Below are 51000 nucleotides of genomic sequence, written 5' to 3'. Positions count from 1 at the left end.
AATCTAGCGAGTTCGAAAAGGCGCGCTTATTATCGAGTCAGTCCGCGTCTAACGCGGCGTAACCGCATAAAAAATATTAAGGTCAATGATAAGCGTAGTTTAAAGTCGTAAAACGCGTGTCGCGTCTGAAACGCACTGGACAGAAACCGCAACCTTTGTGACGTCACGTGACTGGCGTGCTCGCACGCCCTCTTTATTAAGTAATTAAAGCTTTTATCTTTCGCGTAATCGTTTCCACATCAAGGTTGGCTCATTATAAATTCTCACCATTTTTATTGCAAAAATTTTGGGTGGTTGTCGCGGTCGACTGGAGTCGCGGCGTCGCGTCGATGTGTGTCCAATCCCTGGCCAGTTAAATACCGCCATTGCGCCTCGTGGTCTCACTTTACTCTCGACGAGGGAGGCAGCCGTCTTTTGTCGTCTCTGCGTCGACTATGTAAGTTGGGCGAAATCGTCGTCCTCTTCTTCTCACTGCGTTTCTCCACGTCGGGCACGGGTTGTAGACTACGCCGCACGGAAACCGTGTTCATCGGTTCATCGGAGCTCAGCGTCGTTTCAAATCAGTGAGGTCGGCTAGTTTCAATGGAACCCGCGAACCCTAACTCGAAGCGCGGCAAATCGCTCTACAGTGCCGAGCTTTTCTGCGTCCGCGCATTGATTTTTGTCCCGTTTTCTTCTAGTACGGGTTTCACTTCTCGTTTCCCAGCCCGCCCCGTTTACCGACTTTCTTGCGGGAATCAGAACACGCGCGTCGTAGCGATGCGTTTGTGACGATTGCAACTCGGTTATTTCGTGCGCCGATTTTACACCCCGAATTTCAAACTTGTTGAAAGCCGCGTGTGTGACCGGCTTGCGTAGTTGCGAACGTCTTCGAAAATGTGCGCGTGCGCCAGTGTTAGTCGTGCACAGATCGTGTTCCTTTTCTTACTGACAGCGCGAGAGGAATCCAGGCACCTCGCCTTTGCTCTTTCACCACGTGGAGTGGAACTTGGGCTAGTGTCGCGCCGGCTTATTCAGCGAGTAAGAACGCGCTGTTGTTAGCGTCTCGAGTAGTGACATTGTGCGACTGGCGAAGCGATTCCTTTTGAACGATCTGTCACTCATTTTCTTTATCGCGTGTTTTTCCCGCCGCTCTCTTGCCTGGACCGGCGGCGCCGGCTCGCTGGTGGCGGGCGGCTGCTGTGTCAAGTTACGTCACGGCGCGCCGCAATTAATGCTACTGCGTACTTGAGAGACGAGTCACTGGGGCTTTCTTCCTCTTGGGAGAGAAAGCACGGGGCTTCTTCGCTGTGTCCCGCGTCGTCGTTCACGTTCGCCTTTTCTTTCTCTTTTGCAGAACTTATTTCACAATGGCTGAGCCTACTCGGTGAGTTCACGGACCTTCGTCTCACGAGCGAGTCTGAATGAAACAACAACAAAAAAAGCGAAATGCCGGTTTTTGTGGTTTGTTTGTGAAGCCGCCTCCTGTTGTCAAGTGACCGCTTGTCGGCTTTGTTTTTTAACCTCCCGAGCACCAGCCGAAAGCCATTAAGAGCGGCGCACACGTTTTTTTTTTTTTTTTCTGCGGATAGCTTGACCGTGGCGTTCCTTTGTTACGTATGCCGGCGGAAGACATTCTGCCAATGGTAACGAACAAAAGCTTGTCTAACTTGCAAGCGTTGAGTGCTCCTTAGGAGATGTCATGTTTTCTGTAATAGATCTTCATTTCCCCGTGTTTTGTGATGGGCTGGCGCAAAACCGCGTCCCCGACTACTGTGAGGGAGGTGGGTCGTGTTGTTAGGAGTACGAGAAATCAAACGATCGGGTGTTATAATACCGCTCTGCAGAAGTGAACGTTTATTTGCAGCTCTTGACATTGGTCATTCCTCGTGTGTTCAAACCTACGATGTTCGTTAGGCATTGTGTTGATGTGGTTTCATTCTGTGTGGAAGAGCTCTGAAGTGCCCAGCTCGTTGATTGCAGTTATGTTTTTTTTTCTTCATAGCTGAATCTGTTAGCACAAGCATTCACTATAAATTGGAGCATAGCAGTAATGCTTGAGATAACCTAAAGCTTCACATCTTTAGTAATCTTGTGATGCCCACAGTATTGGCTGCACGAACGAGCTGTCATTTGTTGGCTGTGGTCAAGCTTTAGTAATCGCTTAAAATAGCTGAATCCCTAGAATAGTGCTGAAAAGTACTTGCAACTTTTGATGTATTGGCTGAGCATTGATGCATTGGCTGATGCATAGCAGCTACAGCAAGTGCATATCTAATTCTTGGGACCGAAATCTCATTTGTGAGGCAAAATACATAAACTCGACGTCAAATAAAAGCAAAGAGTGCATTCTACAATAACTCCGAAAAGAAATAACTCGGCACTGTATGAAATACATAAAAAGTAAATCTGGCAAAGTTTTCATAATTTTTTAGCTATAACTTTTTCACTTAGGTATGTTGAATAAAGTGCCATATTATCGAAAAACATCTTTGCAGCAAACCTTAATGTGAGACTGGCCTGGGCTTTTAGTTTTGTATGTAGGGCCGGGCGGGCTCAGGCTTCCCTGCAGTTTTTTGTTCGCCATAAAGTTTGTGTCTGTTTCAGAATGCAGTGACAAAGGGACTACTGTTAAACAAGTAATCCACTCCTTCCCATTAAGTCATGGTTGATACTTTTGATATCGGCATGTCTTGTAGAAACGTATTGTGGCACTGGAGAAGACTTCTTGTAGTTTTAACGAGTGATTTGTACAGTGTTCTGTAGCTCTCAAAGACCTCTGCGTTTTTATGGAGCAGTTGTCGTAACAAGCAACAGCCCTTATAGCCAACACTGTGATTAACATGGCAGGCCTTCATCAGTTTCAACAGACGAGTCTTATTAGGTAGCTATTTAACTCTTACTTTAGGCATTCGTAACAATATGTGTGAATGCACTGTGCTTTTGCACTTGCAGACAAGCTATGTGTAAGGTGAGATGCTACTTGAAGACATTTTTTTTTTTTATTTGTAACACAGTTGCAGACCGTTTATTTGCACTCGACGGGAACCGCCGAACAGTTCAAAAAAACGAATTCACCAAAAAAAAAAAGGGCTTTTATAGGCACGATCACCCGAAAAAAACTGTATGTGCGTCTACGCACACGCTTACGCGCGACCATGTTGGCCTGTACCTCTGCGAGTGTCTGGCCGTCGCTGTAGACAGACAACACCATCGATGTGGCTTGCACCAAGTCCGCATTTGATGGTTGTGGTGCGGGCGGCGTGTCATCGTTGGAGTCACTGTCCGCCAGCGCCGGCTCTCGGACCTGACGGACGATCTCGTCATCGTCCAACTCTGTGCAAGGCAAAACGGCACTGTCGAACTTGGCGAACTCTTCATACGTACCCACCCCCATATCGACCCCGCTAGCACGGAGGTGGTCCAAAATGTCTGCTATTGCGGTAGGCAAACTCTCAACCGTGGGGATCTGGCCTGTGGCACTGTCCTACTCAGTCCCAGTCGTAAATCCTGCGTGACTAAAGCAGTTGTGGATCGTTTCCAGAGTCACTGACTTCCAGGCATTGCACAACATGCTGGTGGCTGTCGGAACATCCACGACGTAGTTTTTGTCGCTGTCGACGCACAACAGCATGCGATTGAGGAGGCACAACTGCTAATGAACTTTCAAGTCTTTGATCACGCCCTGGTCCATGAGCTGCAACACGCTGTCGTGTTAGGTGGCAAAAGCTCCACTGTCATAGCTTTCAAGTTGTCGATATGCCCATGGGCACCATAGTTGTCGACGAACGTCAGCACCTTGCGATTTTGCTGTTCGTACCAGTGGTAGAGCTTGTGAAGGTACTGTTCGAAAAGATTTTGCGTAATCCACACCTTCGAATTTGCTTCACACCACACAGGGAGGGATTTGACGCCTTTAAAACATCTCGGATTCTTTGATTTCCATATCACGAGGAGCGGTAGTTTCTCCGTCCCCATCATGTTGCCTCCTACAGCAAGTCGGTCGCTTCTTGCTATGCTTCCCCCCCATGACAGGGTTCACCAGACAAAGCTAGCGTCTTGTCGGGCAGCATCTTGTAGAAAAGTCCCGTGTCGTCACAAAGACATTTTCTGGTGGATACTGGCACAGCAGTGCGCACAGCGTGTCTGCACGGTAGTTGGTCACGAGCGTTTGGTCGACGGAACCACTCTTGCCGCACATTCGCTTGAAGGCCAGGTCATACCTTTTCTTAAAGTTGCACAACCAGCCATCACTGAACTTGCAGCCGGTAATACCCATGTGTAGGGCGAGAGTCTCTGCTTTCTGTCTCAGCAATTGCCAGACACGGATATTTTACTAGCCACCGTGACACTTATTCAAGCTGCAGGTGGCTGCCGTCCCGGAAATTTTTCTGCGTTCCCGCAGATGCTTTCTCAGCTGCCTCTATAATCTTAGTCTTCTGCTTGAGGTAGTCCGAGACGGTTTCCTTGGAAATGGAAAATTCTCGAGCAACTTCAGACTAAGGCCTGCTGCCTTCTACCTGGCAAATTATCTCCACTTTCTTCGCCATCGTGAGCGTCCTGTAGCTCCCACGTTGGCCGCGTTTCTTCACTACCGAGGGCGCAACAACGGGTGGCGTCTGAGCCATTTAAGCACGCCACGGAACACTCAAAAGAGCGAGAACACCTCTGACAAGATGAACCAGGCCTAGCCGCAGAAGCAACTGACTGACAAGCTGACGCACGCCAAACGCCACAGCGAACAGACTTCGTAGGTGGCTTGGCTTGGCCGCTCGACTGGCTAAAATAAAAAAACGCCGCCGCACATAGCCTCTGAGATCGGCAATGGCGATTTCTGCGTGCATTTTCACACTGGCCCGACGTCCATCTATAGCTAGTGCAGCATATCGGTGCTGGCAACCTAGCAAACGTATTGTCAGCGCGTAATGGCGTACGGCGACACATCTGGTCAGTCAAACGGAGTCCGAATAATTAAATGGTGCACGGCGGGGTGTCCGAATTTTCGGTCGTGACTTTACATTAGGATCAATGGAGCGAGTGGCGGTGCCACAATGATGTCCGAATAAATGTCGACTGTATTCACCCTACAGTAATGAAACTTGAGCGGTTTATAGAACTTTTTATGCTGAATTCAAATATATTAGTTTTCTAGCGAGTTGCATACTTGTCAAAGTGAAAACCTTTTGCTCCTCCCCCCCTTCCTTTTTTCATCACTAAAGGTCCACAATTTTTTGCCAATGATAATTCATAATGTGTAAAATGTGCATTTTGAGGAGTTTTAATGTTCAAGTTCAATGCTTAACTGTGTAATGTCATTAAATGCAATGAAATTTTCACACATAAAAGAACAATCCCTCTTGACTTCCGCTCCATCTGGCAGGGACAAAACAGTGCGGATACCATTGTGGCTCTTGTGGCCGCGTTTGTGCCACGTATCATCGTACATAACTGCAGTGTCGTCCCCGCTAACTTCCCTCACTGTGAGCTCCATCGACCTTGCAAGATTAGCGCAATGGCATTCATTGCTGCATCATGGACTTTCCAGCTGATGGCTGTGAATGACTTATGACGCATCGGCTTTTGCAAACCAAGAATTGCCTCAAATCGGACCAGCTGCTCATAGCCCATTCCTAAAGAGTGCACCGTCACAACAGCTTTCATGTTGACAGAGTAGCTATTACGCGAGCTACAGCTTTCTTCAACTATAATGGAGATTAATGCACGAGAAAGCATTGTTCAGCTGCACTGCTCGACGTGACACACCATGCAAGTCGGCTTCTCAGCACATACAGGCGTACAGTGGCCAATGGTGGTCCTGGTCCACGCGATTCAGAAGCCAGTTGTGGCGCTCTAAAAACTCGGCAAGGCCACGCTTTTCAATATTTCTTGCGCTTCAGCAGCGCGGGATGCGGTCATTATTTGAAGAGTGAGGCTCGGCTCTTCGCCTCATGCAGTCGACAATGGCGAGTGAAAGAGCACTAATAGTGGCAAGGTGTCGAAGACTACACTTTTTCGGTGTTTTAACAATCATCTTGTGTTCTTTAGACGCAATTTTAAAGCATTTCTAGTTGAGTCTCGGCAAAGGGCTTCTTCAAAACAGTAGAGGTACTAATCTTATCAAAACAGGTGAAAACAAAAAAATGCAAGTTTTTATAAAACTAGTTAATTTGCCTGCATCTTCCCTCGCGTTACTCCCCAAGACTTCTTGCTATCAGTATTTTGTTTGGGCCCCGTTTGCTGTGCAGTGGTTAGCCCTCTTAGGTGCCAGCTATGAAGAAGTCTGCAAATACCTCTAATCAATGAACACATCATTTCAAAAGGTGCAATATTTCATTAAAACAAACATGTCATATGTTAATTTGTGTTAAGCAACTAATCCTAATGTAATTAAATCTTCCTTGAAGTCATTGATGCTCTATTTTGGCACAAGCAAAGTAAAGTCTCTGGCTAGAAGTATAGTGGAAGTTCATTTTTGGTTAGGCCTCTTGTCAGCAAAGAATTGCGCTTTGCATGTGGCTCGCAGGAAGTGGTACATCAAGTTGGACGCACATATATTATGTAAGAGGCCTGGTTTATCAAAAGCTTGATATACATCTTTCTTAAGCCCCCAGTTAATACAAATAGCAAAAAGGGGGGGGGGGGGGTCATCATTGTGTGCATAGTCTCAAAAGGTTTAGCTTTTGTGATTCCCGATGCCAACTGTGCAATGGCATGTTCACTATAAGCTTCAATGTACAATTAGTGACTGGATTCTTGCTGTTGTGGGGTGTGTACACTCTGCTTTTTGTTGTGCAAAGCAAGAACATACTGGCCCGCCGGGTGGCTACTCTTTCTTGTGATGCACCCGCTTGATTAGAGGCTAAAGCACTACTTCGTGAGCCAATCAATGTTGCTCAAATAAATTAAAGTAAAGGGCCGCACTTTTTTCGTGGTTTTGATGGGGTGTGGTCGTTTCACGAAAGTGTGGAATTGTTTATTTTCGATCCACGTGTGGAAACACCTATTCAATCATGCCATATATATCTAACGATAGGATGTCTGGCTGCAGCTGTTTCCATCTGGTGGCTCCTGCGAACTTTGCCATGGGACGCGTCCACGCTGCCATTTGCTAGCAATGTTTTCTTCTTTTATCCGTAGTTCGGGCTGCCAAGTTTTGGGGAGTGGCCCTCACACTTTTGTGTCCATTAGTCGAGCGTATACAATTGCACTGAATGTGTTGCAATAGTTTCCACTAGACACTCCCATTTCAACAATATTGGTTGTGACTTGATGGGAAGGAGTGGATTACTCTTAACAGTAGCCCCTTGATCACTGCATTCTGAAAGTGCGTGTACGGTACTGGCTTGTGCGTATTGTTGGGAGGTCCACTGTCTTTTGCAGATAGTGTTGATTGTGGTGGTACTTCACACTAACATAGCAGGCTTTAGGTGCTTTGAAATGAGGCATTTTGCTCTGTGCATCTCTGTAATAACACTGTTATTGTTGCCAAGTTTCATCTGTCCACCTCTCCCCTTAGGGAACTGGAGGCTGGTGAGGGCAATGATGCCGACGTTGAGGATGTTGAGGAGGGCGAGAAGAAGAAAGGAGGTGAGCTCTCTGCATCGCAGACCGGTAAGGACAGCAGGACATCTTTTGTGTCACTGGGTGCTCGTGCAGGCATGGGAATGTGCAGTGTGCACATTCCCATGCTTACACTGTTTACATTAATAAGTTCAACCTCTCCGTTTCCTCATTCTGGATAAGACAAATGAAACTCGCCCATCAGCGCTTCATTAACCTAGCCAGAAAAAACATCTCTTCGATGTTGCTATTTCGTAAAAACATATGCTTAAGAATCGTCCGCATCTCTAAACTTCTCTTCAAAGCATAGAAAAAACTATAGGTTTGCTTTGCACTAGCACTTCAATATTCAAATTCGCTTGACACCCAAGATTTTTGCTATTTGCACAGCTCTTTAGCAGTGTTCCGCACTGGTGAGTGGTGTTACTGAGGCTGCTTCGTAATTATCGCTTCATGAACGCCTGGGAGTGGCATAGCCTGTACGATTAGCCAAGGCTAGCTGTGCATGATGGTATCGTTAGCACCGCAGCTGCACTCGCCGGTGTACTTATGACAATCGCCGAACTTCTTTGTGCTCTTCCAGCTCGGCTGACAGCAGAGATGATGAAAGACCCTAAGGTGCTAGCAGCACTGCAGTCGAAACTCGGCGTTCTAAGTGGTGCAAGTTCTGGCTACATTGAAAGGTGAGTTTGTCTGGCCTGCTTTTTACGCGTTAGTTTAGCTGATGTTCTGCCTTAATGCCTGGATTTTTGTTAATTTTGCATACGTAAGGCCAGCTTCTTTGACAATGCGACTGATATACAGCCCCCCCCCCCATGTGGTGGTAAACACTTGTGCTCCATCTTCCCTGTTGCTACTGCATTGTTCACATTGATGACTATGACAATTCCGTCTGCCCCAACTTTGCTTCGGTTTAATGAAGACATTAGGCTGTGTAAACAGTGAATTAGGTTCAATGCAAATAATGATTTTGGTCAAATAACTTCAAATTGAATTCGAATAGTGTATATGTCTCGTATCATAAAGAAAAAGGGTATATGCACAATATTTAAACTTGAAACAAGGCCTGCTTAAAATGCCATTTGGTAATATCAAAGAATGTGGAAACAGCTTTGAATAGTAGTAGGATATGACTTTCGGTAAAATGTGATAGCCTGTAAAATATGTTGCTTTTTAAAATGTTCTATACTTGGAGCATATAAGTCAGTATAGCAAGCTTTTAAACCTAAAACTTGTTGAAGAAATAATCGATGCAAGGGTAATATCCGTAATTAACTTAGAGGTAGGCCTTTCACGGCAGTGCAGATTTCTCCTAAGTGCGTGTTTTCACGGCTCAGCACTACTTCACTGCAGTAAAACTACTTTTACAGGGGGTAACATGCAAGCTAACATGCTTGTTTGAAATAAGAGCGCACTACTTACAATCATCTATCACCAACTCGCTCAATCAACCATATTGACAAACTAATATGCACCTGGATAGGTGCTTTCATGGCTTAGCACATCTTCACTGCAGTGAAACTACCTTTACGGGATGTCGCATGCAGACTAATATGCGCCCATTCGTTTTTCAATAACTTAAATTCGATTCTTAACAAATTCACATACAGTCGAGCCGACTTATAATGAACCTGATCCTGATGCAGCATCCGTTTGCTGTATCCCAAAGTTCTTAGTAAATGAACCACAGCTTTTAAAAAAGTTGCGAGTGAACCAAACTTTTTTGCCCAAAAAAGTCCGTGATACTTGTGTTTCAAAGAGCAGAAGTGATATGGGCGGTCTATAGTTTATTTTAAACAGCAGCTTGCTTGTTCACCGAGGCCCGTGGCATAAGCTACATAAGGAACTGGCTCCAAAGTTTCGTCGTTCTCGCAATTCGATTCCTCCAAATCGCTCTCGCCTCGTACTTAATTCACAATGCCCTAATCCGTGCAAGGATCCGCGGTGTCGGCATCATCATCGGCCGTAATGAAACTAACAGATGTTCCACCCGCTCTCCCATGTTGGAGTCGACGGCACGCTTCCATAAATCGCTGCTGAAGTGATCCTGTTCGAAAGCTTCAGGCTCGGCATTGGGCTCGACGTCGACGAAGTTGGCCTCGCGAAAACAGTTTCGCGCGCATGGAGCAGTCACCGTCTCCACAACAGAATACCGGGACGCCCCAACCGGGAAGTTGGCTGCCAGGTGGTACACGGCTATGAGCAAGTGCTCCGCAACGCGGCACCTATGCGCAGATTAAGCTGAAGCCAAACGGTCACATTTTGATGTTTTGTTGATCTGCAGGAAAAAAAGCGTGCAAGTCCTCCCGTTTGCCATCCTGATCACACTCACACAGAGCGAGCAAGACGCGCAACCGCGACATACTTGCCAGAACGCGCGGTGGAGATGGGCAAAGGGGTTGCGGTGGAGATGGGCAAAGGGGTTGCGATCAAAAGAGGAGAGCAGGTTTGCGAGAGAAGGGCAAGGAGTTGCTATAGAGAGGGGAGGACACGGCGGGAGGGCGACCTTGAAAACCTAAACGCGCGAGAACGAGGTAGGTCGAGTAGCTTGCTTGAAAGGTCTGCGCAAGGCGCGTGTAGAAAAACTTGAAAAAGAGTGCCTCCGCGCGCATAAGTCAGAGAACGGCTGCCTGGATCGGCGCGTGGCGAAAAAATAGTTTTGTTGCCCCAGTGGGTTTGCGCGGCCTCACTGCCTTCAATATTTCGTGATATGTTCCGCGCAAATTAACAGCAGTTTTCACGCTTCTGCATGTGTGCGGAGGGCATGCTGAGCCGAGTGCGAAGTGAACGAGAACAGGTCCTAAACTTGAATCGAATCTGGAATTATTAGTTTTTGGGGCAGTGTACGCACGTTCACTAGTCGCAGACGATCAGATACAGTCGGTGGCCGACGATGTTAGCAAATGGTCTGGTCACTCTAGGCCGGCGACGGCAACGACAGACCAGCGATCAAAAACAGAGGGGATGGCCGACTGGTCTTTGAAAGATCTGTGGCAGGGTGAAAACACTGGCCTCATCTGGCGATGCGGGGTCCTCAGAGTAGCAAGGGGGGACAAAGCACGAAGGGGTGCGTAACAAAAAGTGGTTGGGGAGAGCGGCAACTAGAGGGGTCGGCGTTTGACAATAAGAATGTATGGGCACCTCACAGGTGGTTTCCCGGGAAGTCTGCTGAGTGCCGACCCCATTCGCTGTAACCGATCGGTGGCGCTCAGACACGTTCGTTGTAAGTGTAATTTTGTGCAAGTGAATCAATGTGTATTTTCACGGTCACTCGGATATTGTTCGTTATAAGTGGGGTTGTTATATGTGGGCTCGACTGTACTGTATTATTCATTTTAAAACATTTGAATATTTGCACAAGCCTAGAAAACAGTTGTAGCTTTTCTTGCAACATGTGTGATAGAAGTGTCTGAACCAGGTTGCAGCCAATAAAGTAAAATTAGTTGATGCCAATAGAACAACTTGTATATTTGCCAAATAACAAGGTTTCGTTGTATTATGCAGCCTAAAACTATAAAACTAGGGCTTCTGGTACTTTTGAATCTCTAGACAAATGCATGTACAAATGCTACCAAAGTGAAAGCTTCGCATATAAACATACCGTATTTACTCGCATAATGGGCGCACTTTTTTTTTTTTTTTCAGAAAATCCGGCTCGAAGTTAGGGGTGCGCCAATTAAGCGGGGTGAAATTTTCGAAAAATTTTTCAACTCGGTTCTCGCGCTTTAAATCTGCACACTTGTCAAGTAAAAGGCGACTTTATCATTTACCAATTAATTCAGCATAAAACAAACATACCTACGTACCTTTTAATGAACAAGCGAGAGCCGTCAACTGCACACACACACGTAAAATTTATTTACACAAAAGTCGTTGCTGTTCCTCCTTTTCCCTATTCGGAGTCGGAGATCACACATTCATCCTCGACGAGCGGGGATTCGTTTTCGGTGTCCGAATCATCCGCACCCCACAACATGTCATCCTCGCTCGCATCCAGTGCGTTCGAGATACCCGTCTTCTTGAAGCTTTTCCTGACGACTTCATCGGAGATCCCCTGCCACGCTTCCACGATCCAAGCGCACAGCATTTCCACAGGCGGCCTCTTAATCTTACCACATGTAGTTAGCTGATGTTGTCCTCCAGCCATCCAGGTGGTGTACAGCCTTCGAACATTGTCCTTGAAAGGTTTATTCAAGGACGCGTCCAAAGGCTGCAGTATCGATGTGAGGCCGCCCGGAATCACTGCCAGATCTGTGCGCAGCTCCTTTAGCTCATCTCGTACGCGGTCTACTAGGTGCCCACGAAAACTGTCCAGGACAAGCATGGACGGCAACAACAGACCACCCGGCCGCCGACCCCAGATTGTTTTCACCCAATCCACCATGAGTTCCGTGCACATCCAGCCTTTTTCCTGGACTTTGACGTAGATGCCTTGAGGGAATTTTGCCTTTGGGAGCGTCTTACGTTTAAAAATAACGTAAGGCGGTAGCTTACACCCATCCGCTGTCACCGCCAGTATTACGGTGCATCGTTGTTTATCAGCGCCAGACGTTCTGACGATGACGCTCCGTGCACCTTTCTCCTCCACTGTCGTGTTCCACGGCATATCAAAGCAAAGGAGGGTCTGATCAGCGTTGCCGATCTGGGACAAAATGAAGTCTTTCTGCTGTCGGAGCTTTATAACAAAACTGTTGAAGTCCACCACTTTGTCCTCGTATGCTGCGGGCAAGCGCTGGCACAAGGTGGTCCGCCTTCGCAGTGCGAGGCCATGGCGCCGCATGAAACGAGTTGTCCATCCGGAGCTGGCTTTGAACTCTTTTGCTTCGATGCCCTGCGCTCGGGCTATTCTGCGCGCCTCAGTCTGCACAATATCCAACGACACAGCACAGCCGTCTTGTCGTAGCTCCCATATATGCCGGACCAGTTGCTCTTCGACGTTCGGATACCTGCCGGTCTTGGCACCGCGGAAAGCCCGTCATGTCTTCTTCGTCGCCTTAAGTTTTTCTTCTTGGTCCCTCCAGTACCGAATACTGGTTTCTCCAATGCCGAAATGCCTGCTTGTAGCCCGGTTGCCGTGCTAAAGCGCGTACTGCACTGCCTTCAGTTTAAACCCAGCCGTGTAGCTCGCGTACTTCCCCATGGTGGAACCAAAGTTCAATACACGACCACAACATACGCACACCGCTTGCAAAATGGCGTTTCTTTTTCTCTGATGGTGGTCATGGCGATCGAGCCCCCGGCGTTGTACACGTGACCTCCAAAAAGCGCGGCGATTTGGGGGGTATCAGTAATTGATGGAACAGCCGTTTTTTTTTTTTTTCGCTCATGGACGCTTTTTTTTTTCAAGTTTTATTTATTTCGACAAACACGTTGGTTAGGTCGTTGCACTTCGAATTTTTTTATTTGCTCGTCGATTTGCCTTCTTTTTTTTCTTCAGGTTACGGGGACCGCGTTCCAACTGTACCGCTGGGGGGTAGAATCGTTTCTGATCATGGCCAAGTTCGGGGTGCGCCTATTACGCGCGGAATTAAAAAAAAAAACGAATTTTCCGCGACCAAACTAGGGGTGCGCCTATTATGCGAGTGCGCCGATTATGCGAGTAAATATGGTATTCCACTTGTACTAGTTTCAAGCAGTTTTTTTGTAGCTTTGTAAACTTTTTGTACCTTTCTAAATTACTCCTGCAGACACTTGGTGGTTGGACCTCATGTCCAATTCTCAAAGAAACTGACAGGTACATAATTTGAGGGACACTCTTACTCCGTACTGGAGGTTCCGTATAATGGAGCAATCCAGTCCCAATTGTGTCCTACATGCGGCAGCTGCAAGTTTTGGTCATGCATACCGAATTTACTCGCTCAATAAATGCTCCCTCAATTGCAGTCAAAATTTGGATTCCCCCCTACACCTGGCTACCTCAGCCGCCCCCTCCTCTTTTTGGCCCGCTGCCACACGTCGTATTGTTATTCTTTCTATCTGTGCCCAGCATATCCTCAGTCTTTTATAATTGCCCTTATGCCACAGCGAGGTTTACGAACGGTGCAAGTGTAGAGACATCGTAGCTGATGTGCACACATCAAGCGAAGGTGGCGAAACTGCCGGCGCCAGCCGACGGTCGCTTCCTGCAGATACGAATTTTTAAGGCTCAACCACCTGCACGCTATGTTCGAGCGATTACGACAGGATTAGCTGTTGCCATGGCGGTCACGAAGGGCCATTCGTTGCCATCACGTCGCATGTTCCTGGAGAACCTTAGAACCTGTTCTGGGCTTGTCACCCAGAAAAGATTGTGACTATTTCCGCAACATGGTAGCACCCTTAATTCTCGCATTGGTTGAAATTAACTCTTTATGTTTGTTATCCGCTCGTACTTCAAAGAACACAAGATATAGGCTACTTTTTCTACAATAATTTCTCAAGTCGGCAGGGAGGCGGCGGCCGTAATTTTTCGTTAATCTTGTTATGGATGGTTTGTTTTGATGCTTCAGTGGTAGCTTGCTGCAATGTTGGTTACTCGCTACAATGTCAACGGCGGCGACATGGTCGTCGTGTGAGGTTGACAAAGTGCATTGTAGCACACGCTTCTCCGCGCCCCTCGAGATCACAGCAGATACCACTGTTTCAATAGGACAGCCATGAAATGCTTTTCTGGCATGCGCGAGCGGTGTGGGGACAGCTTGCAGAAGATGTCATTAACCACCGAAAACGAGTGAAGTGCAATAATGAAGCAGTTTACAGTGTACGCATGTCAATTCCGAAAGGCTGAGCGGCTTAATTTTTTTTTTTTTTTGCATTACACCATTTTTTGCTCATACCGAAAAGGTTTTTGTAAAATTTGCCCCGCATAATAAACACACCCCCAATATTGCTCCAATTTTTTTAGAAATGTGCATATTTATTACGAGAGTAAATACGGTAACTAGCACCTTCAAGGGGGGGCATGGGTCTATAGGATATCGCATCTATTCTTTAACCGAATAAGATGAGAGTTGGCATGCTTACTTAGTTTGTTCTCCTGATTCTAAAAATGGAGCTATTTTTTCTGTGGGCTCATTTTCTCGTTAAACAATCAAGATAACAATCTCTATTGTTCTTACCACAATAGATAAATAATCTGCAGTCTGAAGTTCACTAATGACGTAGGAATTGACAGTAGGAAGCATACGACACACAACATAGGGAGCACTGTTTTGATTGGGTCATTATTTCTTGCATTGTAGTACACTAAACTTCATAGCTCTGAATGTGACCATGGTGTAGTAGTCACACAAGACTAATCTTCAAAACTTGCATCAAGAGAAATTAAAATCGGCTTCCTATGTTGTGTGCTGCAAACATATAGATAGCCTCATGCTGTAAAAAGAATTATTCTGCTATCTGTAATAGTTTCAGATATGTTGCAGGAATTGTCATGCAGGGTGTACAAAATTGCCATTGTGATAAAATCAAGCAAACGAATAATTCTAATATTTTGAACTGTAAAAATGTGTATACTTAGAATTACATAGTCATTAACATATAAATGTATACTAGAAAGCCTAAGGAGTGAAACATTGCAAGCTGATCGAAAATTGAAAAAGTACTTTTTGAGTTGCAGCACAATAAAGTTCATTGCGTGTAACTGAGAACAAAATATTTTATATTAAAAAAAAATTGGAGCCACACAATAAAAATCGGCTCTCAGCCTTGTTTTTGTGCACATTTAGCCACATTTAGCAAAAATAATTACAGCTCAAGCTGTCCTAGGTCCACTTTTACAGAACAAGCAAACAAGAAAAGTGGTCAAAATCCGTGTTTCGAGAAACATACTGTTAAAACTGTTATTTCGCCGATTCGAGTAAAAAAAATCGTGGCACATTGGGCGCGCATGAGCGTGTCGTTTCTTCAAGTACTGCTGCAAGTTGTACCATTGCGTGCCTTCGGACCATGTTACTAGGTCCGAGGGCATGCAATGGTAGGTTAAAGGCAGTAAATACATAAAAAATAAAAGGTACAGTTTCGCCGCAAGGACGAAGCAATAAATGAGGCAGCAACAACTTGGAATGTAACGCTGAGAACGGCAAGCAGATCAAAATGTGCAGCGCGCTGTTCACATACAAATTACGCACGAAAATGATCCTCGCAGGACGAGAGCGAACTAACCTTTACCGCTCGACACGCAACGCGTTGTTTAAACAAAAACTATGCACGATACGTAATGGCAGGCACAGATAAGCACAAACTAAGTAATGTCCCAGTTGTTATACCTTGCTGTGTATGAAAAGCGTGCTGTTTTCACAAAACGGGCCTGTGCAGAGACCAAACTGACCTTTGTGGGCCCGGCAACTAACGCTTTCGTTTCAATGAAAGCCGAAAGCACACGATTCCCCCCACCAAAGGATAAGCGCATGTGCACAGGCATCCATCCACCCAGCAAAGCACACGTGAGAGATAAGCACGCGTCGTCACATCGCGGTAAGCTCTGCGCAAAGCGCGGGCGGCTTTTTTTCTTTGAGTGTTCATATATATAGATATGTATACATATGATATACGGTGAAGTGCAGCAGTAGCGAGGGCAAGAAAACGGCCTGGAGTGCCCATGCGCCTGGTCCCTTTTTATTGCTATCGCAATAAAAAGGGACCAGGCGCATTTTGGCGTTCGTGTCAAAAGAATTTAGTAGTGAGCAAAGCTTTGACCCGTGCTTTTGCGGCAGCCAGCTGCGCCATCCCGTCTGCTCACATGTGTCCCAGAAAGACACATGCAAGTTGTTTTGACTGAAATAGATTCTGCTAGTTGTGTTGATCCTTTGAGACTCTCACCGTAGTGAACAACTCTACCGTCATGTTTTCTCCTAGCCACTATGAGACTGCAATGCTGATGTTGGTGCTTGCCTTTTGTTTTTCATGTTTTTGTTTGTTTTGTTTTGTTTTTAAGTCCCCCCTCCCATTGGGGAAGTGCACTCACTCATAATTTCGAGGCTACGGGGGGCTGATCGTGTTGGTTTTCTTTTCATGTAAGACGGTCGCATTTATGAGTGGAGACCGCGACATCGTTGCGAACATGTAGTTAAAAGCAGTCTACCTGTTGCTAGTAGCCTCCACTGCGCGGGCGGCAAGCATATTCAACACGTAACATTTATTTTCTGTTGTTCGTCGATGCGCGGCGTACTCCGCTCGGACGACTGGTCACGCTCTAGCGAGGTCCTTTCGTCAGAAGCGGGGACCGCGCCATCGCGGCGTTTAGCAATAAGACTACACTTCCGTTCCATCGCTGCAAAGATTGATATCTCTCGTAGCTTCACTTTTGCTTTTTACTTGTCGTCCTCTAACTGATGAGGCTGCAAAACACGGCCGCTTTCAGTGACGTCAGCAACCGACTGTCTCCTACGTGAAGTAGGCCTACACCGGTGACTCGGCTACTGTCGTGGCTTCGTTATCCTTGTTGTCCGGAGCCATAGCAAGGCTCTTTCTGAAGTTCATGGCAAACGAACGGTCACCACAGATGCTTCGCGAATTAGTGTAGCGCGGAACTTCTTTAGTGCTGCAGGCAGTTGACAGCTTCATGACAAAATGGTGCATGTCTGTGCGCGTCACGATAGTGAGGAATACGTCGGGCACGCCACTTGGCCAGTCGGATATCTAGGTTTAGTCACGTGCCCCAGGAAGCCAATAGAATCGCGGGCTTGTGCTTCTCGATGACGTGTTTGTGCTCCTCGATGACGATGAGCAAGGCGAACCAGTGTAGCGGGAAATTGAAGATGAACGACCCTTCTCAACGGGACCAAGATGACCACGATAGCTCGTGTGTATCGGCAACTGTTCAGCGCGAAAAATGCACTATTTTAGCGTCTATTTGCGCTCGCATTCATATCGCAGGGGTGTTATAAATTGATTTTGCGCCAGAAATAATGATGCAAGAAGCTAGAAGCTTCTCAGATCACTGCATAAATAGGTACAGATTCCGAAAATGTTGGCTTCAAGAAGTCTATTTTTATTTTTTTCGCCATATTCGGCCTTCTAAGACCCGTGTGCCCCCCCCCCCCCCCCCTTAAAAGCTGTTACCAGAAGGCAGAAGAGTTTTCCTATTTTTTCAAAGAGGGAAAGAAATGTTCAATTTATTGTATGGGCACTTATCGGTATAATTTCTTGTCATGTTGACAATTCTAAAGTCTGCTTTGTTCAACAGGCTTATTTTCAATTTATGATGGTGCAGTGTTGCAATAAACCACCTATGTCAACATCATAATTCTGCAAAACTGATGTCTCTCTTCTCTTTAAAGGCCAGCTTACGGGTTTCTTTTTTTAAATTTTTTTCACCCTGCAAACAAGCTCGCCAACTGGAGAGTAGACCGCGGTGATCGCATTTTCCGAATATTATAGCGCTGTGCGTGCTTTCTCAACAATTCGAAAAACAATTATGCGCCTGTTTCCTTCGCCTGACCAATACTCCTTGTTTGCACTGAGTGACTAAAGCTTGCCCATGGGCAATCTTGCTTACCACTAAGCTCGTCGATTGGTCCTCTGCCCTAAGAAATGGCGCCTTGGCCCTGGCGACGCAGTGTCGGCCATGCAGTCCGCATTTTCACTTTCCTGTGCTGCCCTCTGCCATTTTCTCGAGCCAGAGACTAACGGGAGAAGTGTTTGCCAGAACAGAGGCTTTCAAGCTACTGTATCGCTAAGGGAGGGGTGCACCTTGAACTGCATTTTCTCCCCATGCCGCTATGACACGTGCTCGTGTCGGGGATGCTATGCTCGGTTGTTGGCTGCATGCCAGTGAGTTATCGCTGACGTGTCACGTTGCCAAACACGCGGAGTCGTGACGGCCTATGCCTTTCCCCCTCCCTATGGCAGAGAAGGGTGGCGAAGGCGATGCAAAAATATGAAACCCGCTGAAATTAATGTTGCAAGCCTTGCAACTTGCTTATTGTAGCACGCATTCGCAAAATTTTTTTGGCAGCATGTTACATGCCACAAGTGCGCATGTCTCTTTATAGCAATTTTTGGACCTCGGGATTGTTTGCTGGCCTTTTAAACTACGTAAAAAAAAATTTTCATTTTACAGTTAACTTTTTGAGTGCTTGTGTCATTGCAGTAAATATGTGCACACACACATACGAAATATTAGTATGAAATGGATGTCTGCCTGTTTGTTATGTTAAAGCAATCCTGTTGATGAAAATTTTATAGTCCAGTATATGGACACAGAAGCAACACCATCCCGAGGGTGGTTGCGCTACAATCTGTGCTGATGAGTACCACCAGACTGTAGAGGATATATAAAAAATTCTAAGCAGAGTGCTGAGTGCTTTGTGGGCTCCCTCCCAAACTCTTTCACACATGGTTGCTGTGCAAAAAAAAAATTAAAAAAAAAACAGCACTGAATGAACACTATTGTCTTCAATCTCGTTGTTGCATCAAATGTTATATGAACGTGTCTTGCAGCCTTCCAGCCTGCGTGAAGAGGCGCATCAAGGCCCTCAAGAAGTTGCATGTTGAGTGTGCCAAGGTGGAGGCCCAGTTTCACATGGAGGTCTATCAGTTGGAATGCAAGTACCACAAGTTGTACGAGCCCTTCTTTGAAAAGGTGGGTGGGCAATGCATGGTCGCAGTCTTCGAATTTTCGAGCTCCAGTACTGCTGCTCGTACTGTTGCGTGTGCTGTGTAGACCTGGCGTATGGCCATGCTAGACAAGTGTGTGGCAGCATCAGTGCTTGTGTGCTAGCATGGTATTCTCTTCCCCTTGGTGTGCAGCTGTACAAAGTTGCTGAATAATAAATTGTCAAAGAATAATCAATGGTGCAAGTGGCTTTGTCCTTTTTGAGGCTGGCATTCCATGCTGCACGTGCAAATCCCCATTGATACAAGTGAAAAGTGGGCCTGGCTACTGCATAAGAATGCAATAGAAGTGGTCATTCAGTGCTTTCATCTGTTAGAAACCTATCCTTACTATATCTGCTTTTTACAGCATGTTCTATTACATGGCTGTACCACTTGCGTGGCCAGGAAGCACTTCTTGTATGTTGCTGCTAAGCAGCTGCACGTACCGTTCATTTTTCTTAAGCACACTCCTTAAAAAAAAAAAAAAAAAACTTTGCTGGAATGTAGAGCTTTGTTAGTGGTTGAATTATAACTGGTCCTTTATTTTTCGTACTTACTCATAATCGATAACAACCTTGTCTTGATGTGATGCAGAGGCACCAAATCACAATGGGCAAGGTTGAACCAACAGATGAAGAATGTGACTTCCAGACAGACTCTGACAAGGAGGATGAGATTACGGTGAGATAGACATCATTGTCTGTTTTCACAATAGTTCGTCACTTATGCCGATCTTGCAACACTTGCTGTCCTGTGCAGGAAGGTGTGAAGAAGGCAGACATCAACGAAAAGGGAGATGAAAAGAAAGAAGGTGAGTACATAATTTTTTCTCATTCTTAATACTGCTTTACTTGAAATAAAGTGCCAAAACTTTTTAGTGCATAAACATTCAACTCGAATTTGAAAAAAGTCTTTCTGCTTCAAATCGTCTTATTCTTTTTAAATTTTCCATGTAGAGACAGTGAGTGGCATCCCAGAGTTTTGGCTAACAACGCTGAAAAACTTGGATCTCGTTGTCGACATGATTCAGGTGAGGAAGTTTGTAGAAGAGCTGCCATATTTTGTTGTATATAAGCTGTACAAAAAAAAAAAAAGAGATGCTGTTGAGATGTTGCTTATACACAAATTTTGGTGCGAAAGGTAGCTTCACCGCAATGCCTTTTGGCAGTGCAAGGATGGTGGGAGGGATGCCCAGGGCTGAAACTGGCAGAAGTTAAGACGGAAAAGGTGGCGCCGTTGACTACAACAGACCTATAAAAAAGCTTTTGCAATTGTTGAGAAGGTTAGTGGGGTCATTGCTTTCAAGGTTTTAAAATAATTTGTGCTAACAATGTGTTGTTATTGTAGAGATTTTCACGAGTATGGGACTCCTGCAGACACTTGGTGGTTGGGCCATCATGTCCAATTCTCAAAGAAACTGACAGGTACATAAGTTCTAGAGGGACACTCTCCGTACTGGAGGCTCCGTACATTGGAGCAATCCAGTCCCAAGTGTGTCCTACATGTAGCAGCTCTCAATTTCAATCCTATGTCCAATTCTGTTTCCCTTGTTCTCATTGTGAAGTTGCTCAAAAAGTAAAAAAAAAGTGTATGCCTTTTATTACCTCCAAAAGCATTAATCTCCTTGCTCTGTGTGGGTATGAGTTTATCAGATCATTGTACAGGAAAGGCTGGGCTGTGAACAGTATCTGCAAGTGCTTGAAGGGGTTCATTTGATTATCTCTCTACAGGAGCATGACGAGGAGATTCTGAAGCACCTCATAGACATCAAGGTTCGACCTCTGGAGCCACCAGGCCCACTTGTGAGTGCTATATTATTTGCTGCACCTAGTGTTGAGGACTTCCTTGTGAAATCGTGATGTCTGCCCCAAGTTCGCGTAAATTGCTTTGCAGTGGAAAATTTTGATGTCTTGATTGTGTGGTAATATTGAGAACAGACAGGTGTGTGGTAGTGTCAATTTATAGTCTGCCTTAGGTCCTTGCAGCCCTTGGAAATTTAAAAAGCTTTTTTCAAGGTACACACGGTACGTGCAGCTTTCTCTTTTTGGCGACCTATGGGCCCAAAATAAATCACGACCTGCGTTCTGTGGCGGATCAGTGTTTAAGGGTTCAATCCATTCAATCTACAGTATATCAAGTTTAGAAACTGGGCAAGCTCGATGACTCAGTCCAAAAAGAACTCAAAAATGAGTGTCAAGTTTGGAACTTGAAGCAATCGTCGTTGATTTGGCTTCTTCACAGCACTGCTTCGTAGAAGTGGAAGCTTCATACAGTATCGACATCGCTCTTGTTGGGGAGTCAGTTTGCCCAAGACTGCATAAATAGCCGGGGAAATCGGGCAAACAATACCATAGCTATGCAAGGCTTTCCAGCTGCTGCATTCATGGGTTTTTGTGAACTTTTGTATGCAGTCAACGCTATGCATTTCTTTTGTAATATTGTTTTCTAAAGCAATAGAACTATTCATTGGGCTTCCATAACATTGTTTTAGTAAAGGACTGTTTGTATGATGCTGTTCTGCAACTTTGAAAATTTAGTAAAAAATTTGCCTTTGCAACTGGTACGAGACCCCCTGCATGTTTTGACTGAGCTGGCATTTGTTCTTTTGCAGGGCTTTGTCTTGGAGTTTTACTTCGAGCCAAACGACTTCTTCTCGAACACGGTGCTCACAAAAACTTACGAGGTCAAGTGTGAGGTGGACGAGAGTGACCCCTTGTCCTTTGAAGGACCAGACATTGTCGGCTGCAAGGGGCAAGTTCAATTTTGGAAAACTAGTTTTGTGTGAAATGTATTGGGGAGGAGGTTACCAGCCAGAAATGAGTTGGCAGCCACCAACCTTGCCAAGATGCAAGATCTCCTCACATTAGGTTTCCATACCATAGTGGCAATGGCATAGCAATGCCAGCTGTAGCAGCATTCATTTATTTAATGTTTTAAAGGGGATGCAGCTTGGAAATTATGAAAATTTTCAAAAAATGGTGAAAAAAATCGATGTTTTTGAAAATTTGGTTTCTGTTTCTGGATCTCCTTTTCTATCAGATTCCAAAATATCTAATCTAAAAACAGCTCAGAAGTGATTCAAAAAAGCGTTTCGCCCTTCTAGGTGGTAAAAATTATTGCAGAATTCATGAGAAAACAGATTTTGATGGTGTGGCCGGGAGCCAGTTTCTTGGTCTCACCAAAAAGAGCATTTATCTGTGTTCGGATTCCCCGTGTCGGCTGTCGTTCAGAAGTAACTGGGTGAAAAGCAAATGCTTTTGGGAAGTTGTGAGGCCTCTGATAAATCGTGTCTGCCATGTTGCCCCAGCTCGCCTTGCCGTTGGCCCGATGCTCGCTTCGGGACATCGTTGTCTGCTGCTTGTCCGTTGCGAAGACATGACGGTCAAAAATCATCCCGACTGCGGCGGCTGCATTTCCGATGGAGGCGGAAATGTTGTAGGCCCGTGTGCTCAGATTTGGGTGCATGAACCCCAGGTGGTCGAAATTTCCGGAGCCTTTCACTACGGCGTTTCATAATCATATGGTGGTTTTGGGACGTTAAACCCCACATATCTATCGACCGTGAAAAATCTCTACATCCCAACTTGTTCACAGCTTGACGATCACTTATAATAAAATTATTAGTTAGGAGCTGTAAGCGGATGCTTGATGGACTACTGTGGTGCGCTTTGCTCATAGACCGCGCAACACACCATCGGAGCAATTTTTAGGCAACGAAGCACATAAATTGCTGCTTCCTCGGAACCGCAGTTACGCCATTCACGCATTGACAGTGGACCCCACAGTCAAGCTAGTCGGATTCCCACCCTCACTGCCAAGGATTGCCTGGAACAGCGTCTATACAGTCGCCGACAGATTTTTCGGACTTCAAAAGTGCACCGTTGGGATTCCCATAGGGCTAATGCATTTTTTCAACCAATTTTTTGGGCGAATTCGCCTCCGAAAGTTAGATTTTCGGACTAAATCGCTTGTTTTGAGCTGCGCCACGAACCTGTAAGGACACCGTCTTGTTAGACTTCTTGCCGGCTTGACTAAGCTTAGTGGCTTACTTTTAAAATGGCTTTCCTGCCTCCAAGATTGCAAACCAAACGTCACATTTCAAGTTTCGGGCGCAGAGTCTGCTTTGGATAACGCGGCACAATACAATTTTTTCGTCTTCGGTCAGCCATAGTGGTCGGCACTCTCACCATCGCACCGTACAGGGAGGAGGCGGAGCTGCGCAGTGGTGGAGTAAATGTGCCTGCCACGATGGCATTAGGGAACTTAAGAATAGCGCACCGTGAGCCCTTGCAGTGCGGTCGCTGCCACTGGGCATGCATTGTAACGCGAGTCGCCGTTGGGGACCTGCCCACAGAAAATCCTAAATAGTGTGCGGCTATTGCGGCCCGCGAAGTGTTGTGTGTAGCTTCAGTGCATTTGAGTCTGCGGTCGGGGTAAAAGTCCCTAGACTTTTCTCTTGGGGGAGTAAACGCTATTCTAAATCTCGTAATGCGTCCGCTATACCCGCAACTTTGCAGCGCTTGAAAACATTATTCTAACACTTCCTCAAGACTTAGCTCGTGCAGACGATGACAATTTCGTGCGCGAAGCCCAAGACTAAGAAAGTCTTTGCCAGTTTGTGTCGCAGCCGGAAAGCGGTTCGGATGCCGACGATAATCGCCCGCAGTCAGTGGCGGAGATCGCCACCACGGCGATGTTTTTGTAGAGCATTTACGGTGATTATGTCACCTTGGCGCAAATACGGGCAAACCAAATTGCTTCCAAACGTAGTACAGTTAACAGCTTGTTAATTCAAACCGCAAGGGGAAGCTGCCTCAGTTCGAATTAACGAAAGTTCAAACTAACAAAAGTTAAGAACAATAGTACACTGCGAGTAGGGCATAATTTAATTTTTGAAAAAATCTGATTGGGTCTGCCTTCTTTCCTTGAAGGCGACAACCAGCACTTTTTGCTCTGAGCGAATTTGGTGAAAGGCCTCTTCTCCGCCTTCTTCAAAACTTGAGAAAAGACGGGCAACATTCAAACCCCCGTGACTTCCGCAGCAGAAGGCCGCACTGGTGCTTCGTCCTCCCCCTTATCGTCACTAGAAGCGACAGGTTCTGCACTTCTCGCCTGACATATTATGTCGCCATCCGTGAGTGCACCGCACACCACTGCACTTGAGTCTACATCGACGTAGTCCGCAAAGCAAACGTCTTCCAAAACGTCCGCCATGGGGGCGGTGACGCCGTGTTCGTCAGCTTGCAGAGCTTCGTTGTGGAAGCCACTGTGGCGAAAGCAATTGCTATCGTAAGCGCTGTCATTTGCTCCCAAGCACGCACAAGCATGTGTAGTGCACTTGGGAGCGTTTGGTAGTTATTGCAAAAAATAATTCGTTTCAACATATGACACTGATAAAATGGTTTTAAATTTCTAATTATACCCCGGTCCATGGGCTGCAGTACCGCGGTCGTGTTTGCTGGAAGGAAGGCCAGCTCAATGGCCTTCGTCTCAACGTTGACTTTAAGAGCCGAACAGTTGTCCACAAGAAGCAGGACTTTGTGGCCACTGCGCAAACGATTCCCCCGTCATTTAGGCCTTTTTGTTGGCCGCGTAGTCTTATGGGAGGGACCAGATGTTCTTGAAGCAACGAGGACTTCTCGATTTGCTTATCACAAACAGAGGCAACTTCTCGGTCCCGGTCATGTTCGCAGCAACCATTACAGTTATCTGTTCTTTACTTTTCTTCCCATCCTGTGCACTCATCGCCTTTATACGCAATAGTTTTGGCGGGCAGCAATTTGAAAAATAAGGCAGTTTCATCCGCATTAAATATGTCCTGCGGAGAATACTTCTCCATGTAGCCTTGAAGCACTTCGGAGCGCCAACCTTCACACGTTTCCATGTTGACGACGTTCATTTCACCCGACACAGCATGGAAAACGCGGTCATAGCGCTCGCAAAAACAGTGCAACCACCCATTTGAAGCAGAGAAGTTGTCGTAGTCTAGCTGCAGGGCGAAGTCCGCTGCCTTTGCCAGAATGACTGGGCCAGTCAGTGGTACGTCCTGCAAACTCATTTCCTTTATCCAAATGAGAAGCGCTTTCTCGAGGTCGGGATACTTTGCAGGCCGTAACCTCGTCCTTTTGCTCGCAACTTCTGCCTCTAAGGCGTGGGCACACGCCATCAAGTCGGAGCAGCAGAATCGCGACAGACGGGAAGCTACTACCGGCACTACCGCTACAAACGTTAGCCGAGGTCTAACACCAACACAAAGAATCGCTCTTCAGCCTGAGTTACCCTTGCGCCACTAAAATCTACCATCATCATCATCACAAAGAATCGCTACAGTTTGAAGCTACTCCCAGCACCAACAATCGAGGTGTACGTCGCACGTCCGAGACAGACTGCAGAGAAGGCTGGGCGAAGCTACGACGCATCGATTTTCTGTGTGCTGGTCATGCCATCTGTCGTCTAACAGCGACAACTACGCAGGATTTTTAAAGGCTCAGAGATTGGCGCTTAAAAAGAAACAAATCTTGGAGGTTACGTAGGCGGAGAGCAGGCAGCCGCCGAGAGAGATTGTGGAGGGAGGGAGGTGAAGAATAAGTGGCGCTATTTTCTGCACTCTGGCCTCCACGCCAGTTTCTCCATTTTTGTCTCCGCTCCCTGTCAACGCCGCCAAGTGACTAGCCAAGCCGCCGGCGCGGTGGCGCATAGTTAGAATTTTCGCGGCGGACCCTACTCTCGTTCGAATTAACGGGCTTATTTATTCATAGGCTTTTATGGAGCATGGCCAGACCATAACTTACAGCTCGAATTATCCATAACTTTGTATTATTGAAGTTCGAATTAACGAGCTTTCACTCTATGAGGCAAGGCAGAATCATGGGCTCTTTTAAGCCTGCCTGATGTAATAAAATTCAAATTCCTGACAAATAAATTTTTCGGACTTTTTTTCGGTCCCCAGGTCCAAAAAAAATCGGTCGGCGACTGTAATAGCAGCTTTGTGCATCGGCACTCAAAAATGTGATACCAAGCGCAGTGCATGCAGATTTTTTATCACCGTAGCTACACATTTCGCACACTGTCTCTGCAGCTGCACATTTCACGGTCATGGAAGTGCTGTCAATAAACTGTAGTGGTGAGATTTAGATGAGCTTCAAAAAGTCAAATATCGCAGGACAAGCCAAAGATGACAATTTTTGTGTTTGAGCGATAAAAGGTGAAACGCACTTTTCTCACTGCTGTATTTTTGGCATTATGTTCAGCTCATGGAGCAGATATCTTGGCAACCACTCCAGAACTGTGCTCGAGGCGGCTGTGATCTTATCTTTTATTATTTTACTCCTTCAAGAATTTTTTAGGGGTTGTTTGTAGTGTAAGTGTGCTCATTGCAGCATCGCTGGAGAAAATGTGAACTACAAGTTTTAGTGTTCCAAAAAAAAAAATTTTGAAAATGCCGTCCCCTTCATCATGTATATTTAGCTGTGCATGCAGTAAATTTGTCATTTTATAAATCCGCCAGCCTCTCGCCAAGGTTCAATGAAAAAAAATTTCTCAAGTTTTTGTGGTATCGCCTAAAAATTTTTATGAAAGCACTTTGAAGCCCTTCTTAGTGTCTGTGCCAATTTTCATCAAGATCCAACCAGAAACAAGAAACGGCTCTGTCCATCACACTGAAATAAAGTGGACGGACACATTAACAATTTTTTTTGAAGGACCAAAATGGGGGTGGTTTTATTATGAGAGTGGATTCATTACACGAGTAAATAGTTTCTTTTGCAAAAATGTAACCAAACTTGCTACATTCGTGTTGTGAAAGCTCTCACTGATAGCAGGTACAGTTTACATTGCAGTGGGTAGCTATAGCAAGGAAAGGCGTGCAAGATAATTCTTGCAATCCTTGAAGGGTGCAAAGGTTTGTAGAACGTCCCAGTATTTACTGGGGCTGTTGCAATTGCCCATGCAAGCAGCACTGCGTCAAGTGGTTAGGCTCTGTTGTACCAGCCTCATCCGCCCGTTTTCAACAGTGCAACACAAAAATGTGCTGTGCTCATTTTGCTGCCATGTTTGTTTGTGCGTGGCAGTAATTACAACATGCACACATTTGTTCAGCCGCACTGCCTACATTCTGCCAGAAGTTGAAGAAATTAGCTCGGCGGGCTTTGGTAACGACATGAATGGTTTCATTCTTTTTTAAGGGAAGACACTGTATTTGAGAGGAAATGTCAGATATTTTTATGCGTTTATAAAGAAAATTCCCAGTGTGATGTTCTTGATGCTGATTTCAAAAATACAATTACTGGTCCTCTAAACCAATTAGTTTTCGAGGTATCCTAAAATTACCTATTGTTCGCCGGTATAATGAGACGGGAAATTTCTATTGCAGAGCTACTATTGGCACATGCCTGTATACTTATGAACATAAGCTACACAACAGTAGGAGTGCTTTTTTTTTTACTTGATAATTTTAGCAAGGTTTGTCGCACCTTGCACTTCAGTGTTGTAAACGCGCCTACTTTATGCTCCAGTTTCTGGCAACAATTAAATTTTTTGAAGAGCTTAATCAAAAGTTCACACCTACCTTTGTGTAAACTAAAGATACAGCTGCGTGTCGCAACAAAAATGACAGTCCTAGCTGCTCTGGAGGCAGAAATGTCTTTTAGACAAGTCCGCAACAGCAGCAAAATTTGAATCCTGAGAAATCATGCGAAAACACAAGTCCATTTTGGGGGAAATGGACTTGTGTTTGGCAGCCGCTAGGAAAAGCTGTTTATTTACAATGATTTGCAAATTCAGCTTTTTCAGTAGGCACCAGGCATGTAGTCCTTCTGTTTTGCGTCGCCTAAATGGCGTTTTTTCGATGCCCGCTGCATGTTCTCCGCAGTGGCACACTTGCGAGCTGATGTGATCGGCTTGGGCTCGTCTGCCGACTAGGCCGCTTACCAGTTCGGTAGCACCTATGTGCAACGAATGTGTGCGCATAATTCGCGATCAGTGGTTTTCCGGCTTGTCCAGGTTGAGTTCTTGATGTGGCAAACAAAACTCGTGCACTCGCTCATCAATTTCAAGGCTCCAAGAGCAGCGAGGTGTTAGTTTCCTTTTCACGTAAGATTGCCACATTTTCGAGTGGAGGCCGCGGCGCAATATGTTCATCGTTGCGGACGCATCGTTACACGCACTCTACCTGTTGCCTGTAGCCTTCACTGCGCGGGCGGCAAGCAAGTTCACCGTAAATGAATTGATTTTCTGCTGTATGCTGACGCACGGCGAACTCCACTCTGGCGACCTGTCACGCAGTTCACTTCAGACAAAGAAAACCCGCGGCATCGGCGCGATTAGCGATAAGACTGCGCTTCCATTCCATCAGTGCAAAGATTGCTATCTCTCGTAGCTTCACTTCTGCTTTTTTACTTGCCGTCCTGTCACTGTTAAAGCTCCAAAAAACTGCCACACACGACAACAGTGAAGTGAAAGTCCACTTTGAGGCAAGTAATTTGAAATGTGCTCATGCGTTACAGATCACTAAAACATGATTTTATTTCAAAATAAGCACTTCCTTGGCGCAAAAGTCGGACTACGAGGTTTCTAGACTGCTATTCCAGCAATCCACATTGACAATATTTTTTTTATGTGTATCCCTTTAACAGGACCGTGAAACAGTTTCTACGATTTCTTAGAAACACATTGTACTTCTAGACCAAGTCCCAAGGGTAATTAGAGACCGATTTGAGCTCTCTGCGGAAACTGTGCAATTTATTACGGTTTAAAGCTGCGAATCGCTCCAGATCGCTGCGACTCTGCCAAAAGCATTTTCAACCGCCCATACACCAAGCGACATGCTGTGCCCCACTGACATCGTTTCCAGCTGATCTGATTGGCTGTGGAACGTGCAGCACAGACTGCCGGTATTGAATCGGCGGCGGGACTTATGCAGTCTGACGCCAGATCGTGACGCAAGTGCCGCGAAGGCGGAGCTTAGCCTTGAGAGCTCGAAGGAAGAGTTGAGAGCAGTTGCGGGTGAAAGGCGGAGCTGAGGAGAAGGGTACTTTTTTAGTACTTGTAGCTCTGTTGATAATGGGGAGTTTCAATTGAACTCTGGTGCCAATGATTTGCTCCAGTAGTGGTCTAATCAAAAACAGAATGTGAAAAAACAGTTTCAGGGACCCTTTAAAGGAAAGACTACTCTTGATCAGTCGTCTTTATTTTGCGATTGATGGAAACGGTGACTCTACGTATAGTTGTGCCAATTTCAAATATGCTGGTATTTTTGTAGTGTAATGAGTAGTTTTTAAGACAGAAAAAAGTTCGGGTTCCAAAAGGCACACAAAATATTTTGTAAACTGAGATAGATGCAATGTAAATCAACCTATCACAATAATCGGGAATTAAGACCGTATGCAGTGCAACAAAAGTAGATGTTCTAAACCCACTTGAAGAAATGTATTAGGTATGTTAAGTATTCACAATTGAATAGACTTCATTTTACTCGTGAATGTTTGACTAACTGGACTCGCATTGTTGAGAATACAAAATGAAAAGTGGCTGTTCGACTTGCTCTAACTGTGCACTGCTCACTCGTATGCAGATGTACTATTGACTGGAAGAAGGGCAAGAATGTCACGGTGAAGACCCTCAAGAAGAAGCAGAAGCACAAGAGCAAGGGAACAGTGCGGTTTGTGACGAAGACTGTGCAGAAGGACTCATTCTTCAATTTCTTCAGCCCACCGAGTGAAGCAGCGGGTGAGCAGCTGGACGAAGACACACAGGCCCTGCTCGCTGCAGACTTCGAGATCGGCCATGTGCTCAGGGAACGTGTTGTGCCCCGGGCAGTGCTCTACTTCACGGGAGAGGCCCTCCAGGAGGATGAGGTTTGTGCAGATTGTGCTATGTTGCTACACCAGCACCTGTGATGAGGGAGCGCGCTGTTTATAGAGCTCATTCGTTGGCCAAACGTGTAAAGCTGAGTTTTCTGAGCCAATTTTAAATATTCGAAGGGGTCTAGTTCCCGAGATAATTGCTAGTCACACAGTTTGCTGAGAGAATAAAAATATGCCATTTCAATGCAGGTTTGGCACTCGTCTCGGGTACAATAGAGGGGGCATGGTTTGTTGTGACGTGATCAGCATGCCGGGTGAAGTTTCGTACAATGCATAGATTGAGTAATAACATGAAAGACTGTTATGCTTCATTTTCAAGAGTAGAGCCTAAAGTAATGGGACTGTGTTTGTATTGTCTTCCCAATTGCTAACGTAGCTGGTGGAGACCTAGATCGTGTTGCTAGCAAAGCGAAAGTGCAGATTCTCTCCGAGACCAAAATGCATGCATACACAACGGAATACTGCCATACAATAGGGCAATGCAATACTGTTTATGGGGGTGGCCTGGTCTTTTTACCAAGAAGTTTTGAGTTCTGCGAGTATTTTTCTGTCAGTCTGCCAATTTTCAAACTCCAGGGAGCAATAACTTTCCTGTTATATCACATCCAAAAAGACGCACCAGCTCGGTTTTCACTTTTTTTTTTTTTCATGATGTGGCTGTGTTGCGATGCTCTTGGCACATCACCGCAGGCTGGCCACTTCAGTGGCTGAGCGAGCCTCTCATTGTCTGCAAGGCACAAACTTGTCTCGCCATTTTGTTCTTACTTTGACTAGTGTGCTCACAAGCAAAGTTTTTGCAATTTTTGGATCAGCATGAGTCTCATTCAGGACATAAGTTTGGCAAAAGAAAAGTTGCACACAAATGATGTTACGGGGAATAAAATATACACTGACGAGCAAATGCGTACTGGCGAGCAAATGGGTACAACGCTGCTGCAGTCCGAGCACGTTCACATTCAGCACTTCGTCGTCGTCATTCTTGGGCATCTACTTAGCCCGTGACATTACCCGCCGGCGGCAGAAGCACCGTCCCGGTGCGATGAATTCGGTCAGGACTGAAGCTGGTACTGATGTGGTATGGAGTGGAGCTATCTCATAGGTCACGCTGGTGACCTTGCGTATGACGCGCTAGGGGCCAACGTAACGGGACATCAGTTTTTCGCAGAGACCAACACGACGCGATGGTAACCACAGCAAGACGAGCGACCCCGGAGAGTACTGTACGTCACGGTGCCGGCTATCGTAAGCACTCTTTTGGTTAAGCTGCGAGGCACATAAACGTTCCCGGGCGACTTGGCGGGCAATGTCAGCTCGGGCCAGGGCATCACGACCATAAGAAGTCGATGAGGGGGCGTCAGATTGGAGCATGGTGTCCATGGGCAAAGGCGGGTCATAACCGAACAGTAGGTAAAAAGGTGAAAATCCAGCTGTATCGTGACGTGAACTGTTGTATGCGAAGGTAACGAAAGGTAAGTGGATCTCCCAATCTTAGTGATCCTTGGAGACGTACATCGCTAACATATTCGTCAAGGTACGGTTGAGGCGTTCCGTGAGGCCGTTGGTTAGCGGATGGTACGCTGTAGTGAACTTGTGGTGGGTAGAGCAGAATCGCAAGAGCTCGTCGACTACTTTAGATAGAAAACAGCTGCCGCGGTCTGTGATCAACTGACGAGGAGCACCATGATGCAGAATGATGTCATGAAGAAGGAAATCGGCTACATCAGTAGCGCAGCTGGTGGGGAGGGCGCGTGTAACGGCATACCGCGTTGCGTAGTCGGTAGCAATAGCAATCCACTTATTACCGGTGGCCGATACTGGAAAAGGTCCTAGAAGATCGAGGCCGACTCGGAAAAATGGCTCATCTGGTACTTCAATGGGCTGGAGGGTACCAGCAGGTCCCAGAGAAGGTGTCTTGCGGCGCTGGCAGAGGTCGCATGCCGCAACGTACTGTCGCACAGAACGGTAGAGGCCAGGCCAAAAGAATCGGCGGCGAATGCGGTCATGCGTACGCGACACCCCTAGGTGTCCAGCGGAGGGGGCATCGTGAAGCTGGGCCAAAACGTCTGAGCGAAGATGCACAGGAACGAGTAAAAGCTTGGCACCATCAGGGCGGGCGTTGTAGCGGTGCATGATTTCGTTGTGAAATACGAACAGTTGTAAGGAGTGGTCAGGGTGGGAAGAGTGCAGACCATTGATAATAGCACGCAAAGAGGGGTCGCGGCGTTGTTCAGCAGTTATGTCGGTGAAGTCGGTAATTGAAAGAACGAGGGCCTCTTGTCCATCTTCCATCGTGTCAGGGGGATCGACTGGGTAACGGGACAAGCAGTCAGCATCCTTGTGAAGTTGTCCGGATTTATAAGATACGGAAAAAGTGTACTCTTGTAAGCGCAGCGACCAAGGCGTCCCGTAGGGTCCTTGAGTGAGAAGAGCCAGCAAAGCGCATGGTGGTCCGTAATAACCGAGAATGGTCGGCCATACCGGTACAGTCGGAATTTCGCAATGGCCCACACGAGAGCTAAGCACTCGCGTTCTGTGATGGAATAATTTTGTTCCGAGCGCGACAACAGTCGGCTTGCATACGCAACGACGCGGTGCATTCCTTGTTGCCACTGCGCCTATGCCGTGGCCACTGGCGTCAGTACGAAGCTCGGTGGCGGCAGATGGGTCGAAGTGTGTTAGGACTGGTGTATTGGTGAGAATGTCGACGAGCGACGAGAAGGCGTTTGTTTGCTGTTGGCCCCAGGTGAATGCGACATCCGTTCTGAGGAGGCAGGTTAGAGGACGGGCTACTTCAGCAAACTTCTCGACAAAACGACGGAAATAGGAGCACAGTCCCAGAAAACTTCGGACGTCCTTGGCTGAGCGGGGTGTGGGGAAGTCGCAAACTGCTTGGACTTTTGCAGGGTCTGGTTGAACACCCGCAGCGTTAACAAGATGGCCGAGTGCGCAGATTTGGCGTTGCCCAAAGCGGCATTTGGACGAGTTTAGTTGCAAGTTGGCACGTCGGAAAACATGAAGCACTGTAGACAGGCGGGCAAGATGGTCGTCGAAAGTAGTCGAAAAAACAATAACGTCGTTAAGATAGCAGAGGCAGATGGTCCACTTCATGCCTCGAAGGAGAGTCCATCATGCGCTCAAAAGTCGCGGGGGCATTGCATAATCCAAAAGGCGTCATCTTGAACTGATAAAGTCCATCGGGAGTAACGAAGGCCGTCTTCTCTCTGTCTTTGTCGTCCACAGCTATCTGCCAGTAGCCTGAGCGAAGGTCTATTGAAGAGAAATATTTGGCACCGTGCAAGCAATCGAGTGCATTATCTATGCGCGGTAGGGGGTAGACGTCTATCTTTCTTGGTAATAGGGTTGAGATGGTGGTAATCAACACAGAATCTCCAGCTATTGTCCTTTTTTTTTTTTAACAAGTACAACGGGTGAGGACCAGGGACTAGATGAGGGTTCGATTATGCCCTTATCAAGCATTTTATCGACTTCTCGCTGTATAATAGCACGCTCCAAGGCTGACACACGGTAGGGTCGTCGGCGAATGGGTCGAGCGCCACCGGTGTCGATGCGATGGGTTTCCACGGATGTCTGGCCCAAATTACGGTCGCCGAAGTCGGATGTCCTGATAAGAAGCAAGCACACGGCAGAGAGCAGAGACTTGTTCAGAGGTGAGCTTGTCGGATGGCATTGGCTTGAAAAGGTCGGAACAGGAACGTGACGAGAGCGACGTTGATGAAAAATCGGGTGGCGAATCGGTGGTTAGGGCGGAAACTGCGTGGTCGACCAGTTGTGTCAGATGTGCAAGTGACATGCCGCGAGGAATAACTTGCGCTGAGAAGCCAAAATTGAGGACGGGAAATGAAGTTCGGTTGTCCTTAACAGTAACCACCGTGTTGGGGAGTGCTACATTACGTGTCAAGGCCACGTCAGAAATTGGGGCAGCAACATAATCGCCATCGGGTACTGGAGGATATGGCGAGAGTTGGACTGCGGCTTGCGGCGGAAGTCTGAGGAAATCGACAGAGTGTAGGCGAGGTGGGCTGGTAGAAACGGTCTCTGAGAAGGATGGTAGTTTGAGCCGAAGAAAACCTTTGGAACAGTCAATGAGCGCAGCGTGTGAAGTCGGAAAGTCGAGTCCAAGGATGACGTCATGGGGGCAATTTCCCAGTACAGCGAACAGAACTGAAGTTTGATGCTCAGAAATCGTTGATCGCGCAGTGCACATTCCAAGCACAGCAGGAGTACTCCCATCCGCTGTACGAACGGTAGGTGCAATCGCAGGCGTCAGAACTTTTTGGAAGCGGCGGCGGAGGTCTGAGCTCATCACAGATATTTGTGCATTGGTATCAATAAGAGCAGTTACGGGTAAACCATGAACGAGAATTGTAAGAAGGTTGCACTGCTGGTCGGGAGTAATCAGAGGATTTGCAGTCCGAGTCGTGTATGTGGCGTCACCTCCGGGGGCTGCATTGGCTAGTTTACCGAGCGACGGTCGTAGGGAGACCGAGAACGGCGGGGTTGGGGCGAGCGGGACTGACGACGCACGGGCGATGGCGAGCGGCTGGTCCGACGTTCTGGATTATGCTCTGCACCTGTCTTGGCACGGTAGGATGGGGCATAAGGTGCACGTTCGGAGCGAGGCCTCCAATCATAGAAGCTCGGTCGAGGTGATGAGGTCCAACGGCTTCGGCAATGGCGAGCGATGTGTCCTATCCGATGGCACTTTAAACATATGGGCCGGTCATCATGAGTGCGCCATTCAGCTGGGTTTCGTCGTGGCGCGAACGTGCGGTTCGGAGTGGCAGCCGCAGCGACTGCAGCCTAGCTGGAAGTAGCAGGGGCATTTTGATGAGGTGGTGAAATGCCCATATTCGCAATCTCTTGGCGAACCACGGCTTGTATCATTGACAGTATCGAGGTTGTGTCCTGGCGCGCTGACGCTAGACATAGCGGGTGCCATAGCCTCGAGTTCCCGACGGACTCTTCTGGTGACGTTTTCTGGCGCTGGTGGTTGATGTAGTGTGGGCGAATCTTCGCAAGAGGACGTAGCCGCCGTGTTGGGAAGGCGCTCAAATCGGTGAACTATGCGCCTACTTTTTGCCTGTTCGAAGCGACGACATGCTTCGACGACCGACTCCACTGTCGAGCAGTCCTTGCACAGGAGAAAATTGAAGGCGTCGTCGGCGATTCCTTTCAGGATGTGTCCGACTTTGTCCTCGTCGAGCATGTCCTTGTTGACCTTGCGGCACAAAGCCAGCACGTCCTGGATGTACGCGATGTACGGCTCTGTGGACGTCTGGGCACGAGTCGCAAGCTCTTTCTTTGCGGCCACTTGACGTCCGGTGGGTTTCCCAAATAGATAGCGCAATTTCTGCTTACAGACGTCCCAGCTAGTCAACTCTTCTTGATGTCTCGTACCAGAGCCTTGCCGTGCCATGCAAGAAGATGTTCGCCAACATAAGCATCGTATCCCAATGGTTGCTGCTGCTGACGCGCTCATATAGAACGAGCCAGTCATCGACGTCTATGCCACTTGTGCCGTTGAATGGGCCTGGGTCACGAGGTTGCACCACAACGATCGGTCGCGGGGCTGACGGATCTTGTTGACATTGAGTAGCCTGGTCAGTCATCGTGGTAGTTGCAATGCGCCGTCCGCGAAGATCCAGCTCGTTGGGCTGTATAGCGAGTGGTACCCCGTACCTCCACCAATGATGTTACGGGGAATAAAATACACTGACGAGCAAATGCGTACTGGCGAATATACTGGCGAGCAAATGGGTACAATGCTGCTGCAGTCCGAGCACGTTCACATTCAGCACTTTGTCGTCGTCATTCTCATTCATCTACTTAGCCCGTGACAATATCGTACCGCCGATTTTAAGCCAACCTCCCAATAGTCCGAAACCCAGAAAAAACAAAAACTTATCTCGCGTGTGGGCAGAACTACGAAGGTTCGTTCACAAAGACAAGACATATATATGAACACGAAAATGAAACAATGCAGTTGGTTCATAACTCGTGAAACATACCTTATTTATTCGAATATAGGTAGACTTTTTTTTTCTTTCAAAAATCCTGTTTATAATCGGCTATTAACCAATATTTGGGACCAAAGAATCTCGACCTACATTCACAGCCTGTCCGTCTGTGCGACCATCCAAGCGCCAATCCATGCGTCAATCTGTCCATCCGTCCGTGCGTTCATCTAGTAAACACTCCAAGTACTGCCATCTCGCAACCCTTGTGGCACATACCCACTCTAGAACAGATATGTGCCACCGGTGGTACACACACGTGGATACATACGGAGGAGTGATAGACCCACGCCATAAGGAGCTTCGCCCCTAAAATGCCAAGCTTATGATGTTCAATTGCCGCGCCCGTTGTTCTTCAGGTGGTTCCTGCTGTATATGCATGTTATATACGATAAAATTTGAAATAAATACCCCCTCCTCCTTTCAGACTACCTAAGTAATTGAGAAAAAAGTTATTCTTGCAATAGCTGCGTAACGCCCCCGCGAAATGCACCTGCTCTGCCATGTTTGTGATGAGACTCATGATTTCCCTAGGTATTGGCCGTGAAGTACCTAGCTCGCTAGCCGTGCTTCTGGTACTGCCTTCTGGCGTGCAGCCACACTGCTGGCCTGAGGCCTCGCTGCCTCGTGCTTTGTTCATTGTAAGATCGGCATGACGGGGTGACGGTTCACATTTGCCTTAGGCGCCGCGCCATGCTCCCTACCAGGTTGCAAACATTGGGTCTAACCACCACCATCACCGTTGTGTGGTTGTGCGCGGTTGCGACCATGTCTAGTCGGCAGAGCTACAGAGGAGACTTCAAGTGCCAAGAGATTCTTTTTACCGAGGACTCGAGCAATGGTGCGCGCAAGAAGATCTGTGTAAATGAGACGATTACGGGTTGGCGAAAGCAGCGAGACAGTCTGTTTGCGGGCAAATGTTGGCGTCATGCCTTTCACGGACCAGCAGTCGACAGCGATGGCAGCAAGGACGACGTTTGGGAACTCGCGGATGCTTGCGAAAAATCTGATGACATCATCTTGCACATTTGACAAGACGACGTCCCCGGCAGCTGTTAGTACGCTAAGTTGTGTAAAAAAGGGTGTGCTTCGTTTCACTTTGTTTTTAAACTAAAAAAAAAAAAAACATTGGTCGAACTATATTCGAATTTTTTTTTTTCTCTCGTAGAACACTAAAGAAAAGGGTCGACCTATATTCATGCCCGACCACTCTGAATACGGTGCAGCTGCTAGTCCTGTTGTGTGTGCACAAGGGAGGAGCCTCTGAAACCTTTAGAAGGGGAAGGCCCACTGGGGGCCAGACTACAAAGTTTAGCTCGTATTACGGCTGGGCACCCAAATCTCTCAAAGGAGATGTTGTGGGCATCCAAAGAGCCATCATGTCAACTTCCTATCACAAGTTCGAATGAGTGAGTCTAACCACACCTTGCGGTAAACAGGTCCAGGCTCATGATGTCAGCAGAACGCTGCAGCTGAAAAAAAGGAAGCTCACTCCAAGGCACAGCTTATAATTTGCCACAACCATGTGTGCAAGGCTCTTTTGCATCCATCTTAAAGAAAATGTTCTGAATGGTGCCAAAGGGGTAAAACCCAGAATAGAAACCTTCATTCTATTATCTTGGCTTTGGCACCTAAGCAGTGCCATGCATCCCTTTTAATGGTTTGAAGCTGCTGTTACGGAGGCGGTGGTAGAATTTAACTGGGGCAACCTGAGAACAACAGGAAGCCTGGATGAGCTCAGTCCGAGCCACAGCCTCCGAAGCATCGCGCCATGATTGAGGACGACGGGCGTCGAGTGGCTGACTTTCTCCGCTAGTGTGCCTCAAGTGAGCACGTCCAGCAAGCACCAAAGTGCCACTATAGTGCTGAGCATCAGTCAGATTATGTTCTTCGTGGCTATTAGTATCTACATTGTAAAATATGCTCATCCTTATTCTTGTTTCTTTAATAAACTGTGTTTTTCTCCTTTCATTTTTCTCCCTAATTGTACATTTATGATACTGTTTCATCTTGCCGCCTCGATATCTCGGTGGCCAGGGCAGGTACAATAAGAATTCTCGCTCTGATAACCTGTATCTAAATGGAATTCAGAGCACATGCCTTTTTAATTACTTTTCAAAACTATCAAGTTACGAACTACTTTTTAAAATGGAAAGCTCATTCTGCTGCAAGATAGCTAAGGAAGGGGAAGAGGGGAGGCAAACTCTTCCATATTTTCAATGTTGAGTCGTGCGTGTTGCCATATCTTTAATGTCTCTTTAATTGAGCACTTTTTTTTTCCTACCAAGGCCTTAAACAATGGGTGTCTGAACTTCGCTTATCTCTGAAAGGAGGTGAGCTGCAGCAAAATTACATATTTTGAAGTCTGCCAAAAAAAAAAACTGCAAAAGTCTGTGCAGTTTTATTAAGATCGCTGAATAAACAAACGTGATGATGCCCAAGTCTGCCTCTTCATAAAGAGTAAACAACTGAGGTCCACAAATTTTAATGAGAAATCTGCGCACTTTTTTTTATGTGAACGTGCTTCCGCAAGAATTTCGCTTATACGTGCTATAATAAGGAAGTTACAAGGGTTAGAACATCTTTCAGCCGGTTAAAATTTTTGGGTGACCACTAGCCAGTCCTTTTCCCCATAGGAAGAGGAAAGAATAGCCCAATTGTTGCGACTCGGCCCACGTCACGTGGCGCCAGTGATACGTTGTCGGCATGCAACCAACGATAGTTTCCTGCCCTCATGAGCATGTGTCATGACGACGAGGGCAGGAAACTAGGAGCAATCAAGGACGCAATAGCTGCGCCAAGTTGATACATTTCCATATTGTTGCGCCGAGCTGCGCCAAAACAATGAAATTAGTTGAAGTTGTGCTAAATTGCCCGACCAGCCTCAACATTATCTTGGGTGTGCTAATTTCAGCGAGAAATGAAACGAAGCGCGCAGACCGTAACCTTAAAAGGTCCGTAAACACGCGTATTGTGTGCAGAATGCAGTCGCGGTCAACGATTTTACGCGTGGCAGTGCTAAGAGCCACTGGTGCGCTACAAATTCCGAGAAACAACCCCGCCTCCTTTCCGGTCCTTCCAGAACTCCGCGTGATGCACAAAGCCAAATATGCTCATTGCTCGAGCAAGAACCCACAACTTCCAGTCTGCCAGCAGCTGTCCTCCGTGCTGCTTGTTGTTCGTCATGTTGCCTGCGTGCGTGCACCCGCTCACGAGTTGGCAACTGATGGAGTCGCGACAACCAAAAGTACAGGCGAACCCTGCTACAACGAAACTGACAGGGCGTGGGAAAAATTTTGTTGTTGTGATATAAAAAAAAATATAGCTGATCTGAGCTAGCAAAACAATGCAATGTTTATTCTCAAAATTCAGAAAGTGGCCGTTGCTTCCTCTTCCTTCCCTGCAGCGTCGCGACGCAATTTTCACCCATGCATAGCGAGGCCATGGTGAAAAGCACGCTGAAAGAAGGCCTATTACCATTTCGTGAACGAACCAAACAGCTGCAATAACTTGTTAACACCAGCAGCTGTTCGCCGTCAAATTGTCCAACAACGCCGAGATGAAGGCAGGGTATTGTGGAGCGGTGACGTTTGCCTTATTCTATGCGATTTTTACATCCACCACTCGTGGCTAGCTGGTTTCATTGATAATGCGGACAAACCGCTGTTCTGATTAGTTATCGCAATGGCCAAGCGCGAACAAAATGATACGCATTGGCATCGAAAAAGGCATCGTTTCGCACAGCTGCGTGAAAGAAAACCATGAACTAAGCGACTGAGCTTCAGCTTCGGATCGTCTGCGGCTGAAAAGCAAGCCAGTCTCGTTGCTCTAGCTATCGAGCAATGGCGGCGCCCATGCGTGCTGAAGAGCGGCAGTTTCTGGTGATGCCAGTGCGAGTTTCAGACTTCGTCGATGCATTTTCAAGTTCTAAAGATGCATCAAAATGTTAGACTGTTTTTACTGTATAGCAATAATTATCCGAGCCTAGTATTGTGTTGTGAAATCTCGTTGAAGCGGGATAGCAGAAGAAAAAAGTGTTCGTTGTGGCAACATTATTTATATATTGATTCTTATGGACTGCCTACGGGGACTCGTGAATTTTTTCGGTCTAGCGGAAATTTCGCTGAAGCGGTGTTCGTTGTAGCGTAGTTTGACTGTAGACAGTTTTCAAACAGTGCGTCAGCGATGACCTATGCCACGCGAAATTGGGAGGGAAGCTGTGAGAGAGGGCAAGCGGCTTGGGATAAGATACCAGCGGAGGGAAGCGCAGGAGAGAGTGAAATAGGCAATTGCCGAGGTTTCAATAATCAAACGCTTCTAACTCCGCTATTACTGCACAGCTTTGAAAAATTTTCACGGCTCCGTTCGTCTTACACTCGTGCACAATTTCCCCACCACAACTGAATTTCGACCTCTTGCGTTGTTGCGGTGATAGATATCTAGTGTCGGGCCACTGTTACTTTTTATCTCGTCGAACGTGCCTTGCAAGCAAACCGAAAAGTTGTCCCTACAGAGAAAGAAAAAAAAATTGGGAGGGGGGGGGGGGGGGGGGGACTTGCAGGTCGCGGGATTGAATCCTGGCTGCTGCGGCTGCATTTTTGATGCAGGTGACAATGCTGTAGGCTCGTGTGCTTTAATTTGGGCGCACGTTACAAGAACTCTAGGTGGCCGAAATTTCCGCAGCCTTTCACTATGGCGTCTCTCTTATCATATGATGGTTTTGGGACATTATACCCCACATCAATCAATCAATCAATCGGGGCCAAGGTGATGTTTTGTAGGGCAAAGAATTGATCGACGAGCTAAGTGATACGTAGCTTTGTCTGCACATATGGGGGGGATTGGTTAAGCAAAGTAAACAGGCGCGGGATTGTTTTTCGAAACGGAGCGTCTGTGCTACGCTGAGCGCTTCACTATTTGGCAAATATGGTCGCCATGGTCTGCTGTACAAATTGGTGAGCTTGTTTGGGTTGCGTGAAAAAAAAAAAAAACTGTTCGCAGGTTCTCAAAAAGCAATGCTGCTTGACACATGTGTGAGATGGCGCAAAGGACAGTGCCCTGTGCACCATGTCGCGGGTGTTTTCTTAAGCCACTGAGAAACCCAGTGATGGGCTGCAAAAATTTCCCTAAGCCAGGCCGTGACAACTCGTGAATGTCCGTTCACCAGTGTTGGGGAGCAGGAAAGGGATACTTGTTAAGAAAATCACTGCGTCATGCAGTTAAACAAACCTCTTTATAAGAGGCTTGCTCCGGGCAGCGAATCTTGTCTTTTATAAGAAATGTCTCTTGAGGCAGGGTATCTCGTATGCATCTCCTTATCAACCCGTTTTTATTGTGGGTACGTTGATGTCTCTTACATCAGTGCCTCTTATGAAGGGATTCGACTGTAACGAGAGGCTGTATTTTTAGGCACTAAAAAAGTGCACTTTAGGTGCCACACTGGCAGGTACAAAACTGTTTAAGGCCTTCAAAATCATATAGGCTCAATAAATTTTTTGTAAACATTTCAAATCCTTTAAAAATGACGTCAGTGACTTCTTTATCTACGATAAGAAGCAAAAAAAAAAAAACATTATTAAGAAGTGTTCTGGGTCTTCTGGGTGTCTCTCGGTTTGTCTCGGCTGGAGAGGGCAGTGATGGAGCAAATAACCACATCACTGATACCCAGACAGGAGGGATGGCAGGTTTTAATTGTGCAAGGATCAATTTCTCCTCTGTCCGTGAACGCCTTTGAGGGCCGTTTGGGCATTTCGAGCTGACAAGCCATAGACACACTGGGGACTCTGGATTGTGCTTGATAACATTTGCAACGCTGTGTCGTGGTAAAACGCAAAATTTCTACCGAATGCCACTTGCCCTTCTCGCCGGCGCACGCCCAAAGATGGAGGGAGTGACGTACAATAAGAAATAGTCCTGCTTTTGCGTCACTCCTATACGTCGACATTGGTGCTCAGACGTTGCCCACCGTGCACTCTTCATAAGAACTTGGTTAAATGCTAGCCACACATACTACTACTACTACCCCATTTCGCTTGCATTCCTATTCTCATCATTCCAACGCTTGGCGTGTTTTTGGTGCGTCATCTCTGACCGCACTTTAAGCGGAGCGGAGTGATAAGAATACATGATGCATGCCAGCCTCTCCAAAAGTATGTGAACTGTCAGATCCAATCCACAGAAACTTCTAATGTAAACATGCCGGCGCACGTCACTGGCTTCTCTCTATAAAGTATGATTTGGCGTTCTTCACAACCACTGAATCAACACGACCATTCCATGAGTGGCGGTCCACAGTTTTTCATTCGTTCTCCGCCTACTTTGGCTGCACAGAAAAACCTGCTGTTCCTTTCCCACGGCGACATTCAAGCTTTCAGGGTGGTTCTTAAGTTCCTTCAGGACATTCGACAGCTGTCTGTAAAAGAAAGTCGCCGCGTCCATCGATGCTGTTTCCACTTAAAGCTGCAGAAATAGTCTTGTGCACTCCTCCTCCTCCTCCAATCACTTGCACCATGTGAGCTCTGTGGGGTGTGGTGGTTGACGAGCGCCATTTCACTGCGGTTAGCGGTTATATAGCAGAGGTTGCTAGAACTAGAGGAATTGAACCTCATAGTGTTTAGAAATATCAATGTTGCGTTTCAAACCATTTTCAGAAACGAAATTTGGGCTTAAATAGCACTCTTATTGGTACTGCTTTGGAAAGTAGGCATTCATACACTATAAATAAAAGCCCTTCTTACCCTCTAATTCATGCTCATATATCAAATTAGCATGATAGGAAATAGGAATTGGCATGACCACCACATGACCTACATGCACACTTGCCCCATCATTAGCTCTGCCTAGCTGGTGAGCAGCTGTGCTGCCGTCACAATGCAGCCAAAAGAGACCCGATGCATAGGCGAAATTATAATTTGCAGATTGATATGCCGGTCTACCAACAGATGTGAGACATTCTAGAAGCCTGTGGCAGAGATAGATCCATAAGAGGAAAATCTAGACTCAAATGTGAGCTCACTCTGTCATCTGGAGCTTCGTGGCCAAATAGCTGCATTGGTCTCTGGCTGCTGTGCAGGCAGCAAGCTGTGCTTTGAGGTGCATGTAAGGGTCTCATCCACTAGTTCCAGCAGGGAAGAAGAGGATTCTGTGAAGCAAGAGCTTTGCCAAGAAATGAGCAGCATCACTTGGCATTGCCAAAGCACCAAGGCAGAATCTATTTCAACATTGCTCCAGATGCATTTTGTGGTGTTTTTGTTGGGAAAGCAGAACAATGGTTGTGCTATACTGTTTGAGGCAGTTGTAGTGTGTGTGATTTATTTTGGCTTTAACATGCTGCTGAAGCTTCAGTTATCATTGTGGGGTATCATTTTTTTTTTAAATGAGCAGCAAGATTGAGTTGGGAAACTTTATGTATTCCTAATTTGGCATTCGCCGTTGGTGGTACTCTTAATTGTTGCAATATTTTTATTCGTCAGAAAAGTAGATAATAAAAGACCTGAATTATGAGCATATCGTATTGCATTAAAGTGTCAAAACTATATTCGTAGGTGTTAACCTTGATATACAAAACTTGACAGTTGACATTCGTATTGCACTCTGACCTTGCTATTGCTGCATTGTACTCTGACCTTGCTTGATCATTTTGGTAGCTTATTCTTTGTAATAAGCATTTTCGAGCCCCGCCGCGGTGGTCTATAGGCTAAGGTACTCGGCTGCTGACCTGCAGTTTGAGGGATCGAATCCCAGCTGCTGCGGCTGCATTTCTTTGCCACTTCTTTGCTCCTCCTTTCATGCATTGCGTTGAGAGTTTCTCGTGAAGTCGAGTCAGCGGAGCACGACTGTGCGTCTACTTGAACTCATCATTGTTTCGCAGTTGATTTAAAATGAGTTTCGGCAAGACACGCTCATGCAAAAAAACATGAACTTGATGCAATATCCTGCACTGGCTAGAGACTATACATCTATGCGTAGCGGTGAGTAGGCGATGCTTCGTTTACTGTCAAATAAGACTCGTAAAGCTTCAACGTCGCAGCAAATTTCAGGCCTAGTTGTCTTAAGCCTCTTTAACCAATAATGGGGCTGCTTCAATGCTTTCACTGCACCCCACTACCCGCGCTGGGCAAAAAAAAAAACGAAACTGAAACTGTAGAAAAAAACTTTGTAGATAGTTTGCTAGGTAACCCTATCCAATCTGAAGCCTGTAATTTCTATGGATGTACACGATCGCAGCGCCAGATTCCTTTCTAGGTATTGTATAAAACTCTGCGGTGGCGTGATTGTCGTGGTGCCCACTTCAACCTCACCGATTGGCTGAAGCTCGGCCCTTTTTCCAGTGGGAAATGGGAAAGACTGAATGTGTTTGCCTCAACAAATGCTGCCCCCAGAGGTCTGCTTTAAGACTCAAATCTTGGAGGAACTTTAATTGCGTTTTTTTGCTTAACAAATTCGGCTTAATGTAGCCGCCCTCTTGGCACACCTCCAAAGCCGGCACACATTTCTGCATTGTTCTTTAAACACCTCAATATGTTCATCGGCAAGTTCATACTCAAGTTAAAGCAGTCCTGGTACTACCCCGCCACAGTGGTAAGAAAAAAAATAGAGTATTCAGGGAGTAGAGTGCAAGGCACTCGGCTGCTGACCTGCATGTTGCGGGATCGAATCCCGGCTGCTGCGGCTGCATTTTTTTGCCCCCATCAAAAATGCTACAGGCCTTTGTACTCAGATTTGTGTACACGTTAAGCAACCTAGGTGGTCAAAATTCCCGAAGCCCTTCACTACGGCGTATGGTGGTTTTGTGACGTTAAACTTTACATATCGATCGGACAGTCCTGGCACCGTACACTTAATCCACCTTCGTTCTCTTTACACTAGGAATATGCATGCAGGTTTTCTTCCGTATTCACAAACGCTCCTCGACTCCACTTTCACCCTTCACTTGACAGAGTTGAGCAGTGCGCCACTGCTCGGCTGAAAATGACGCTGCGCAACTCGGGAATCTTGGCAGATTATCCCTGATATGCAGTGACTTGCCGTTCTTGGAGATGGTGCTCTCATCATCTTCCTCAAGTGAAGGTGAAGCATTGATTGAAGGGATGTTCTTGAATACGGGGGTTAGTGCATCGTGGTTAAGAGTACCGTGATGTCACCCCTCTCCACTTTTTCGAGTAACTAAATGCACTTCGCCGAAGAGGAAATGTTCGCTAGATCGATACTCGAGAATCGCTCCCCTGGTACAGTTTCCTGCAAGTTCATTAGAATAGTTGCACCTACCTGTCATCAGTGTCCTGCCCTCAAGACAGGTTCGTCAAAGCCACGATGCGTACTGCTTCAACTTCGTCTCTGTGCCATCTCTGGGTAACGTCCAGCATGCTCGTTCGGATTAAAGACAAAGCGCTTGGAGCCTGCGATGCCTGGTTGCTTTTTACTTTACGGAAAATGTTTCTTTGCTCGGAAGGTTCACAAGACAATATAAAAACCCAATGGAGTTGTTGGAGTTGTTCAATCGTGCATGATTTGAAAAAATGTTGCAGGGCTCCTTCATGCATTGAAACATTAAACCAGTGCCAACATTGCAGCTGCTGGTACACTTTGCAGCATTTCCTGCACCCATGTATTGAGATTTGGGCTATGAGCCCATTTGTTATGTTCCTACACTACTGGAAGACAATGTAACTTTCTTTTTTAAATAAATCTGATATTTTTACTTGTTAAGCATTTTTCTATTCTGTACCCTTGGATGTTTCAAATCAAGTGTGAGCTTTCTCAGCTTTATGTTCTTTCCAACAACATGGCTTCTCTGAATTAAAGAATCTGGTTCAAGGAGCTTCAAAAGCCTGCGACACACGAGTACAATTTGTTAGTATAATATACTTTGTAGCATAATTACTATTTTCTAAATACACATCTCGCAACTGGATTTAATTTGATTGCATTTGTTCTATTTACGAATTTAAATGTATATGTACACCTGCATGTGTGTGTGTGTAATATTACATGTCCAACTTTCTGGGCATAAGGAACAGTAAAACAAACTTCTAAGTAACGTTTTCGCTAGCAGCTTGGGCATGTCTGCTTTTTCACCTTTATAGCAATTGCAGTCTTTGAAACTAGGTGGTTTTAAAGATAATGGTTCATTTTAATATCCCAAATGATTGTAGTATTTATCATACGACTTATTTTTGCGGAAATGTGTTATGCAATCTGCAGAGGAAGCAACATGTGAAGGGCTGGCAACAAAGACGAGCTCATTACTGCCGTGCATGCAGGTTTCGTTAAAGTATTGCAAGCATTGTGTGCTCTTCAGTTGTCAAACTCTTTGGCGTTTGAAGTTTATTTGAGCACTCTCTTTGATACCTGAATTTGTTGTAGCCACTGGTAATGATATTTTTGTCATAGGAGGAGCAAGAAACTGAAATTACTAGGCTAATCAACATCACAATAAGCTCAAGTTAGAACTGCACACAGTGAAACAAGAACAGATGTTCTCAATCCATTTGAACAAAAGTTATAGCACCTTGAAAAGTTGCAAGCGAGCCTGTTGTACTGGCATTTTGCTCACACATTTTTTGCATACCATAACTTATAGTCAAATTGCACTTAAAAGATATTATGTCACTGCATTCAGTTTTGATTCCAGATCAATGAGGTGGGTTGATTTGCTATGTATTTGTTTAAGAAAAAACCTTGCTCTAAACCAGGCCCTTGAAATAATTGATATTTTTATTTTTTCTATAAAGATCAGTACATTTATGAAATTGGCTTACAAAAATATTCTCTTTCAAGCGGGGTCATTCAGTGTAGAAGCTGCTTTTTCCAAGCTTCCAGTGATTGTTACTGAGTAACCTTAATTATATATTCCTTGGTTTTAGTATGATGAGGATGAGGAAGACATGGATGATGAGGAGGACGATGACCAGAATGAGTTCCTTGATGAAGACGACGAGAACGACCCAGACTATGCGCCCAAGGTAAGAAAGTCACTCTCTTTGCTATGTGTGTACAAATGCTAAGCTTTGCACAGTGTACAGCAGCCATGAGCCTTTCTGCTCCGTTGCACTTCTTCCATGTGCTATTTACTGTTCCACTGTAGTTCTCCTGGCTTGTGTGCCACACTCATTAGCTGGTAGCATTTGTAATCACTAATGTGCAAGTCGTAGGTGGGAGATCAGAAGCAGTGGGCACGGTTTATAGCTTTGTAGCTAGACAAGGTTTTCTGCTTCACATTCGCCCAGTTTTCAGCAACTGTTCTTTTTTGTTTTAATTTAAATAGTTGGTCCCTTTGCAGAGTCTTTTAGCAGGACTCGCTATAATTCGTTGGTCTTGCTGTTCAAGAAGTCGCAGCCAAAATTTTTTGCTGCTTGCAGTATGTAACAGGCCACCATGAGCTGCTCTGAAACTTTATGCAAACCTGGTGTCAGTTTTGCAGTAATATATATTCTCTTTGTCACACACACAAAAGTAGGATATTGTTTTATAATTGGCTGATTTGAAGTATTCTTGAAATCGCTGTTCATATTTGGCAGTGGAACTTGTAGCTGAATCTCGGCGTGCAAAACGGCCGCTGAACATGCATTCAGCAGCGATTTCGCAGAAGTATAATTCAGTTCTTGCCGCACATGAGGCTGTGGCCTGAAAAACATGGCCAGTTCATATGGTATCCTGCAGACACTTGGTGGTTGGACCTTCCACATGTCCAATTCTCAAAGAAACTGACAGGTACATAATTTGTAGGGGGGCGTTCACTCCGTACTGGAGGTTCCATATATTGGAGCGCTTCGGTCCCAAGGGTGTCCTACATGCAACTAGTGTTGTGGAGAATTGCTGGGAAAATTTAATGATGGGTAGTAGTGGAGGTTTGTTTTAATCGGTGATAATCTCTTCATTTCCATACAAGGCCAAGGGGTCCAAGATCATGTTGAGGCTCGTAGGATTCACTCATTGTGTATTAAAAAGGTTAAGGCTTAACTAACATGTATGCATGTGTTTGCATGTGTAGCAATACACCTGAATTGAGGTGTATGTTAACCTCAAATGCTTGGAATGGAACATGCCACAACTTAGTGCCTCATAACCTTATTGTTTTACCGTTTTGATTTGCTTATTCTGCAAAAAATTAGCAGCTGAGATAGACATTTAGCTTTGAAGTGCAAGCGCAAAATTACTAACGAATTCAGTTTTTTGCTGCACTTCGAAACTGGGAAAGCTTGTACGCAAAGAATATACAAGGGTGACCGGCTGTAGTCGCTTGTTGAGAGTGCGAACAATGAGTTGAAGCAAGAGCCTCCCCTATGGCATGCTTCATAATCGTTTCGTGGTTTTGGCACGTCAAAGTCAAGATATATGGCAATTCTCTGCACCCTTTTCGCAGTCATTGTAATGTGGCCTGCTATAATTACTTTAACTTAGTGTCCTGCATGAACTGTGGGGGCAGCATCATAATGCAATCTTTTAGTGGCGGTACATACTCTCTCGGCTAGTTAACGTGTGCTCTAATTTCATATGCTTATTCTTATGGCTTGTAGAATTTCTAAATTTTCTTTCATTTTAGACTGTTTGCCCATACAACCTGCCGAGGTTGTGTAGGCCCATTGTGATTGCTTGCCTTCATAAACTTGGCACAATAGTGGTTTTCTGCACCATGTTTCACGTTACTGTGCATGGCTTCCTGCCCTGAGCTCCCACTGCAGGCTTGACTTTGATTACTTGTGCCGTTTTGTTTTCAGTTGTGATGTCTTTTGCTTCACAGAGCACCAAGAAAGGGGAGCCTCCAGCGGAGTGCAAGCAGCAGTAATCTAGATGTGGCTTAATCTTTTTTAAGGACACATGTACCCCCTCTCCCTTCTCTGTATGTCAGCTGAGGTTTGAAATTGTTATATAAAAGGGTTGCTTTCAAACTATTTTGTGCTCGCGTGTTTACATGTTGTCGCAAGTCACTTGCAAACCAAATTGAAAATAAACCTCGTTTACAAACCTCTTGTGTGGACTGTACGTGAAGCTGTGGGTAGCTGACGGGGTGAAGCGACTGTAAGTATTGTCTGCTTTTTTTACTATTGCATGAAGAATTGTATGAAGATATTGTTCAACGGAGAACTTGCTCGACATGAAGCTTGTCTATTGGTGTGATGCATTAAAGAAGCAATGATTCCTAGAGAAAAGTAAAGCTGTTTGTTTGCCTACTTGAAACTTAGGGAGCTATTTGGGCATAGTATAAAGAATGATACTGGTGAAAGACTTGCGAAGTAGGCACATAAAATTTGGGATGGAAGGAGACATACATATTTGACTGTCATTTCATCTAACAGTGCCAAGTTTATTTGGATAACAATTCTATAGATGCACAGAAGTGTTAAACACAACTCGCTGGAACAAGGCGACACAGAGACAAGGACACGAGCCGTATGGTTTTTTTTTTGTTGCATGGTTAACTGTCTCCTCTATACATTTTTGCTCTCTACGCAATAAACTCTGTTGGAAGTTAGCGCTCGTGTCCTTCTTGTATCTGTGTTGTTTTGTTCTCGCGCTATAACTATCGTCATGCCACACCAACTAGCCCAAGCTGCCACACTTTGCTGGAACAGCATTGAATACTGGCATACTATTTGAATCCCGTGCAATAAAACATCTTGCTGCAATGCCTGGTGCAGTTAAAAATTTTCGCAGTATCTGCTCGAGGCAGATTGCTTTGCCCTTCGTATAACCAGGAGGCGGAAACTCCCCAAGTGAAGCGAAGCTCGGTCAGCACAAATAACATTAACTTTTTTATTGCACATTTTGTATAAAAACGTGTAGTGTGAACGTATCAATCTGTAAAAGCAGCTTGACATAATCAGCAAACGTTGAAGCCAGAATATCCGACCTAATTCGAAAAGTATCAACGTTCGCGAGTAGGGCACGTTGTATATGACTCGAACATGCTCGTTATGACGATGCGCATAAGTTTTCTTGCAGAACTTGAGTACCAAACGAGACAAGTTCGCAGGCACTGAGAGCCTTGAAGCGATCAGAAGTTTTCCAGAGATAACGTCGCTGGATATTGTTGGCGTAGGAATGGCGTAGCGTGCAGTTTAACCGCGTGACATTCAACATTCTTCAAGAGCAAGGGAGAGTAGTGAGAGCGCAGTTTTTTAACACGTGAAATGCAGTCGAGCAGTACATTGTGAGACGTCCCCGCTACGCCACCTTTTACCAAAGAGAGGGAAGACCACTCAACCCCTTGTCTATGCGGTTCCCTCTTGGCTATGTGTCTCAATCACTTCTCACATACAGGGATTCGTGCTGGGGCCGAGAAGTAAGAGTCGCTACGACCTGTTTCTCTTTACTGATTCATTTAATTTAATAGCAAGTGCACATGGCGTACACACACACTGTCCGTAAACGACATCTCTGTCACACGAAATTGTAACACATCAGCAAATACTCGCGGCACGCAAAACGGGATACATAAGTTAAGTAACGGTGACAGAATACAGAATAAACACACGACGACACAAATGATAAAGTTATCAATGAATAAAACCACGCAATGTCTCAACAGGCCACCTCCCTTCCCGCAAAGCTAATCTAAATAGGGTGCATAAAGTTCGTCGTCTTCGTTGTCTCTCTCGGCGATTTCCATCTTAATCTTCTTTCATAACGTCCTGCAATCACTCGTTTCCCACCTCTAACTTTCATTCCTCGCCATATCATCTCTGCTTCAGTCATCATCCCATCGACTCTTATTGCTATCTCTTCACACCGTTATCTTCCTTTTCCATTCCGTCTCTACCATCTCGAGCTCATCGCATCATAACTCTGACTCTCAAGCTCGTCTCGTAGTCCCCTTTTTGTAGGACCCGACTCCGCCCTACCGGGGCACCAAACCAGTCCGCCACTCCACGCGGCATATCTTTTCTTCTCAGTCCGAGTGTATCCTCTTCGGCGGCCGCCCCCGCGGCCTACACTAGTAGAAAACCCTCTCCCAAACAAAGCCGAGCAAGTAACGATGTACAAAC

The 51000-nt window shown here is 46.1% G+C and overlaps 1 protein-coding gene across 7 annotated transcripts; it reads left to right on the top strand.

Annotated features, from left to right (window-relative positions):
• The first annotated feature begins 312 nt into the window (after positions 1-312).
• On the top strand, positions 313-48984 carry LOC119170633 (nucleosome assembly protein 1-like 1-A). Of its 7 annotated transcripts, none has more exons than XM_037421852.2 (13): positions 313-436; positions 1337-1366; positions 7496-7566; positions 8123-8222; positions 18961-19102; positions 19711-19797; positions 19876-19927; positions 20073-20146; positions 20847-20918; positions 21728-21867; positions 29687-29969; positions 46879-46977; positions 48756-48984. In XM_037421852.2, the coding sequence occupies exons 2-13, from the start codon at positions 1350-1352 to the stop codon at positions 48798-48800; spliced, it is 1182 nt and encodes a 393-aa protein (XP_037277749.1). In that variant the 5' UTR covers positions 313-436; positions 1337-1349; the 3' UTR covers positions 48801-48984. The 7 variants fall into 7 exon arrangements, with proteins under 7 accessions (XP_037277749.1, XP_037277746.1, XP_037277752.1 ...); XM_037421849.2 differs by having other exon boundaries at positions 7496-7590; XM_037421855.2 differs by having other exon boundaries at positions 7496-7590; positions 48733-48984.
• Positions 48985-51000: the final 2016 nt, after the last annotated feature.

The sequence above is a fragment of the Rhipicephalus microplus genome, chromosome 2 (assembly GCF_043290135.1).
Source record: "Rhipicephalus microplus isolate Deutch F79 chromosome 2, USDA_Rmic, whole genome shotgun sequence".
Lineage (NCBI taxonomy): Eukaryota > Metazoa > Arthropoda > Arachnida > Ixodida > Ixodidae > Rhipicephalus > Rhipicephalus microplus.
This window is presented reverse-complemented; position numbering and strand designations above follow the sequence as displayed.

Bases quoted from the DNA above. Each gene is read 5' to 3' on its own strand.
- LOC119170633 (XM_037421849.2), top strand. The intron at 19,928-20,072 runs GTGAGTACATAA...TTTTCCATGTAG, and splicing joins GGGAGATGAAAAGAAAGAAG to AGACAGTGAGTGGCATCCCA. The intron at 29,970-46,878 runs GTTTGTGCAGAT...CCTTGGTTTTAG, and splicing joins AGGCCCTCCAGGAGGATGAG to TATGATGAGGATGAGGAAGA.